Here is a 68,516-nt window from a genome sequence, read left to right on the forward strand (position 1 = left end):
TGCGGGCATCGATCCCGCTACCTCTCGCATGCTAAGCGAGAGCTCTACCATTGAGCTAATTCCCCTATACAACAATTGCCTCTTGTAGTACTTCTAAGTTGTTTTCTCCAACTCTCCTCCATGCCATTCTTTCGAGGGCCGACATAAACACTCTGAATCTTGACCTGGGCTCTTACGTATACTGGAAAACTGGTGAAAACAGGACGAGGTGGCCGAGTGGTTAAGGCGATGGACTGCTAATCCATTGTGCTCTGCACGCGTGGGTTCGAATCCCATCCTCGTCGTAGTAAGGTTTAGTTCAATGAACGCTGCTGCAATATGGCAAAAAGCCAGCGATTTCGGACTTCAGCACACCAGGTAAACTGAACAAAAGAGAGTTGAGGCCACCGAAAAACCAGGCGGAATGCTCTCCTTGTTTTGACAAGTCAGTTGTGGGCTACCTGTCCTTCCATAATGCCATGTTCTCAATTACCATATTGTTGGCTTGTAAGTGAGGAAATCGTTGTTAGACTTTGTGGTCTCGTTAACATTCCAAACCAGGTTGGCTGGAAAAGTTGAACAGTATGAGTCTGATCATCCAGCAAATATCTTAAATCTTACAGTTTTTTACCTTCTATTTCCTGAACTGAAATACTAAAGTTTTGTGGAGAATGCGGGCATCGATCCCGCTACCTTCTCGCATGCTAAGCGAGCGCTCTACCATTTTGAGCTAATTCCCCTATACAACAATGCTCTTGTTTCGACAAGTCTGTTGTGGGCTACCTGTCCTTCCATAATGCCAACGTTCGTAATTACCATATTGTTGGCTTGTAAGTGAGGAAAATCGTTGTTAGACTTTGTGGTCTCGTTAACATTCCAAACCAGGTTGGCTGGAAAAGTTGAACAGTATGAGTCTGATCATCCAGCAAATATCTTACAGTTTTTACCTTCTATTTCCTGAACTGAAATACTAAAGTTTTGTGGAGAATGCGGGCATCGATCCCGCTACCTCTCGCATGCTAAGCGAGCACTCTACCATTTGAGCTAATTCCCCTATACAACAATGCTCTTGTAGTACTTCTAAGTTGTTTTCTCCAACTCTCCTCCATGCCATTCCTTTCGAGGGCCTACATAAACACTCTGAATCTTGACCTGGCTCTTACGTATACTGGAAAACTGGTGAAAACAGGACGAGGTGGCCGAGTGGTTAAGGCGATGGACTGCTAATCCATTGTGCTCTGCACGCGTGGGTTCGAATCCCATCCTCGTCGTAGTAAAGTTTAGTTCAATGAACCTGCTGCAATATGGCAAAAAGCCAGCGATTGCGACTTCAGCACACCAGGTAAACTGAACAAAAGAGAGTTGAGGCACCGAAAAACCAGGCGGAATGCTCTCCTTGTTTTGACAAGTCAGTTGTGGGCTACCTGTCCTTCCATAATGCCATGTTCTCAATTACCATATTGTTGGCTTGTAAGTGAGAACATCGTTGTTAGACTTTGTGGTCTCGTTAACATTCCAAACCAGGTTGGCTGGAAAAGTTGAACAGTATGAGTCTGATCATCCAGCAAATATCTTAAATCTTACAGTTTTTACCTTCTATTTCCTGAACTGAAATACTAAAGTTTTGTGGAGAATGCGGGCATCGATCCCGCTACCTCTCGCATGCTAAGCGAGCGCTCTACCATTTGAGCTAATTCCCCTATACAACAATGCTCTTGTAGTACTTCTAAGTTGTTTTCTCCAACTCTCCTCCATGCTTTTCGAGGGCCGACATAAACACTCTGAATCTTGACCTGGCTCTTACGTATACTGGAAAACTGGTGAAAAGCAGGACGAGGTGGCCGAGTGGTTAAGGCGATGGACTGCTAATCCATTGTGCTCTGCACGCGTGGGTTCGAATCCCATCCTCGTCGTAGTAAAGTTTAGTTCAATGAACCTGCTGCAATATGGCAAAAAGCCAGCGATTTCGGCTTCAGCACACCAGGTAAACTGAACAAAAGAGAGTTGAGGCCACCGAAAAACCAGGCGGAATGCTCTCCTTGTTTTGACAAGTCAGTTGTGGGCTACCTGTCCTTCCATAATGCCATTTTCTCAATTACCATATGTTGGCTTGTAAGTGAGGAAATCGTTGTTAGACTTTGTGGTCTCGTTAACATTCCAAACCAGGTTGGCTGGAAAAGTTGAACAGTATGAGTCTGATCATCCAGCAAATATCTTAAATCTTACAGTTTTTACCTTCTATTTCCTGAACTGAAATACTAACGTTTTGTGGAGAATGCGGGTATCGATCCGCTACCTCTCGCATGCTAAGCGAGCGCTCTACCATTTGAGCTAATTCCCCTATACAACAATGCTCTTGTTTCGACAAGTCTGTTGTGGGCTACCTGTCCTTCCATAATGCAACGTTCGTAATTACCATATTGTTGGCTTGTAAGTGAGGAAATCGTTGTTAGACTTTGTGGTCTCGTTAACATTCCAAACCAGGTTGGCTGGAAAAGTTGAACAGTATGAGTCTGATCATCCAGCAAATATCTTAAATCTTACAGTTTTTACCTTCTATTTCCTGAACTGAAATACTAAAGTTTTGTGGAGAATGCGGGCATCGATCCCGCTACCTCTCGCATGCTAAGCGAGCAGCTCTACCATTTGAGCTAATTCCCCTATACAACAATGCTCTTGTAGTACTTCTAAGTTGTTTTCTCCAACTCTCCTCCATGCCATTCTTTCGAGGGCCGACATAAACACTCTGAATCTTGACCTGGGTCTTACGTATACTGGAAAACTGGTGAAAAGCAGGACGAGGTGGCCGAGTGGTTAAGGCGATGGACTGCTAATCCATTGTGCTCTGCACGCGTGGGTTCGAATCCCATCCTCGTCGTAGTAAGGTTTAGTTCAATGAAGCTGCTGCAATATGGCAAAAAGCCAGCGATTTCGGCTTCAGCACACCAGGTAAACTGAACAAAAGACAGTTGAGGCCACCGAAAAACCAGGCGGAATGCTCTCCTTGTTTTGACAAGTCAGTTGTGGGCTACCTGTCCTTCCATAATGCCATTTTCTCAATTACCATATTGTTGGCTTGTAAGTGAGGAAATCGTTGTTAGACTTTGTGGTCTCGTTAACATTCCAAACCAGGTTGGCTGGAAAAGTTGAACAGTATGAGTCTGATCATCCAGCAAATATCTTAAATCTTACAGTTTTTACCTTCTATTTCCTGAACTGAAATACTAAAGTTTTGTGGAGAATGCGGGCATCGATCCCGCTACCTCTCGCATGCTAAGCGAGCGCTCTACCATTTGAGCTAATTCCCCTATACAACAATGCTCTTGTTTCGACAAGTCTGTTGTGGGCTACCTGTCCTTCCATAATGCCACGTTCGTAATTACCATATTGTTGGCTTGTAAGTGAGGAAATCGTTGTTAGACTTTGTGGTCTCGTTAACATTCCAAACCAGGTTGGCTGGAAAAGTTGAACAGTATGAGTCTGATCATCCAGCAAATATCTTAAATCTTACAGTTTTTACCTTCTATTTCCTGAACTGAAATACTAAAGTTTTGTGGAGAATGCGGGCATCGATCCCGCTACCTCTCGCATGCTAAGCGAGCACTCTACCATTTGAGCTAATTCCCCTATACAGCAATGCTCTTGTAGTACTTCTAAGTTGTTTTCTCCAACTCTCCTCCATGCCATTCTTTTCGAGGGCCGACATAAACACTCTGAATCTTGACCTGGGTCTTACGTATACTGGAAAACTGGTGAAAGCAGGACGAGGTGGCCGAGTGGTTAAGGCGATGGACTGCTAATCCATTGTGCTCTGCACGCGTGGGTTCGAATCCCATCCTCGTCGTAGTAAGGTTTAGTTCAATGAAGCTGCTGCAATATGGCAAAAAGCCAGCGATTTCGGCTTCAGCACACCAGGTAAACTGAACAAAAGACAGTTGAGGCCACCGAAAAACCAGGCGGAATGCTCTCCTTGTTTTGACAAGTCAGTTGTGGGCTACCTGTCCTTCCATAATGCCATTTTCTCAATTACCATATTGTTGGCTTGTAAGTGAGGAAATCGTTGTTAGACTTTGTGGTCTCGTTAACATTCCAAACCAGGTTGGCTGGAAAAGTTGAACAGTATGAGTCTGATCATCCAGCAAATATATTAAATCTTACAGTTTTTACCTTCTATTTCCTGAACTGAAATACTAACGTTTTGTGGAGAATGCGGGTATCGATCCCGCTACCTCTCGCATGCTAAGCGAGCGCTCTACCATTTGAGCTAATTCCCCTATACAACAATGCTCTTGTAGTACTTCTAAGTTGTTTTCTCCAACTCTCCTCCATGCCATTCCTTTCGAGGGCCTACATAAACACTCTGAATCTTGACCTGGCTCTTACGTATACTGGAAAACTGGTGAAAACAGGACGAGGTGGCCGAGTGGTTAAGGCGATGGACTGCTAATCCATTGTGCTCTGCACGCGTGGGTTCGAATCCCATCCTCGTCGTAGTAAAGTTTAGTTCAATGAACCTGCTGCAATATGGCAAAAAGCCAGCGATTTCGACTTCAGCACACCAGGTAAACTGAACAAAAGAGAGTTGAGGCCACCGAAAAACCAGGCGGAATGCTCTCCTTGTTTTGACAAGTCAGTTGTGGGCTACCTGTCCTTCCATAATGCCACGTTCCTAATTACCATAGTGTTGGCTTGTAAGTGAGGAAATCGTTGTTAGACTTTGTGGTCTCGTTAACATTCCAAACCAGGTTGGCTGGAAAAGTTGAACAGTATGAGTCTGATCATCCAGCAAATATCTTAAATCTTACAGTTTTTACCTTCTATTTCCTGAACTGAAATACTAAAGTTTTGTGGAGAATGCGGGCATCGATCCCGCTACCTCTCGCATGCTAAGCGAGCGCTCTACCATTTGAGCTAATTCCCCTATACAACAATGCTCTTGTAGTACTTCTAAGTTGTTTTCTCCAACTCTCCTCCATGCTTTTCGAGGGCCGACATAAACACTCTGAATCTTGACCTGGGCTCTTACGTATACTGGAAAACTGGTGAAAGCAGGACGAGGTGGCCGAGTGGTTAAGGCGATGGACTGCTAATCCATTGTGCTCTGCACGCGTGGGTTCGAATCCCATCCTCGTCGTAGTAAGGTTTAGTTCAATGAAGCTGCTGCAATATGGCAAAAAGCCAGCGATTTCGGCTTCAGCACACCAGGTAAACTGAACAAAAGACAGTTGAGGCCACCGAAAAACCAGGCGGAATGCTCTCCTTGTTTTGACAAGTCAGTTGTGGGCTACCTGTCCTTCCATAATGCCATTTTCTCAATTACCATATTGTTGGCTTGTAAGTGAGGAAATCGTTGTTAGACTTTGTGGTCTCGTTAACATTCCAAACCAGGTTGGCTGGAAAAGTTGAACAGTATGAGTCTGATCATCCAGCAAATATCTTAAATCTTACAGTTTTTACCTTCTATTTCCTGAACTGAAATACTAACGTTTTGTGGAGAATGCGGGTATCGATCCCGCTACCTCTCGCATGCTAAGCGAGCGCTCTACCATTTGAGCTAATTCCCCTATACAACAATGCTCTTGTAGTACTTCTAAGTTGTTTTCTCCAACTCTCCTCCATGCCATTCCTTTCGAGGGCCTACATAAACACTCTGAATCTTGACCTGGCTCTTACGTATACTGGAAAACTGGTGAAAACAGGACGAGGTGGCCGAGTGGTTAAGGCGATGGACTGCTAATCCATTGTGCTCTGCACGCGTGGGTTCGAATCCCATCCTCGTCGTAGTAAAGTTTAGTTCAATGAACCTGCTGCAATATGGCAAAAAGCCAGCGATTTCGACTTCAGCACACCAGGTAAACTGAACAAAAGAGAGTTGAGGCACCGAAAAACCAGGCGGAATGCTCTCCTTGTTTTGACAAGTCAGTTGTGGGCTACCTGTCCTTCCATAATGCCATTTTCTCAATTACCATATTGTTGGCTTGTAAGTGAGGAAATCGTTGTTAGACTTTGTGGTCTCGTTAACATTCCAAACCAGGTTGGCTGGAAAAGTTGAACAGTATGAGTCTGATCATCCAGCAAATATCTTAAATCTTACAGTTTTTACCTTCTATTTCCTGAACTGAAATACTAAAGTTTTGTGGAGAATGCGGGCATCGATCCCGCTACCTCTCGCATGCTAAGCGAGCACTCTACCATTTGAGCTAATTCCCCTATACAACAATGCTCTTGTAGTACTTCTAAGTTGTTTTCTCCAACTCTCCTCCATGCCATTCCTTTCGAGGGCCTACATAAACACTCTGAATCTTGACCTGGCTCTTACGTATACTGGAAAACTGGTGAAAAGCAGGACGAGGTGGCCGAGTGGTTAAGGCGATGGACTGCTAATCCATTGTGCTCTGCACGCGTGGGTTCGAATCCCATCCTCGTCGTAGTAAGGTTTAGTTCAATGAACCTGCTGCAATATGGCAAAAAGCCAGCGATTTCGACTTCAGCACACCAGGTAAACTGAACAAAAGAGAGTTGAGGCCACCGAAAAACCAGGCGGAATGCTCTCCTTGTTTTGACAAGTCAGTTGTGGGCTACCTGTCCTTCCATAATGCCATGTTCTCAATTACCATATTGTTGGCTTGTAAGTGAGAACATCGTTGTTAGACTTTGTGGTCTCGTTAACATTCCAAACCAGGTTGGCTGGAAAAGTTGAACAGTATGAGTCTGATCATCCAGCAAATATCTTAAATCTTACAGTTTTTACCTTCTATTTCCTGAACTGAAATACTAAAGTTTTGTGGAGAATGCGGGCATCGATCCCGCTACCTCTCGCATGCTAAGCGAGCGCTCTACCATTTGAGCTAATTCCCCTATACAACAATGCTCTTGTAGTACTTCTAAGTTGTTTTCTCCAACTCTCCTCCATGCTTTTCGAGGGCCGACATAAACACTCTGAATCTTGACCTGGGTCTTACGTATACTGGAAAACTGGTGAAAGCAGGACGAGGTGGCCGAGTGGTTAAGGCGATGGACTGCTAATCCATTGTGCTCTGCACGCGTGGGTTCGAATCCCATCCTCGTCGTAGTAAGGTTTAGTTCAATGAAGCTGCTGCAATATGGCAAAAAGCCAGCGATTTCGGCTTCAGCACACCAGGTAAACTGAACAAAAGACAGTTGAGGCCACCGAAAAACCAGGCGGAATGCTCTCCTTGTTTTGACAAGTCAGTTGTGGGCTACCTGTCCTTCCATAATGCCATTTTCTCAATTACCATATTGTTGGCTTGTAAGTGAGGAAATCGTTGTTAGACTTTGTGGTCTCGTTAACATTCCAAACCAGGTTGGCTGGAAAAGTTGAACAGTATGAGTCTGATCATCCAGCAAATATCTTAAATCTTACAGTTTTTACCTTCTATTTCCTGAACTGAAATACTAAAGTTTTGTGGAGAATGCGGGCATCGATCCCGCTACCTCTCGCATGCTAAGCGAGCGCTCTACCATTTGAGCTAATTCCCCTATACAACAATGCTCTTGTTTCGACAAGTCTGTTGTGGGCTACCTGTCCTTCCATAATGCCACGTTCGTAATTACCATATTGTTGGCTTGTAAGTGAGGAAATCGTTGTTAGACTTTGTGGTCTCGTTAACATTCCAAACCAGCTTGGCTGGAAAAGTTGAACAGTATGAGTCTGATCATCCAGCAAATATCTTAAATCTTACAGTTTTTACCTTCTATTTCCTGAACTGAAATACTAAAGTTTTGTGGAGAATGCGGGCATCGATCCCGCTACCTCTCGCATGCTAAGCGAGCGCTCTACCATTTGAGCTAATTCCCCTATACAACAATGCTCTTGTAGTACTTCTAAGTTGTTTTCTCCAACTCTCCTCCATGCCATTCTTTTCGAGGGCCGACATAAACACTCTGAATCTTGACCTGGCTCTTACGTATACTGGAAAACTGGTGAAAAGCAGGACGAGGTGGCCGAGTGGTTAAGGCGATGGACTGCTAATCCATTGTGCTCTGCACGCGTGGGTTCGAATCCCATCCTCGTCGTAGTAAGGTTTAGTTCAATGAAGCTGCTGCAATATGGCAAACAGCCAGCGATTTCGGCTTCAGCACACCAGGTAAACTGAACAAAAGAGAGTTGAGGTACCGAAAAACCAGGCGGAATGCTCTCCTTGTTTTGACAAGTCAGTTGTGGTCTACCTGTCCTTCCATAATGCCATGTTCCCAATTACCATAATGTTGGCTTGTAAGTGAGGAAATCTTTGTTAGACTTTGTGGTCTCGTTAACATTCCAAACCAGGTTGGCTGGAAAAGTTGAACAGTATGAGTCTGATCATCCAGCAAATATCTTAAATCTTACAGTTTTTACCTTCTATTTCCTGAACTGAAATACTAAAGTTTTGTGGAGAATGCGGGCATCGATCCCGCTACCTCTCGCATGCTAAGCGAGCACTCTACCATTTGAGCTAATTCCCCTATACAACAATGCTCTTGTTTCGACATGTCTGTTGTGGGCTACCTGTCCTTCCATAAAACCATGTTCCCAATTACCATATTGTTGGCTTGTAAGTGAGGAAATCGTTGTTAGACTTTGTGGTCTCGCTATCAGGTTGGCTGGACAAGTTTAACATCCAGCAAATATCTTAAATCTTACAGTTTTTACCTTCTATTTCCTGAACTGAAATACTAAAGTTTTGTGGAGAATGCGGGCATCGATCCCGCTACCTCTCGCATGCTAAGCGAGCGCTCTACCATTTGAGCTAATTCCCCGATACAACAATGCTCTTGTTTCGACAAGTCTGTTGTGGGCTACCTGTCCTTCCATAATGCCATGTTCCCAATTACCATATTGTTGGCTTGTAAGTGAGGAAATCGTTGTTAGACTTTGTGGTCTCGCTATCAGGTTGGCTGGACAAGTTTAACATCCAGCAAATATCTTAAATCTTACAGTTTTTACCTTCTATTTCCTGAACTGAAATACTAAAGTTTTGTGGAGAATGCGGTCATCGATCCCGCTACCTCTCGCATGCTAAGCGAGCGCTCTACCATTTGAGCTAATTCCCCTATACAACAATGCTCTTGTAGTACTTCTAAGTTGTTTTCTCCAACTCTCCTCCATGCCATTCTTTTCGAGGGCCGACATAAACACTCTGAATCTTGACCTGGCTCTTACGTTTACTGGAAAACTGGTGAAAACAGGACGAGGTGGCCGAGTGGTTAAGGCGATGGACTGCTAATCCATTGTGCTCTGCACGCGTGGGTTCGAATCCCATCCTTGTCGTAGTAAGGTTTAGTTCAATGAAGCTGCTGCAATATGGCAAACAGCCAGCGATTTCGGCTTCAGCACACCAGGTAAACTGAACAAAAGACAGTTTAGGCACCGAAAAACCAGGCGGAATGCTCTCCTTGTTTTGACAAGTCAGTTGTGGTCTACCTGTCCTTCCATAATGCCATGTTCCCAATTACCATAATGTTGGCTTGTAAGTGAGGAAATCGTTGTTAGACTTTGTGGTCTCGTTAACATTCCAAACCAGGTTGGCTGGAAAAGTTGAACAGTATGAGTCTGATCATCCAGCAAATATCTTAAATCTTACAGTTTTTACCTTCTATTTCCTGAACTGAAATACTAAAGTTTTGTGGAGAATGCGGGCATCGATCCCGCTACCTCTCGCATGCTAAGCGAGCGATCTACCATTTGAGCTAATTCCCCGATACAACAATGCTCTTGTTTCGACAAGTCTGTTGTGGGCTACCTGTCCTTCCATAATGCCATGTTCCCAATTACCATATTGTTGGCTTGTAAGTGAGGAAATCGTTGTTAGACTTTGTGGTCTCGCTATCAGGTTGGCTGGACAAGTTTAACATCCAGCAAATATCTTAAATCTTACAGTTTTTACCTTCTATTTCCTGAACTGAAATACTAAAGTTTTGTGGAGAATGCGGTCATCGATCCCGCTACCTCTCGCATGCTAAGCGAGCGCTCTACCATTTGAGCTAATTCCCCTATACAACAATGCTCTTGTAGTACTTCTAAGTTGTTTTCTCCAACTCTCCTCCATGCCATTCTTTTCGAGGGCCGACATAAACACTCTGAATCTTGACCTGGCTCTTACGTTTACTGGAAAACTGGTGAAAACAGGACGAGGTGGCCGAGTGGTTAAGGCGATGGACTGCTAATCCATTGTGCTCTGCACGCGTGGGTTCGAATCCCATCCTCGTCGTAGTAAGGTTTAGTTCAATGAAGCTGCTGCAATATGGCAAAAAGCCAGCGATTTCGGCTTCAGCACACCAGGTAAACTGAACAAAAGAGAGTTGAGGCCACCGAAAAACCAGGCGGAATGCTCTCCTTGTTTTGACAAGTCAGTTGTGGTCTACCTGTTAATGCCACGTTCCTAATTACCATATTGTTGGCTTGTAAGTGAGGAAATCGTTGTTAGACTTTGTGGTCTCGTTAACATTCCAAACCAGGTTGGCTGGAAAAGTTGAACAGTATGAGTCTGATCATCCAGCAAATATCTTAAATCTTACAGTTTTTACCTTCTATTTCCTGAACTGAAATACTAAAGTTTTGTGGAGAATGCGGGCATCGATCCCGCTACCTCTCGCATGCTAAGCGAGCACTCTACCATTTGAGCTAATTCCCCTATACAACAATGCTCTTGTAGTACTTCTAAGGTGTTTTCTCCAACTCTCCTCCATAGCATTATTTTCGAGGGCCGACATAAACACTCTGAATCTTGACCTGGCTCTTACGTTTACTGGAAAAATGGTGAAAACAGGACGAGGTGGCTGAGTGGTTAAGGCGATGGACTGCTAATCCATCGTGCTCTGCAGGCGTGGGTTCGAATCCCATCCTCGTCGTAGTAAGGTTTAGTTCAATGAAGCTGCTGCAATATGGCAAAAAATCCAGCGATTTCGGCTTCAGCACACCAGGTAAACTGAACAAAAGACAGTTGAGGCCACCGAAAAACCAGGCGGAATGCTCTCCTTGTTTTGACAAGTCAGTTGTGGGCTACCTGTCCTTCCATAATGCCACGTTCCTAATTACCATAGTGTTGGCTTGTAAGTGAGGAAATCGTTGTTAGACTTTGTGGTCTCGTTAACATTCCAAACCAGGTTGGCTGGAAAAGTTGAACAGTATGAGTCTGATCATCCAGCAAATATCTTAAATCTTACAGTTTTTACCTTCTATTTCCTGAACTGAAATACTAAAGTTTTGTGGAGAATGCAGGCATCGATCCCGCTACCTCTCGCATGCTAAGCGAGCGCTCTACCATTTGAGCTAATTCCCCTATACAACAATGCTCTTGTAGTACTTCTAAGGTGTTTTCTCCAACTCTCCTCCATAGCATTATTTCCGAGGGCCGACATAAGCACTCTGAATCTTGACCTGGCTCTTACGTTTACTGGAAAACTGGTGAAAACAGGACGAGGTGGCTGAGTGGTTAAGGCGATGGACTGCTAATCCATTGTGCTCTGCAGGCGTGGGTTCGAATCCCATCCTTGTCGTAGTAAGGTTTAGTTCAATGAAGCTGCTGCAATATGGAAAAAAGCCAGCGATTTCGGCTTCAGCACACCAGGTAAACTGAACAAAAGACAGTTGAGGCCACCGAAAAACCAGGCGGAATGCTCTCCTTGTTTTGACAAGTCAGTTGTGGGCTACCTGTCCTTCCATAATGCCATGTTCTCAATTACCATAATGTTGGCTTGTAATTGAGGAAATCGTTGTTAGACTTTGTGGTCTCGTTAACATTCCAAACCAGGTTGGCTGGAAAAGTTGAACAGTATGAGTCTGATCATCCAGCAAATATCTTAAATCTTACAGTTTTTACCTTCTATTTCCTGAACTGAAATACTAAAGTTTTGTGGAGAATGCGGGCATCGATCCCGCTACCTCTCGCATGCTAAGCGAGCGCTCTACCATTTGAGCTAATTCCCCTATACAACAATCCTCTTGTAGTACTTCTAAGTTGTTTTCTCCAACTCTCCTCCATGCCATTCCTTTCGAGGGCCTACATAAACACTCTGAATCTTGACCTGGCTCTTACGTATACTGGAAAACTGGTGGAAACAGAATGAGGTGGCCGAGTGGTTAAGGCGATGGACTGCTAATCCATTGTGCTCTGCAAGCGTAGGTTCGAATCCCATCCTCGTCGTAGTAAAGTTTAGTTCAATGAACCTGCTGCAATATGGCAAAAAGCCAGCGATTTCGGCTTCAGCACACCAGGTAAACTGAACAAAAGAGAGTTGAGGTACCGAAAAACCAGGCGGAATGCTCTCCTTGTTTTGACAAGTCAGTTGTGGTCTACCTGTCCTTCCATAATGCCATGTTCCCAATTACCATAATGTTGGCTTGTAAGTGAGGAAATCTTTGTTAGACTTTGTGGTCTCGTTAACATTCCAAACCAGGTTGGCTGGAAAAGTTGAACAGTATGAGTCTGATCATCCAGCAAATATCTTAAATCTTACAGTTTTTACCTTCTATTTCCTGAACTGAAATACTAAAGTTTTGTGGAGAATGCGGGCATCGATCCCGCTACCTCTCGCATGCTAAGCGAGCACTCTACCATTTGAGCTAATTCCCCTATACAACAATGCTCTTGTTTCGACATGTCTGTTGTGGGCTACCTGTCCTTCCATAAAACCATGTTCCCAATTACCATATTGTTGGCTTGTAAGTGAGGAAATCGTTGTTAGACTTTGTGGTCTCGCTATCAGGTTGGCTGGACAAGTTTAACATCCAGCAAATATCTTAAATCTTACAGTTTTTACCTTCTATTTCCTGAACTGAAATACTAAAGTTTTGTGGAGAATGCGGGCATCGATCCCGCTACCTCTCGCATGCTAAGCGAGCGCTCTACCATTTGAGCTAATTCCCCGATACAACAATGCTCTTGTTTCGACAAGTCTGTTGTGGGCTACCTGTCCTTCCATAATGCCATGTTCCCAATTACCATATTGTTGGCTTGTAAGTGAGGAAATCGTTGTTAGACTTTGTGGTCTCGCTATCAGGTTGGCTGGACAAGTTGAACATCCAGCAAATATCTTAAATCTTACAGTTTTTACCTTCTATTTCCTGAACTGAAATACTAAAGTTTTGTGGAGAATGCGGTCATCGATCCCGCTACCTCTCGCATGCTAAGCGAGCGCTCTACCATTTGAGCTAATTCCCCTATACAACAATGCTCTTGTAGTACTTCTAAGTTGTTTTCTCCAACTCTCCTCCATGCCATTCTTTTCGAGGGCCGACATAAACACTCTGAATCTTGACCTGGCTCTTACGTTTACTGGAAAACTGGTGAAAACAGGACGAGGTGGCCGAGTGGTTAAGGCGATGGACTGCTAATCCATTGTGCTCTGCACGCGTGGGTTCGAATCCCATCCTCGTCGTAGTAAGGTTTAGTTCAATGAAGCTGCTGCAATATGGCAAAAAGCCAGCGATTTCGGCTTCAGCACACCAGGTAAACTGAACAAAAGACAGTTGAGGCCACCGAAAAACCAGGCGGAATGCTCTCCTTGTTTTGACAAGTCAGTTGTGGTCTACCTGTTAATGCCACGTTCCTAATTACCATATTGTTGGCTTGTAAGTGAGGAAATCGTTGTTAGACTTTGTGGTCTCGTTAACATTCCAAACCAGGTTGGCTGGAAAAGTTGAACAGTATGAGTCTGATCATCCAGCAAATATCTTAAATCTTACAGTTTTTACCTTCTATTTCCTGAACTGAAATACTAAAGTTTTGTGGAGAATGCGGGCATCGATCCCGCTACCTCTCGCATGCTAAGCGAGCACTCTACCATTTGAGCTAATTCCCCTATACAACAATGCTCTTGTAGTACTTCTAAGGTGTTTTCTCCAACTCTCCTCCATAGCATTATTTTCGAGGGCCGACATAAACACTCTGAATCTTGACCTGGCTCTTACGTTTACTGGAAAAATGGTGAAAACAGGACGAGGTGGCTGAGTGGTTAAGGCGATGGACTGCTAATCCATCGTGCTCTGCAGGCGTGGGTTCGAATCCCATCCTCGTCGTAGTAAGGTTTAGTTCAATGAAGCTGCTGCAATATGGCAAAAAATCCAGCGATTTCGGCTTCAGCACACCAGGTAAACTGAACAAAAGACAGTTGAGGCCACCGAAAAACCAGGCGGAATGCTCTCCTTGTTTTGACAAGTCAGTTGTGGGCTACCTGTTAATGCCACGTTCCTAATTACCATATTGTTGGCTTGTAAGTGAGGAAATCGTTGTTAGACTTTGTGGTCTCGTTAACATTCCAAACCAGGTTGGCTGGAAAAGTTGAACAGTATGAGTCTGATCATCCAGCAAATATCTTAAATCTTACAGTTTTTACCTTCTATTTCCTGAACTGAAATACTAAAGTTTTGTGGAGAATGCGGGCATCGATCCCGCTACCTCTCGCATGCTAAGCGAGCGCTCTACCATTTGAGCTAATTCCCCTATACAACAATGCTCTTGTAGTACTTCTAAGGTGTTTTCTCCAACTCTCCTCCATAGCATTATTTCCGAGGGCCGACATAAGCACTCTGAATCTTGACCTGGCTCTTACGTTTACTGGAAAACTGGTGAAAACAGGACGAGGTGGCTGAGTGGTTAAGGCGATGGACTGCTAATCCATTGTGCTCTGCAGGCGTGGGTTCGAATCCCATCCTTGTCGTAGTAAGGTTTAGTTCAATGAAGCTGCTGCAATATGGAAAAAAGCCAGCGATTTCGGCTTCAGCACACCAGGTAAACTGAACAAAAGACAGTTGAGGCCACCGAAAAACCAGGCGGAATGCTCTCCTTGTTTTGACAAGTCAGTTGTGGGCTACCTGTCCTTCCATAATGCCATGTTCTCAATTACCATAATGTTGGCTTGTAAGTGAGGAAATCGTTGTTAGACTTTGTGGTCTCGTTAACATTCCAAACCAGGTTGGCTGGAAAAGTTGAACAGTATGAGTCTGATCATCCAGCAAATATCTTAAATCTTACAGTTTTTACCTTCTATTTCCTGAACTGAAATACTAAAGTTTTGTGGAGAATGCGGGCATCGATCCCGCTACCTCTCGCATGCTAAGCGAGCGCTCTACCATTTGAGCTAATTCCCCTATACAACAATCCTCTTGTAGTACTTCTAAGTTGTTTTCTCCAACTCTCCTCCATGCCATTCCTTTCGAGGGCCTACATAAACACTCTGAATCTTGACCTGGCTCTTACGTATACTGGAAAACTGGTGAAAACAGGACGAGGTGGCCAAGTGGTTAAGGCGATGGTCTGCTAATCCATTGTGCTCTGCACGCGTGGGTTCGAATCTCATCCTCGTCGTAGTAAAGTTTAGTTCAATGAACCTGCTGCAATATGGCAAACAGCCAGCGATTTCGGCTTCAGCACACCAGGTAAACTGAACAAAAGACAGTTGAGGCACCGAAAAACCAGGCGGAATGCTCTCCTTGTTTTGACAAGTCAGTTGTGGTCTACCTGTCCTTCCATAATGCCATGTTCCCAATTACCATAATGTTGGCTTGTAAGTGAGGAAATCGTTGTTAGACTTTGTGGTCTCGTTAACATTCCAAACCAGGTTGGCTGGAAAAGTTGAACAGTATGAGTCTGATCATCCAGCAAATATCTTAAATCTTACAGTTTTTACCTTCTATTTCCTGAACTGAAATACTAAAGTTTTGTGGAGAATGCGGGCATCGATCCCGCTACCTCTCGCATGCTAAGCGAGCGCTCTACCATTTGAGCTAATTCCCCTATACAACAATGCTCTTGTTTCGACAAGTCTGTTGTGGGCTACCTGTCCTTCCATAATGCCATGTTCCCAATTACCATATTGTTGGCTTGTAAGTGAGGAAATCGTTGTTAGACTTTGTGGTCTCGCTATCAGGTTGGCTGGACAAGTTTAACATCCAGCAAATATCTTAAATCTTACAGTTTTTACCTTCTATTTCCTGAACTGAAATACTAAAGTTTTGTGGAGAATGCGGGCATCGATCCCGCTACCTCTCGCATGCTAAGCGAGCGCTCTACCATTTGAGCTAATTCCCCGATACAACAATGCTCTTGTTTCGACAAGTCTGTTGTGGGCTACCTGTCCTTCCATAATGCCATGTTCCCAATTACCATATTGTTGGCTTGTAAGTGAGGAAATCGTTGTTAGACTTTGTGGTCTCGCTATCAGGTTGGCTGGACAAGTTTAACATCCAGCAAATATCTTAAATCTTACAGTTTTTACCTTCTATTTCCTGAACTGAAATACTAAAGTTTTGTGGAGAATGCGGTCATCAATCCCGCTACCTCTTGCATGCTAAGCGAGCGCTCTACCATTTGAGCTAATTCCCCTATACAACAATGCTCTTGTAGTACTTCTAAGTTGTTTTCTCCAACTCTCCTCCATGCCATTCTTTTCGAGGGCCGACATAAACACTCTGAATCTTGACCTGGCTCTTACGTTTATTGGAAAACTGGTGAAAACAGGACGAGGTGGCCGAGTGGTTAAGGCGATGGACTGCTAATCCATTGTGCTCTGCACGCATGGGTTTGAATCCCATCCTCGTCGTAGTAAGGTTTAGTTCAATGAAGCTGCTGCAGTATGGCAAAAAGCCAGCGATTTCGGCTGCAGCACACCAAAAGACAGTTGAGGCCACCGAAAAACCAGGCAGAATGCTCTCCTTGTTTCGACAAGTCTGTTGTGGGGTCAGTGGCGGCGCCAGAGTATTTTTGTTGGGTAATCTATGGTAGGGCTAACACATACAGTGGTGGGGCTCAAGTCAGTATTTGTAATGTAATTACATACACGCTATATCGCACCCCTTGACAGTGAAACGCACGCATGGGGCTTTTATTAGCTTTTATTAGTCTCCTTTTATCAGCTAAATTACATCGAGAGCAACAGGTGTGAGTTAAACAATACAATAGCCTATTCTGCTAATTCCACGTTGTTACAACATGCTACGCAGCGGCAGAAACAAGAAAAGTTGGCATATAGAATTGACACGGAGAGGGAGAGAGAGAGAGAGAGAAACACAGGTAAACAGAGAGAGACAGACACAGCACACAACAAGTAGCCTGTATCTCTATTGTCATACAAAACACTTTTTCAAATGACCCATTATTACAAAATATATTCAAAACTCACTATTCACTCTTCAGGTGGGTCGTGTGACTCTGGCACCTGTTCGACTTGTACCTCAATGCGAGGACGTTTAAGAACAAATCTATCCATCCGAAATATACAATTAATCCTTGAAGTTCTGCTGTCTGTTTGCTGCAATTTACTCGGCGTGAGTTTGGGGACTTTTCACTGTGAACGTGACGCAGCAGTAATGCATGACGCAGCAGACCCAACGTTTCGTTGCTCTGATTGGCTGTAGGTCTGTTCAAATTGCATTCGGAGGCATTTTGATCTGACCGCGGCCGCGCTGATATTATAACGCGAGGGAATGTCCACACCTTTAGTGTATAAAACTCCCCCACTACTTAGACTATTCCTTGCACCCCTGTAGCATAAGCCCGGATGGTCTCAACCATATTGCGTCAGTAACGTGCACTTGTTACAGCAGGATCAGTTTGTGTGTTGTGGACACGACCGGTAGATTTTCGCAATCCGTGTTCTCAACATGCTTACTTTAACATCATTGTTCATGGTCGGGCTAAGGTAGGGCTAAGCCATTTCTTGGTATGGCTGTAGCCTACCCAAGCCATACCCTGGCGCCGCCACTGTGTGGGGTACCTTCCATAATGCCACGTTCCCAATTACCATACTGTTGGCTTGTAAGTGAGGAAATCATTGTTAGACTTTGTGGTCTCGCTATCAGGTTGGCTGGAAAAGTTGAACATCCAGCAAATATCTTAAATCTTACAGTTTTTACCTTCTATTTCCTGAACTGAAATACTAAAGTTTTGTGGAGAATGCGGGCATCGATCCCGCTACCTCTCGCATGCTAAGCGAGCGCTCTACCATTTGAGCTAATTCCCCTATACAACAATGCTCTTGTAGTACTTCTAAGTTGTTTTCTCCAACAAAACTATGTCTCAGGGCTTTTTAACATTTAAAAACCTGTTAATGTGTCATACTCAGAAGAAAGCTAAATGAAAGCTAACTGACGATACGAACCATTTTTACAGAAACAAAACACAAGTCTCACAAGAAGCGTCTAAATGAGCCCTGAGCAAAAATATGCCAACACACTAAGCACAGAACTCTAGGTATAAATACCCTTATTACATATCAGATCTGCAAAAACAAATCAGGTTGCCAAATCAATTAGCAAGCTGAGATTCCACAGATTCTACAGGTATTAGTATACCCCTGCGAGATGGAGTTCATGACTTTATGAGCTGTTCATGAGCACTCATGAAACATTCATGAACAACTCATTATATGTTCACTTGTCATGTTCATGAACCAAAATTCTTAAAATGCTCATGAACCATTTTAAAGAGCAGTTCATGAAATTTGTATGAACATTGTTCATTCATATAAAGTTCCTGTTTTGCTCATGACATACTTTTATGAGCAATTTATGAACTTTTCATGATCCAGCCAATCACAAAATTATAATTAAAACCCCAAAAAGTTTGCATGAGCATTTCATGAACTTTTCATGACTATGAGCATTTCATGACTTTTGGATGATTGTGGCAAGTTCAGAATACTTTTGAATATTCATGAGCATTTTATGAACTTTTGATGATCAGTGTGATGATTTTAAAGACCTCTTGAATATTCATCTATTATTTGAACATTTCTTTATTTTTTAAAACTTTTAATCTTAAAACAAAACAATAGTGAATTTAAAACTGAACATTATCTGTATTTATTTTGGTGACATTCATATCATTTTATGGTTTATCTGTACTGTTTGAGAAGCAGTACGAGTAAGTAGCGCCAAGGTGGAACCTTTGGCAGGTGAGCGGTGACATCTGGGTTATCTTAGGGGGGACACTTCCGCCCCCTCCTCAGAAGCAATCCAGACGATCGACCGGATCCTGTGTATAATTATTGCTGCTGCACTTTTCTGTTTTCTACAGGTCAGTACATGATGAAAATGATCGATGTTAACTTGTGTGAATTAGATATGATGTTGGAGATGTTTAGGAGAGTGTGTCAGAACGTTTTGAGCATGTTTGACATAGTAACGGTATTTTAAAAATACTAAACTGTCGGCAACAATAGATGCCATTTTCGCGGGCTTCAGCCGCGCCTGGGTAAATGTGACCTGAGCGAAGGCTCGCAAGCAGGTTAGCTGCTGCGCATGGGTAATATGTTTTGTTTACCTGAGTAGAGTCTTGCAGGCACATTGCCTTGTTTTTTGTTTATTAACATTGACAGTGTATTTTTGTGATCTCCATAATATGTTATATTTGGTAAAGATAGATATATTTATAGAAAGTATTATTTGATAGCGTTATGTGTTTACAGATGGAGCACTCCAGATCAGACTCAGATGGGTGTGTCCCAGTCAAAAGCCCAGCGGATGCCAGCGGCTGGGGGTGTTGCCAAATTGCTAGAGGGCGTTGCCCAATTTCCCCATTTGTTCAATTACAGGATTTAACCATGAGATGGCGCTTCATTCACAAAATACACAAAGACAACTGGATGTTGATGAACTTAGTCTGTTTGCAAAGTTTGCAGCTCTGCAGTTGTGTTTGCTGAATACTGTAGCATTTAATCACTTATTTGTTACTGTATGGTTTTCACAAGCTACTATAATGAAAAAACATCAATATTTTAGATCAAATAAAGTATATAGTTTGCTTTATGCAGTATATTTCTTGTAATATTGTTGGGGTGTTTTTACACAGTACAGTAGATTGAAGTAAATCAACTTATACATTAAGATAAGATAAGATGGACCTTTATTAATCCCGTGGGGAAATTCAGTAGTTCAAACAGCAACAGGGTGAGAGTGAAAAACAGGACAGCACAGATTCACACAGATTAATAAAATCAAAAATAAGATGAGCGATAAAAATAATAATAATGAGAAACTATGAAATAAGAAATGAATAAAACTAAAATATAATTATCATATCATATATTATAATGTATTGTATTATTAAGTAATATCATACATTAACCCCATTATAGCAGATGCCACATTGAATGGATGAACACATTTATGCATCGATAATTACAACAGAGTATTTCTAAATACAAGTTGTAAAAATACTTATATGTATTTAATATTAACCCTTTGGAGTCGACCGTCACGTCGGCGTGATCAGATCACATGACCTGTGCTGCATAAAAACAACAGTCCGGACAACATTGCTGTGTGTTTCTGTCGAAAGTATTGGCTTGAAACTATATCCCAGTCTTTGTTTCATGCAAAAAGACCCAGTAAACACGGAGATACGATGATATAAAGTTAATACATTTCAAAAGTATGAAAAATGGAAGCACATATTTGAATATCTTCGCCGTATTTTATCATTTTACGAAACGGAAAATACTGGAAACTGTAGATCCTGCTCAACAGGATGTATATGTGTATTTCTGTTGAAAGTACTGGCTTGAAACTATATGCCAGTCTTTGTTTCATGCAAAAAGACCCAATAAACACGGACATACGATGATATAAAGTTAATACAGATATATTTCAGAAGTATGAATAATGGAAGCACATATTTTAATATCTTCACCGTATTTGATCATTTTACGAAACGGAAAATACTGGAAACTGTAGATTCTGCTCAACAGGATGTATTTACCAGGGAGGGAGGGGGTGAGGTAATCAGGTAAACGGAGTGATACGAAACGAGACGAAGAGAGACGGCGGGAGACTGGATTGAAGTAAAGTGACAGACAAACATTGAGAATTTAGATATAGTTAGATCGATTTAGAGTTTTGAAGATTCAACTATGATGAAGAGAACTCTGAACGTGAGTCAAGCTTTAAGCTTGTGTTTTGACATGGAGGAGGAGGAATCTGTGATGTTGCCCTCTGTGTCGTATTGACAGAAACCGCTTTGAAGCGCGGCACAGATAAAGACAGAAAAAACTGATTTTTGTACATAATGTGTATATATATATTTGTATTATATTTATAATAACACTTTTGCCTTATCAGAATGAAATCCCATGCTACCTCAATCAAACTTTCACATTATCATAGTGACATCCCATGTATATATTTCCAGCTTTTAAATGGTTTCGTTGTGTATGTTTGTGTTACCTATGAAAAATAATATCATTTTCAAAATCTGTTTTTACGTTTTTTTGTTGTGCTTTTGGGTCCAAAATGTTCATATAGTAGAAGATCACTGCTCTAAACAAAGTCAAAAATCCTACATCCAAACGAAATAAATATAATGAATTATGATGAATACGTTAAGTCTTGTTCATTGTTTTTCACTTTTATTAAATGTTTGATATTTCCGGTGGAAATGGTGGACTATCGGACATTCAAAATGCAGCATATTTTCACTCTTACACACATATATTCTCCTTTTACATACATACATTTTCACGCTTACACACATATATTCTCCTTTTACATACATACATTTTCACGCTTACACACATATATTCTCCTTTTACATACATACATTTTCACTCTACACACATATATTCTCCTTTTACATACATACATTTTCACTCTTACACACATATATTCTCCTTTTACATACATACATTTTCACTCTCACACACGTATATATACTCACACATTCATACATTTTGCTCTCATATTATCATATTTCAATGCACACATTCATATATTGTCACTCACACATTCATGCATTTTGTTCTCATATTCATATAATTTAATGCTCATATTTATACATTTTGCTCTCATGCGAAATCTACTAAAACAAAGTATGTCATGGTAGTGGTCAGCTGTTAAACACAAAAGTGTATCTTAAGGGCTGTAAATATAATAAGCCTGTTGTCAATTTTAGACACAGGCTTATTATATTTACAGCCCTTAATAACATTCATTTTCTGGACTCAATGTGTGTCTTGGCCGTTTTCTTTGTTCCAAGCAAACGAGTGCTTTTTGTTTTGAAATCACTTCCGCGAGTTTCGCGGGCCTCCCCCCTCGCTCCGCTGACCATTAGACCATTTAGTAAGGTAACAAGCAAAAGGGCAAAAACGCCTCTCAGACTTTCTTCCGTTTACTTTTTTAATAAAGAAAAACAAATGGTCCGTAGATACACGGACTCATATAGCCTATGTATGTATACTGTAAGGAGAATGTATGTGCGTGAGAGGACCAGTATGAATTACGGGATATAAATATGCAAACACAAACCTACAGACTGGGGGATGGGAGATAACAGGAGTGGGGGGGGGGGGGAGAGCTGTGGAATGTGACCCTTGGGAGAATTCCTCCACACATTCCGATGGCCAATTCGTTTTAAACAAAGAGTTCGCAACACAGGACAGCATAGGCAACATGGGGGGTGGGGGCTGGTGAACGGTCTGGTCAATGTTTGTAAACACAATCCCCAGGATGTGTCCTAATCAGGAGCCGGGTAAATGAGAGACTGAGGAGCCCCCGAAAAACAGATCCCGAAATAGCTCGTCCTGGTTTCCGCAGCAGATAGGCCTACAGTATGGTGTCTGTTATGTCAGTTATTTTAAATAAAACGTTGAAAACTGAACTTGAAAATGGTTTCCTCTTTTTATTTTATTTATCATTTTCGGGACGGGGAGACGTGTGTGATTAAAAATGTATTTGCAGAAATGTAAAGTGATCTAACTATGTTCTATTCATATTCTTGACGGGAAGAGCAGTGTAAATGGGTGGCCATATGCATTTGAAAAGCAATATAAATCACACAGTTATTATACAATAGGCTATAAAAGCACCATCGATAACCATTACCTTTCTCCAATTCAAACTTTGGACGGGAAAAAAGGAAGGTGTACATGGTTGGGCTATACTGTAGGCCCAGGGGCGGCGGGTGCTGTAGGCTAGGGAAGGCTAAGCCTTCCCAAATATTTGTGTAACTGCATCCTGGTAAAATAAAAATATAATGTCTTTGACATTAGCGCTGCTATGCAGCCACCTGTGCCCTGTACCACGAAGCCAGTTCAACATACCCTGGATATGCTTGAGTTATCTTAACTAACCCTAACAAACGCGATCTCGCTAAACGGTCCTACGGCGCTGGTTATCAACTCGGTAAATCAAGCCAGGGTTTCTCTCTCCAGCTGAGAACGCGTTCACGTGAAAGGGGCGGGGTTAGCTACATTTGACCAATCACAAACAGGGACAAGTGTACTGACAGCGCAACATCATACTTCATTAATGAAAAGAAAACTAATATTAGACAAATATGAACTTTAAACATCCATGATGACTTAAACATATAATCCAGGATACAAGCCACATAGTTGCACCTGCAAGGAGAATACAGAACAACTCGTTAAAAAATAAACTACCAAGTGTTTGAAAGCGTACAACTACGGTGGCCCTGAAGTGCAAGACACCACAGCATTTCACAAAACGCCACAGCATTTCACAAAACACAACAGCATTTCACAAAACACCACAGCATTTCACATTGGACGGAAAGGGTATTCCTTAGGGAGAACACTTCTTGTTTGTGATTGGACAGAGCCAGCCATAGAAGCACTGCTGTGATTGGTTGTTTTTGCTGCCAGTCAAGAAATGACGATTCGTGATTGGCCCAACACATCAGCCGTTAGCTGTTAGCACACACTCAGAGCTCACAGCTCCTCATATCTGTTCAGAAACTGGACAAAAGTTCAACATATACAAAACACAGACTGTCGTCATGGTGAATACAGTCGCTGCTTTATTTATGTCTGTATGACGTTGTTGTGAGTGTGGACGGAGCAGCTACAGGTTAGTTTAGCCTGATCGATCCGATTCCGATAGGATTTACATGGAGATACGGCCCGCCCCGTCTCCAGCGTCTTGTTTGAATGACAGGAGTAAACACAGAATTAATGCTTTATTAATTCATGGTTGTTAAGGGGCTTATCTCCATGTAAATACTATGGTAGACTACCCAATATTCGCATCGCTCTAATCGCTCGAGTTTCACTGCGGCTGTCAGCTGTGTTTGCTCCTGTCATTCAAACAAGAGGCGCTGAGAGGGGGCGGGGCGTATCTCCTAGTAAATCCTATGGGAGATACCAACTACAACAAAATGAACATATTTGACCGTGATTTAATTGTAATACACGTTTCAAAGTGATGCCGAAGTAACTACATACTGATAACGGTTAGTAAAAACCATTAATTAACGCTTTGACAAGTCTGCAGATAAGACGTGAAGAGAATTAAATTAACATATTATAGCAGGAAATTTAATACAGTGTAATTTTTGGTATATTAATTTTAATGTCCCTTGATATATAAGAAGTGTGTTTTTATATATTCATGTGTGTACTTAATCACTTTGTATTTAATAGTAGCAGTTTATATGGACAAGAAGCTGGAAAGAGAGAAGTGAAAACTTCCCTGTCAGGAGAAGGAGACCGAGAGGAAATACCCTTATATAGACATATGCTATAGGCAGCAGAGTAGGATGTGTGTGTGTGTTGCAGTAGCCATCTGGCTGTATCATAACTGCTCAATTATACTGATGCTTGTGTTTTTATTGATTTCTTTCTGTTTCATTCTTTCATGTTGTGAGTATTAAATTGCCACAACTTTGTGAGTAGTTGGCTTAAATGTGTTTAAATTACTTATGTGAAATAAAGGAGCAGGTTGGCATGACAGGAGACTGGGGATGTGGGGAGAGGACACATTCTTATCTAAACACAGAATGCCAAGTAGCTAGAATGATACATGTCTAAAATATATGTGTGTGTTTAATTACTTTGTATCAATAATAATAGGGAGTTGGAAATATGAGTAAAACCATCATTTAAAGTAAAAGGTGAGCAGGGGAATGCCCTTATTTGAAGATAGCTCAGATCTCTGAAATGAGTGTTCGTTCTCTGTATATGTTATGAAGGGTCCGTGCAGGACACTCAATGTGTCTGTGTTACCTTAAATGGTAAAATAAGGGAAATGAGTGTGTGTGAAACCTGCTGAAATACCAGATGTGTTTGCTTCAAACTGAGACTGTTTTCGGGTTCTCTGCTGGCACGCGCTGATTCGCTGTGACACAGCATCTTTTGCATCTCCCAATGAGATGACCTGAAAAGATGACCAGCTGACCCAACTCCTCCTGTTTGTTTTCTGGCATGAAAGCCTGTTGAGTCCTGGTGTCCGTTCTCTTTCCTCCAGCTGCCAAGACGAGTAAGTAAGAGTCCCCAGCGGGAGGACAGGGCCGGAGTAATCCGGATTACTTCGTGATGATATTGTATTTGTATATTTTACCATTAAATCAGCATATTTGTTATAACTTTACCAATGGTTGCTGTGAATTCTTCCTCTGTTAATCTGACCCATTCACAAAAGGACGCGCGGAGGCAGAGGGGGGCCTAGAGCCCCCACCAAATAATGACTCTGTCACAACAGACGGCAGGCGAAAAGCTTTTAAAATGCGTGTTTTCTGAATGGAATCGGATCCATCAGACTAAACTAACCTGTAGCTGCTCCGTCCACACTCACAACAACGTCATACAGACATAAATAAAGCAGTGACTGTATTCGCCATGACACAGACAGTCTGTGGTTTGTACATGTTTAACTTTTGTCCAGTTTCTGAACAGATATGAGAAGCTGTGAGCTCTGAGTGTGTGCTAACGGCTGATGTGTTGGGACATATTTCGCTGTCGGGTGTTGACCAATCACGAAGCGTCATTTATTGACTGGCAGCAAAAACAACCAATCACAGCAGTGCTTCTCTGGCTGGCTCTGTCCAATCACAAACAAGAAGTATTCTCCCTAAAGGAATACCCTTTCCGTCCAATGTGAAATGCTGTTGTGTTTTGTGAAATGCTGTGGCGTTTTGTGAAATGCTGTGGTGTTTTCTGAAATGCTGTAGTGTCTTGCACTTCAGGGCCAACGTATACAACAGTTTTATGATACTGCCCCATCTAAAACACGAGGGGGTCTGACTTTATTACATTTGAGTTGAGTGTTTCGTCAACTTAATGTGTTGCTTAAAATAATACGTCTGCATACAGTATATGTGACAATGTGACTAAGTGTTGCACGGCCAGATACGGCTCGAGAAGCTGACTCAGATAAGGAAATATTGTGATATCGATGTGAGATCGATGATCTGATTGATTATGTGATGTCAGTGTGATATGAATGATAAGTGCGACACGTCGGCGTCTTCTCTGCATACGGCAGTTTAAACTGAATTTCCTTTTTCCTGTAATATGACTTGATAGATTTAAACTCTGCACACTGAGCTCTGATCGGTCAGCAGGCGGTGCTTTCACTGAGTTGATCTCTTTTCTATAGACGCCGGAGGCGGGCAGCGTAAGATGAAAAAAAAAGTTATTGAGCCTTCCCAAACCTGAGCCTCACGCGCCGCCTATGTGTAGGCCTACTGTATACATACAAAGGCCATTCAAGCTAGAGTTCTTCTGGAAATGTTCACATCAGGCACCTTCAAGTTAAACAATACTAAACAATTAACACAGTAGGCCTAAATTATGTGGATTAAACCACATTTATTTCGTTAAAAATAAACTAAATATGATTTTGTTTGAAAGATGAAATGTCATCAGGCACCTTCAAGTTAAACAATCAGGTGCACACTTTAATGTGCCGCCACCTCCGGACTCGGCTTGACTCGGTTTAAAGAATGCACAAATGTGTTTAATCGTTTATGTCAGATATGTACTAAGTAGCCTAAATACATTTGTTCCTGCTCAAGATTAGATTCAACTTTATTGTTATTGCACATATTGCAGGTACTGAGACAACGAAATGCAGTTTAGCTTCTAACCAGGTGCAACAAGCAGCGAAAAGTAATGTGCACAATACTACAGAAAACAATTAACACAGTAAATTATGTGGATTAAACCACATTTATTTCGTTAAAAAGAAACGAAATATGATTTTGTATGAATGATTAAATGTAGGGTGAATTGCCCTAATGTGGGACATTTTTGCATTTCAGACTTCGGGAATATATTGCGATATGAAGCCGATACAATAAATCAAAATCCAGTACCATTCCGAAATCCCCAGTAATATTAGACACTAATAATACAGTAAACTATTAACACTGTACATATTATTGTTTGCCCGTGGGATTAGGATGATCGGTAGTGAGACCCGTGCTGCATTTTCCTCCGGTCGGATGTGATATAAAAACAAAGCGATTATTTTTGTTGTTGTAAACTCACGTGGATTAAATTTAGTGCATTCATTTCAACTCGCGAACATATGATACATTAAATGATCGTGAGGATGATGATTGAAAATCGTTTGTTTGAGCCTGGATGCATTTCCTGATCTAAAAACATAGCGATGGTTTTGTACTTACGCTAACGTGAATTAAACATTATTTTGTTAAATAAAAACATGGGGATGTTTAGTAAATGATTACATGTCTCTTATTTAGCACAGAATATGATCCTATCCGTGACATATGGATCTTAACAAATATCCGCTATATCAGATACCTGTAGATCAGCTGTTTATTTCACATGAGTTCCAGTGTGGCAGCTTTTTAATCACGGCTCCCCCTGGTGGATCCATTATCCATTGCAGCTGGTTTCATTATAATTAAATGTATTTATCAAGGGGGCGTTTCAAGTCCTGCGGGGGGGTTTTCCTTTTCAGCAGGGGCCCACCCCGTGCCGATCACTGACCCGTACGGGTAGGCGTCTGAAATGGAGCGCTCCATCTGTATATTGACTATGTTGAATTTCTCCTTGCGATACAGTAATTGACTGTGACAGACGGATAACTTAAATGGAGAAATGTGATGTTTGTAAAGTACAGCTTATTGAATGTAACTGTGTACTTTGAATTTTGAATAAGAAGCAATCCAGACGATCAACCGGATCCTGTGTATAATTATTGCTGCTGCACTTTTCTGTTTTCTACAGAAATCATTTATTGTTGCTGTGGTACCCAAGCTTTTGGGACCCGTAACAAAAAAATGTGTGCAGCTGAGTGTCAAGAACTGTGCTTCAAATAGTGATAGGATTAATGGTAGTGCTCCACCTGTATACATGTTTGTTTGTTTGTTAATTTGAGTAAAGTTCCATTGTGATTGACATAATTGTTGTTTTCTATGGTTGCCAATTGACCCACAGTCAATGGTTCATGAACAGTTCATAGCCAGCCATTGAATTATATTCAGTGACTGGGTATTAACTGTTCATGAAGTTGTTATGAACAGTTCTTGATATGTTCATGAACCATGGTTAATTCATGAACAATTCTTGAAATGTTCTTGGTTGAATACTGAATATCCTTACACACTCACTGAAAACTCCATTTCATGAATTGTTCATGAACCTGCCTAAAACCATATTCCATGAATTGTTCATGAACCATTCCAGCACTAGTGCCATTTAATGTTCATGCAAATTTCATGAACAGTTCAACTTTGTTATGAGCTGTTTATGAGCTGTTCATGAATATGGTTCACTGATATTCCATGAACTTTTCATGACAAGTTCATGAACAGTTCACTATCATCTCACTGGGGTCATCACTGAGTGATCAGAACTCGCGGCGAAATGACAAACAACAACAACATTAGCTTTACAGGACCAAATCGGAAAATAAGTCTTACCGTTGCTGTTGTTCTGATCAAAAGTTGTGTTCAATGGCATTAAAACGATAAAAAAGCTGCTGAAGGTTAATCCATAGGTTAATCCAATGTGTCTGTGTCACTTTGAAATGATTACTGATAATCCATCATTCACTTTTTCTGTCAATAACAGATTTCCTATTAGCTGCTACGATAGCTACCAGAGTGTATGACAGCTTCCGGTTCCGGGGAATTCTGGCTACGCATCACTCTATTCACCAATGGGTAAGGTTTAGATGGATTTTAGGAACATCCCCTCCATTCTATTGGCTCAAACGGTTAAAAAGAGGTGTCAATCATCAAAATTGACGATGGGTTCCAGAGATATGGAAAATCCACCCAAATGATCCAACCCTTCTCGGAGTCTGCGGTCCTCAGACACGGGCCTGCTCTCCATCCCCCGCTCTCGCCTCCGAACTGTTGGTGACAGGGCATTCAGTGTTGCGGCCCCCACCCTCTGGAATGCACTTCCTGCCGAGATCCGTAATGCTACCTCCCTGGACATCTTCAAATTATCACTAAAAACACACCTGTTCACCCTGGCCTTCGGGCCCTAGCCCTTTTCTGGTCCCCTGGCTTCCTTTATTTATTTCTTTGGTTTGCCCATTGATTGTCTGTTTGTTTTGTTTGTACCCCATGTACAGCGACCTTGGGTCCCTTGAAAGGCGCTATATAAATATCATTTATTATTATTATTATTATTAGTAACCAAAAATATCCTTTAAAACTGGAGATAAAAAAAAAATGCATAAATAAATGTTAAGGTAAAATAAGATATGAATGAACAACACAAATAAAATAAGTTACATTAATTTGTTATTGGCTATGGTAGGTTATTGGTTATGTTCACATACTTATTTGATTACATCCACTTGTCTAAGATGACAACAGAGACTTTCGACCCAAACCCAGCTGTTGACTTGTGGATGCAAGCAGCTAATCGCAGACTCAACCAGAGAGAAAGTAGTAGGCCTACATCATCAGCTACCATGTCTGACAGAGAGGAAGACAGTGAGGAGAACAGTCAGGAGGGTAGTGATGACAGCTTGTAGGATTACTGGTTGTGCTAATGTTGTCTTGTGTTCACCTCTGCATGTGTGTTCTGTGTTCACCTCTGCATGTGTGTTCAGTGCCGTGTGTCTGGCAAATAAAGTCAAGACCCCCTCAAAAGTTACGGTTTATTTCATTTTAAGGATGAGCACCAAACAACATCTCCAGGTGCTCCTTTGAGAACCAGGGCAAAAAAAGTTATGTGCACCCCTGGTTATGATCAATTGTGATTTAAATCTTTATCTAAAAAGTAAAGTTTTTGATGGATTACTGTGGTGGAGTTCAAATAACAATAGTGTGGTGACCACCTATTTATACACTGGGTTCATAATTCATACATGGAACTACAGTTGGGGGTATTGTTCCCACACGGACATGTTATGTGTTTACTATGGGTCCTTCTCACTTCGGTTAAATGGATTCCTTGCGTTCCTCACTTGCGTCCTTTCCCTGCGTCTCTCCCACCAGGGAAGCATGGAGAGACGCAAGGAAACCACGAGAATCAGGGAAATGAGTTTTAAGAGCAATGGGACGTCCTTTCCTCCGGAGCGTCACGTGAAGTGACGTCCGTTTGTGATGACACCGCACAGCTGATCGTCTGACAGCAGCTCTGTCCTCGTTGTTTTCACACACACCCCCGCCTACACATTTACTGACACAAACATTTGTATCATCTGTTGTAGACCCAAATAAATAAAATAAAATAAGAACTAATTCTCAAAAAAGATAAACGCCATTCTTAAAATGTATAAACGAACAATAGTTTGATTAATATTGATTAGAGTGCACAATAGAAATAAAATAATTGAGAGAAGAAAAAGAGATATGTTATCTATCAAAACGCAGTTAGATTAACATTCATTGGATTGCACACTTTGTGTGTTTGTGTGGATATGTAGCACATTAACATTTAATAGCACTTAATGACTGACTGAATGGAAATGACAATAAATGAAAATGTAAAACGAAAAAAGCGATCATGAAAATGTTTCCAAAAAATGAATAAAATGATTTTTGTCCACTTTGTTGTTCAGATATATCACATATTTGTAACTAAATGATACATGAATTGAAACAAAACACGGTATAAACTGAGGAGTGACTCCCGTGAGGTTCATGTGTTTTCTTCACTCCGCTGGGAAACTGCTCTCATGTCAAGAAGCATCAGATCAGTGCATGCGCTGCATTGTCCAATCAGTGAGCGATACACAGTAAGGGGGCGGGGCGAGTGTCTGAGGATTTCATCGGAGGATGGTCTGGTGGTTCCTCGGTTATAGCTCCTCCATTATCGCTCCTCTCTCCTCCGGCAAAAATAAGGCCATTGGGACGCTACTCAAGATGGCGCAGACAAATCAACTTCCGGTGAGACCGAGACCGAGGAGCGAGGAAATGAAAAATAAGAGAAGTGAGAAGGGCCCTATATATGTTGTGTGCCCTCCTGACTTCTCTCTCTTCTTCCCGGACTGCAACCGGACAATATGACCTTAGCTGCTCTCAAATAAAGTACCCTTTTGCACCTTCCTTGCACCGCCTCTGACTCCCTATCTCTCGGCACTACACTGGTGACCCTGACACGTCTCGAGAAGTTTCCGGGACGGACCCGAACACAGCAAAAAGAACGCAAGTTTTTTTCTCGAAATGCCGGGGATTTTTTGGAATCGTCCGTGGCTGTCACCGGCACGCGGACTGAGGCTTGGTGCGCACCCCGCAGAAGAGCTGGGGACGTTGCTCGCCATTCCCGCATCAGCCTTCCATCCAACAGGGGGACAATGCACGACCAGCAAACCGATTGCTACCTCGTGGGCTTGTTTCTTCGGTGCGTGCGGCTGCACGTCCCGGCTGCGCTAGCTGACGACGACTAGCGGCTAACCACGTGGGGCTAACGACGGCTAGCAGCTACCCATGGCTGCCAGCTAGCGGCTAACGGCTAGCTGTTAACGGTTGTCGATGTATTCTGTTAACATCTGACTGTAAACAATTGTTTCCAGTGCCGGAGAGGAGGTTCGACCAGCCGGTTGACCTCGTGTGGACACTCTCACCTTTCGACGGCGGTTCCAGACGCCACTCACGTTTTCATTGACGCCTGGGTGGCGCACTCCTGGCCCCCGTCTCGCCTCGACAGTTCCGGACATCGCCAATGCTCCATCGGCCCATGGGTCGCGAGCTCCGGGACCCTGTCTGGCCTCTCATCTGTCCACGGCTCCTTCCTCCCGGGGAGACTGCTCCTGCCTCCCGGGCATACCTCAACGCCTGCTGAGGACTTCGTGCCCACCGCTGCGCGTCTGCCTGCGGCCGGGTTGCGCTCTTTCCTCCCGGGGTGACTGCTCCTTCCTCCCTGGGATACCGCTCCGTCCTTCCGGGGACTTCATTCGCCACGACACCTACTGCGGCCCCCTTACAACGGCCCGTTCCGGCCCTCCCCCGGTGGGGGTGCCCTCGCCCTCGTTAGGCCCCCTTTCGTCGGCCCGTTCCATGGCCCGGCCCTCACCTGCGACCCCACCCTCCTCGGCCCCTGTGGTGCTTCCTCCACGGACGCGAGGATGTTTGAATTCTGGGGGGGCTTGTGTAGTGACCACGCATTAATACACTGGGTTCATAATTCATACTACAGTTCCCACACGGACATGTTATGTGTTTACTATATATGTTGTGTGCCCTCCTGACTTCTCTCTCTTCTTCCCGGACTGCAACCGAACAACATGACCTTAGCTACTCTCAAATAAAGTTCCCTTTTGCACATTACTTGCACCGCCTCAGAATAACGTTATTAGCACATTTTACAACTTGAGTACTGTTAGAAATTAAAATCAATGTTTTGATAGCATAATGTACCCTAAACATACCGTCAGTTTAAATGCTGTTTTATACTGAAAAAACAGAAGTTCTTGTGCACAACCAGTTAAGCTTTTATTCTGAAAATCCTTCATGACGACATCCGGGACTACCGCCCATTAGTATCATTAAAGTGGCTATTGACGCCGTTAACATGTATTACATATAAAATTATGAAAGAGATAAGGAGGAGAAAAGGCATGTGGAAGTAAGCAATGAATGTAAAATGTCGAAATCCTCTGTTTAACGCGATATCGGACACAGACGAACGAGAGGGGGAAGTCCCTTACGTCACTACAGCTCACAGAGAGGAGGAGCGAACAGCGAGCAAGCGGGAAGGACGAATGCTTGTAAGGTCTCTTCTGCACGGCCGGCACCTGGAGAGGAAGCTGCAGACTGTCTCTCCTACCGAACCATATCCTGTTTGTGACTTTACCGCGCCTTTTTTATTAATTAAAGTACCAATTTTGAACCTCCAGAGACTCCATTTGGTCTCCCTTTTAAGCTTCTCTTTCCTGGACGCTGAGAATAAAAACACAGTTAACAATTGGTGACCTGAAGACGGAATTCTCGTTGCACCGGGAGAGATTATACGCGGCTGTTGTCCGGAGCCGCTGGCAAACCCGTTCGACACACAGAGAGCTCAAACTACGGCAAAGAAGAAGCCTGTTACGTCAAAATTCTTCAATAGTTTATGCAGAACAATCTTAGGACTGTGTGTTGGACGGCTGCTTCCGGTTCCTGAAAATAGCTGGGAAATTAATGTTAAAACAACCAAATTTATAACAATAACAATCATATAACACGTGGCGTTGCATTTTCACAAGCAGGGTGAGTTCAAATTACTTATTTTTCTTATATTTAACCCTGCATACTATTAGTTTGTCTGTTATTACATGTCGGCAAAATGCTAATCATTTCAATTGTTTCTTGTTACGTCTTAATTTAAACGTGAATGGTTTTAGGCCATTAATCAGTGGGGACTGGTTGAGACAAGAACAAAGTGGAGTGAGTGTTTGTGTTAAGGACAGTGTGAGGCTGTTTTTCTTTTTAAAAGTTCTTTGTGTGATGATGGCAATCATTTCAAGTGTTTCTTGTTACGTCTTAATTTAAAAGTGAATGGTTTTAGGCCATTAAACAGTGGGGACTGTTTGAGACAAGAACACAGTTGAGTGAGTGTTTTAATTACAGCAAGGGGCTTTCTTATTAAAAAAAGTCCTATTTGAGGAAAAGGCCTGAAAAGTTTGAAGCTTTCAGTTGTTGTTTTTTCTGTTTTCAAACAGACATTGCGTCTGGATTACGACGAGAAATGCGACATTCGTGCGTTAGATAGACGATATTCTTCTGATAGTGTTTGATTAGCGTCTTACTTTGTCCCATGATAGCGTGTTTAAACAGAGGAGATAACCATACTGGCTCTTAAAGTCAAAACATTACGTACACAGGTTGAGGGCTGTGACGTAAGGGTATGAGGCCCATTTATAATTGTAAATTACATAGAAATGTTATTTTAAACTGCAGTGTTGTTTTGTGTTGAGAATTAAAAGATCACCCTCATTATTTCAACTCGGCTCTGAGAGCCACGAGGTGTTTTCAAATCCCTTTGTTCTTCAGGTCAAAGGTTGGAAAATCAGTTGCCATCTTGTCTTGTCCTCGTGTTTACAATGAGCAATGGCAGTCGCCATTTCGTGAAATGCTCATTTGAAAGTACTCAGTCCTACTCACATGAGTACTTCTTTGCAGAGTTGGAACTATAAAATAGACAGGTTATTTTACCGTGGGAAGTTTGGTATTTGTAGGGATCTGATTTGAGAAGTTTATTTTCTGCTTGCAAGTGTAAATTGAAGTTTTTTTTTAAAATATTCCAGTTTGCAAATGTGTTTTGGCGTTTATGTGCTGTGTTCTTTTACCATAGTGTAGTGTTCTTACCTAGTGTAATTCTCTTTCCATTTTTAAGAAGAAAAATAAGCTTTTCTTGTTAAATAGAGGTTAGTTTTGCAACAGTAATCCCTAGTGGATTAAGCTGGAAATTACAATAGCGCACTCTGCTGGAAGTACAGAATTATTACATAGAGGTAACACTCAATAGAAGTTTAATTTGAAGAGTTATAAATAAACACATGCTTGATCGCCAGGATAGAATTGCAAGTGGTTTCTAATAAGATAGGAAACTTTAAACAATACTTTTTCAAATAAGCAAACAAATGTATTGAAGCTAACACAAGTTAGGACATTTACATAATTTCATACACTTTGGTATGCACTGTACACAGTAGATTTAGATTTTCACCAGATTTCTAATTTTCATATTTTAAAGTCAAAACCATACACTGTACAATTTTTTTATTTTATCATTTCAGATTTTAAAATGTGCATAATTTGTATCTTTTAATTAACTTTATTATTTAAAAATAAAATAAAATAAAAAATCTATAAATTGAAAAAAAACTTTAAAAAGCCCAGATTTAAAGTTAGGTTCGGATGACATAGGATATTACTTATCAGGAACGAAGGTGCTAGTCAGAAGATTGGTGCTTAATCTTTAATAACTTAATAATATTCATTCGAATAGGAAGAGAGCATGTCACCAGAACAAACTAAGCTGGGACTAGACGCAGAGCCAGGCTCAACTGCAGATATCAAGGAAAGGGTAAAAATCTGATCAGATGCTTTGACCTTTCCAATTAAAAGAACTAAATGGAGGGAAGATGAAGAAAGATTTATAAGAGTTACAAGTCTGATACTCCATCTGGAATATGCCAGCCTATTGGCACACAGCATAATAGTGGTCCGAGTAGCAGACCTGCCAGTGAGGGAAGACATAGCAGAAAAAACAAAAGACACCGTAGCTTGTAGGAACAAGACAAGGAGAAGGGAGGGGAAACTTCCAGAGAAGGCAGGGCAGACACCTCCAACAATTCAAGCTCAGGAAGAACCAGAGAATGCAGGGCAGACACCTCAAACTGGTAAATCTCAGATAGTGCCAGAAAATTAGAAGCAGAACCAACAACCAGGAGGTTTCCATGATGACAACGGAGGCAGGGGGTCCCAGAGATGTGAAAGACGAACAGGGGTGCCAAACATGACCCAAATGTAACTGACACCCTGGTATCAATCACAGCAATGAGGAAGCTCAGAGGGCCAGACCACCAGGTGATGCATCTTCAGCACAAGGGTATTTTGAAACCCAGCTACATTGAGCCATATATGTCACCACGGGAGGGAGAAGTTGAATGTTATTTAAAGAGATAGTGAGTAGCATATTGCATTTGCACATAAATCATCCACAGATTAGTAGAAGATTAAAACATAGTAGAACATTTAGCAGACTATTTTTGTAATTATGAGAAGGATAGAGATTACGAGTGATGTTGTTCCCCCACACAGAAAACTATTGTGTCCACACAGCTAGTGAGGTCAAGACGATGGGGTTTCCACCCAAAAATATGAAGACGGAAACCTAGTACTCGCCCAAGACGGAGGATCCATACCGAATCCTCCTGTTTACACTGACTGCAGTTCAAGGGGTGGTGATACACCTGACGTGGAGCTGTTGAGACCTAAAAACAGAAACTCGATTCTGCTGTGGTGAAGTCTGGCTACAAAGGGAGGTGTCCGATAGGGTCGCTTGTCTCAAACCAGTGAAGAAGTCAACAAGAACCCAGCAGAACTAGAGAGTGACTGTTAGCGGGAGAACAGTGACAGAGCGACAGAGACTGGCACAACATTTTCCAGCCAGTACATAGATAGACCCCGTCAGAAGACCGGGGCTGTGTTTAAAGGGGAACTTCATTTATTGTTAGTGGAAGTGTAGTTTTTTAGTCGAACAATTATGTGATTTATGGAGTCAGATTACATTTTTCTCATAAACACAATTTTATAAATCGGTCTGAAGTATCTGTTTTAAGGCAATGAGCTGCAGATTAAATAACATAACACTGATTGAGAGCTTGGATGAAGAAGTTGTAGGGTTTTTACAACAGTTTCAAGAATCAGTTTTTATTTATTTATTCTTGAGTAATTTTACTGATTTATAATGTAGTGCGTAAGGCACTATCTCATTTTGAGTGAGGGCCACCAGCCCTTCATGCATGTCACCCTCTGTGAGAATGGTTCGTATGTTTCCCTCTAGTTTAGAGAAATATTATTTTATCATATCTTTGTTCAGCAGTATCAAACAATCCTCTAATCCTAGAATTATTGAGACGCATTAGCGACACCAGGGGTATTGTTTTTCGCAGCAACAATGATGCATAATACCAGGACAAACGCCATTATTGCAACAAGTAAACAATTTGTTGTGCTAATGGCAGATTTTAGTGTATATGTTTTTATACCATCAGAAAGCCATACATCATACGATATTTTGTACGCCTTATGGGTACACGGAGAAGTTATATTTATTTAATGCAACGTTATGGGTTTTACATGTCCTGTTCAGAATAGGGTAATCATTGCAATATTAATTGAGCATGTTCTGCTCAAAGGAGGGAGTGTCATGATTATACAGATATGTTGATTTCAGTGACGTTGTAGTTAATAAATAATAACATGTAGTTAATAATAGGTCTCTTAACGACAAAAGGTATGCCGACGCTTGGGCCTCCTCCAAGGAGGGAGTGGTCCAGTTTTAGATATTAGACGAATAAAAGTAATGAATATGTCAGAACTCTGAGTAATATTATCCAAGTTTTGTCTACACAGGCTAAGAAAGCTACAGAGATACCAGACGAGACACCAGAAGAGACTCCTGTTCGGCCAGGTGATTGGGTGAGGGTGAAAGTTCACAAAAGACAGTGAGCTGATCCCCGGTGGACGGGACAGTGAGAAGTTGTAACGAACTTCACACGCACTCCGGTTTAAAGGTAAAGAAAAAGGAGCAAATTGACACCACCTCACACATTGTCACCCTTCACTGGCAACTTCCAGAACATTATTGGGAGTTAGGACTGATTTGGCAGAGCTGGAACAAAACAATAAATAGAAATAAGATAAAGATAGAAACAGCTCAAAAGACGAATTGTCTATAGATTTTTAGAGATTGTACACTAAAGTGAAAACCTATTTTTGTTTTACATCTGAAAAAGAGTCCAATTTTTGTATACGTTATTATAGTACTCATTATTTAAATTCTGTAACTGACACCAACGGAGAAAATAGAGATGATGTCAAAATCAAAGCCAAAGCTATTGTGGGGTCCCCTAGGGATAAGAGTCAAAATAGCATTGTTGATTGTGCTCATTACACTTGGCCCCTTTCTGGTTGGATGGGGAGTACAATATCAAGTAAGACATGGATCCATTAGTCCACTCATAGAGAATGCCCACATCACTAACAAAACTCCAGCTGTGTTTCAGAGACTTTCACTTATCCCCAGAGCCAAAAGATCAGCTGAGCAACAAGAGGAGGAGTTAGAAATACTCGGTCCCAAAGGTGAGGCGGTTACAATCAAGATGATTCACCCCCCATATATGCAGTTCTTGTATCAAATGATGAGATGGGTTTAAGTGATTGGGATATGTAGGTGATGGGAATTTACAGATTAGGGGAATCTAAAAATACACTGGATCCATGTTTTAGTCTGTGCCAGAAACACCCCTGTTAAGTTTATGGACAACCGACCGGTGACCTGAGCACAATTATTGAAAATGATTACAGTAGAAACAGGCTACTAACCCACAAGTACAGCTTTGTACGTACAAACTCTATGAACAAAATTCCCCAGCAGATTGTGGCGACATTGCAGATATGTCCAGTCACAAAAGTTACTTATGTTCTAAATAACAGTGAGATTTAGAGTAATGGAGAAAATATGGGGACGTTCTTTTATAGTGTGTGAAATATGTGGTGCTTGAAACATGTAGGTATTTTTAATTTATAGAAGAAAATGGTTTCCTGAAAGAGTTATTTGGAGTAGCCATGTAGCCACCCACAGTGGGTGGAAACAATGTTTAGGGATATGGCACAACCATTAGTAGACATTAATTGGGTTTAGATGACATTTAACATCTAAGACAGATAGTAAGATTAGGAAAATAGAGTGGAAAGGATTGGATATGTTTTACCTCAGTGTGTTAGAATTAACTATAGGTAATGCGGCCCGAGATCTCTCTCTCTCTCTCTTTCTCTCTCTCTCTGCCTGTCAGAATGCTACGACCCCATCTTCAGACAAATGACCTCACCACAGGAGACTCCTCCTCCTTCATCAAACAGACAGACAACCCGAGCTGAACCAACAACGACCTGAGGCATCCATAACCATCTCCACCTGAGGCATCCAGAACCATCTCCACCTGAGGCATCCAGAACCAAACCAGCATGCTGACAAAGAGGCAAACTCTCATCGGTCCCTCAAACAGGACATGAAATTCCAAACTGAGCCGCGAGATTTGGCACAATAGCAGAGTGTGGGACATGAGAGCAGAATACACCACTCCATGCAACAGCGTAGAGACTGAAAAGGAGGAGATGAAATGCAAAGCAGTTGGGCCACTGAAAAGAATTACAGCGGGAAGATCCAAGTGCGGATGGACGGAGGAGAAGACAGAACCAGAGGAGTTGGCATGGGCCAGCAGAACGTGAGGGGGTCGTGGCTTGACGACCAGAGGGGGAGAGAAGGAACACGGGAGTGAGTGAGTTTACACATAAACACACTTATTAGAAAATAATCCTAAAAACACACTGAGGGTAGAACATATTATTCAATCTTTTCATCATATAAACAAATTATTCTTATAGAGATTCTTATTCATGTGAGAATTTGGGGAAGATTTAATTTGTTACAATATAGATAGCAGGCAAATCTTTATTTGAATGGAAAATGTTAAAGGTAGAGCTAGTACCAAGCCAAAGAAAGTATTCCAATCTAGAGTATTGGTTTCACCATTGTAGCATGGTTATTACCATAGGAGAACTGTTAAGGTGGAAACAACATTTGTTTGTCGTCCAAGATGTAGAGTTTTAAAAAGACACTAGGCAAAAAGCGATTGAAGATTTTAATTTTGAAAAAACTAGTATAATACATGCGGGGCTTTGGATCACTCATTTTAATGGTGCATATTTTCAACAACAAATATCGTTCAGGGAGAAGGGGTTGCTCAACCCACCCTGCAGATGTTTTAAATCTTACTTGCAGCTTCAGAGGGAGCGCACGGCACCAGAGTATGAGTTTTAATAGACAAGTGCCACTACCTCCTAATGCTCATCCATTTAATCAGTGATGACCTGACATCTAGAGATGTTATTTAAAAAGAGAAACATATCTGCCATGAGTGAAAATTCCTGAATTGAACTACAAACCATTAATGAAATGACTTCTGTTTTTAAAGTCCTTGTTAAAGCACCCAAGGTTCCACACACTGTTAAAGGGGGTTAGCATAGTTATTTAAGTAGACCAGAAATGAAAATAAATTAGTATAATGAGTTATTGATATTCCACCGGTTTTCACACCATTTCAGGGACTTTATCACTGTATTAGAACAGACCACCCCAAAGCCAGTAGGGCTAAGAGACCAGTCCCAGGGGGAGTTTAGGCTCCAGGGTACAAGGATAGCATTGGGGCGCCCAGGGGAGGCCTAGATGTTGCACTAATTCCATGTCCTAAAATACCGATTGATTACAACGGCCTCTTCTAGAGAACATATTACTTTCATACCTTAAATGATATGAAAGGAGGGAGGGTACATTTCTCATGGGGGACAGCTACAAATGCTAGTAGAACAGGACGATCCACCCCTGTATACAGATGAATGAAAATGATGAGTTAGTTTGAATGATGTTAAATGATATGGATGTTCAGAGACCAGGTTGTTCAATGAATGTCCAGCCAATGTGATTCTTTAAATGATGAAATCATGTGAAGAAGTGAGAAAAATAAAATGCTAAAATAGAGTAATCCATTTCAATTTATAATATACTATTCCAAGATGGTATATTTGTATTATTACCTTACACTGGACCAAGATAGTTTATTTAATTGTTATTATTTTTCACTGTTCTAATATGATGGATCCCATGTTTTATAAATCATTACTATTCTGAAATGGGTCGTTTCTTTTCACTTTGTAAAAACAAGTGCCTTAACACTGAGTGTGGTATGGGAACGGTTTCTGTGAAAGGAGGGAGGAAGAAATGTTCTGATACCAAGCCATTGCTGCTATTTTGAAGAACCATATTGAATGTTAACACTAGAAGTTATGCACAAGGTAAAACTTTTATGTTTGAATACAGTCAAGGTATTTTTGTATTTTTGTAAAGTTGAGGCTATTCGAACCATTCCATTGTGATTGTATGTTTTTGATATATGAGTTATGTACTATGCAGAGTTCAGATGAAGAACTCATTTATTTCAGTATTATACACACCTTTTTAGGTGTGTAAGGAGGGACTGTTAGAAATTAAAATCAATGTTTTGATAGCATAATGTACCCTAAACATACCGTCAGTTTAAATGCTGTTTTATACTGAAAAACCAGAAGTTCTTGTGCACAACCAGTTAAGCTTTTATTCTGAAAATCCTTCATGACGACATCCGGGACTACCGCCCATTAGTATCATTAAAGTGGCTATTGACGCCGTTAACATGTATTACATATAAAGTTATGAAAGAGATAAGGAGGAGAAAAGGCATGTGGAAGTAAGCAATGAATGTAAAATGTCGAAATCCTCTGTTTAACGCGATATCGGACACAGACGAACGAGAGGGGGAAGTCCCTTACGTCACTACAGCTCACAGAGAGGAGGAGCGAACAGCGAGCAAGCGGGAAGGACGAATGCTTGTAAGGTCTCTTCTGCACGGCCGGCACCTGGAGAGGAAGCTGCAGACTTTCTCTCCTACCGAACCATATCCTGTTTGTGACTTTACCGCGCCTTTTTTATTAATTAAAGTACCAATTTTGAACCTTCTCAGAGACTCCATTTGGTCTCCCTTTTAAGCTTCTCTTTCCTGGACGCTGAGAATAAGAACACAGTTAACAGTACCGAATGTTTTTAATAAGGGCTATACAAACGTTCATACTGGGTAGTTTATTTAGTTTAAATTATCCAACGAGTTACAGACCACTCTTTCCCAATGTAAGTCAATGAGAAAAAGTGTTTCCGGGCCCAGCAACCTAAAGGAAGTGTAGTACCGCCGTTTGGCCACAACGAAGTCCGAGTCCGGCGCACTTCCTGGGAGCTTGGCCTCAGAGGGTTAAACACATACATTCTTAGGATAATCAGTGACATATGGGGGGCAACGGTTAGGATTTTACAGTCTTATTAAATATTTTACAAGCATTGATAGATGCTGGCCAATTCGAACAAAGCCCAACAGAAACAATCTATTGTGGTAACACCAGGGTTTCCCACACATAGACTATACTTGGGCAGGCCGCCCAGGTATATTAACGGCCGCTCAAGTATATTTCGTGACCCATTTAGGTTTTTGTTTTTTTTATAATTTTTTTTTGTATTCGTCCGTGACCACGACGCTATCTGCGATAGATTAACTTGTGGACAATGATCCCTCGCTCTGATCTCGCCTGCTTCTGGCCTGTTAAGTGGCCTGCCTCACACATGGTGACTGGCTGTCCACATGATGTGGCCTGCCGACATGGCCACTGTCATACAGATCATAAATCAAAGCCCTTGATTGGTCTCTGTGTGTCATTCAAGCTCGGGATAACCTCAGCTCAGGTGAGGTAAAGGACTCTCTGAGTGTTTAGATAGTTAACTTAGTCTAAGTTCTCAGTGGGTCTCAAACGGTGTGGTCACGATTTATGTAAACACATATTTCCATTTGAGAGGGTAGTGATTGGTCTAATTCAGGGGTCTGCAACCTTTTTGACCAAAAGAGCCATTTTGCTCCTTTTTCCAAAAAAAAAATGTGTCTGGAGCCGCAAAACATATTTCATAGTTTTTTATTGTTGTATCAGACAAAAACTAGTTTTTTTGCATTTATTAGGCTATTTATTACATGATATAAAACTGTTAACCTCTAATAAGAAACAAATAACTCTTATAAGGAGAATTAAAAATAATACACAGGCCTACTTTAAAATAAATTAAACACAGCACTTGGGGAGTCCTCTGCACATTTGAAGGAAAAAAAAATATTATTAAAATGGGCCCACTTTGAAATAAATAAAACATATAGCTGCACCCTAAAAATAGTTAAAGGTAGGGTAGGTAAGAATGGAGAAACCGGAGAAACCAGCTCGAGTGCGCTAGAATTTGAAAGTACACAACCGGAAAAAATCTGCCCCTTCCTTTAGACTTCCTTACAGAGCCTCTCCTCCAACACACACGAACGCGCACATGACCAATGAGGGCACGAGATAAGTTTGTGCACAGATGGAAGGCTGACAGGCAGGTAGGCCATCCAGTTACTTTAGCCGGGCCGGCTCAGATGATTGGTCGTGCTTTTTACAGCGCTACGGCTTCCAGAGATTAATTTTTGTATGTATTTATTGTTAAAGCATTTCATATATTCATTGCTATCGGGACGTTAAGAGCATTCCATGGAATATAACAAAAAGTGTTTTCTGAAATAAATTACATACCCCATTGAATTATGACTGAAGATCGTCAGCTGTCTTCCTCTCCCGTGTTGTTCCTCGATACGTAAAGGCTGCACCACCATTGACAACTTCTCTCTACATATCAAACATACCGGTAAACCAGCATCGTTTGCTGTGAAAGCAGATAACTCTGTCCACACAGAATTAAATCCTGTGTTCCTCCGGTACTTTTCTCTGATTTATCCATAGTTCGCTCATCGAGCCGGGGGTCAGGTTATTCGCCTGCAAGAAAAGTCGCTCGCGCGGGACCGTAGCATGATGTGACGCATATTTTAGTTGACCTAATTAAAACCGTTTTGTTTTTTATTTATGTGTCACAGTATCACCTCAAAATACAAGATACCAAACATTTTCAACCATGCAACAAAATATAAATAGTCCTACAAATACTTTTATTTTATTTCCTTCTTATTTTTGTCTAAGCTCAAGGGAGCCAGAGCAGAGGGCTTAAAGGGCCGCATGCGGCCAATGGGCCGCGGGTTGCCGACCCCTGGTCTAATGAATAGTGAGGTGAGCTGAAGATCGGAAGGCTGTGAGTTCAAATCCCGCCAGGAACACCACTAGTGTGCCCTTGAGTAAGGCACTTAGCCCTTATTTACTCCAGGGAGAATATCCCTGTAATCGGTCATTATAAGTCGCTTTGGATAAAAGCGTCAGCTAAATTAAATGTAATGTGATTAGTAAAATATGCATGAATAAATAAATAAAAAATTAACTAGGTGAAAAAAGGTAAGATACACTTTCAAAACTTGTTGAGAGAAAACTAGTCTTTGCTGCTGCCTCAAAGAGGAGGGGGGGAGAGGAGGGAGACAGGAGAGGCTGATTCAGGAGCACAGACACACTCACAACTATAAATGAACCAAAAATAAATTAATAAACAAGTTTCAGTGTTTTTGTCATATTGGAAAAGGTATGTTATTGGTTATGGCCATGATTTTATGATTATTGAAATGTATACAGTTCTGTTTAATATAGGTGTTTCCATAGATTTAGTCTCTTTATTTTCCCCTCAAAATGCACCAGATTGATGCAATTAACTCCAAAATAAAATCTTACCGGGGGGGCATACCCCTGGACCCCCCTAGAGGATTTGAGGTCGACCCCCACTAAAAATCACATGGATAGGTTCCTAAATACATTTATAAATACATTTTCTTTTAAAAATAGTAACCAATTTCCATATGTTCATGTGTGGGTAGTAGATTTCAACTATAGGGCTATCACTATGGGCCCTGCCTGTACCTGTTCGCTCTGCCATCGCGTGAAGGGTCTGCTAACAAGCGACCAACAGAAAGGTCAATGTTAATATTGTTGCACGTCACCTCAACCCCCCCCCCCCAAGTATATTTCAGATCTGTGGGAAACACTGGCAGTTAATGAGTTAATGGACCAGCACCAGAGGCGTTCCCATACACACAGGCGTTGGAGCTGTTCTTCATGAAATCCCAGAAGGATGAAGTACTCTGACAAACAGTGCCATCTTTGTGCAAAATGATTATACAGGAATGAAAAGTCAATAAATAAACATGTTTTTTTCGCGCCACCACCCGCCCAAGTATATTTCAGATCTGTGGGAAACACTGACCACTGTATTACATAATTCACTCATGGAACTACAGGTTGGGGGTATTGTTTCCGCACGGACATATGTGTTGCTAACTATATATATGGTGTGCCCTCCTGGCTTCTTCCTCTTCTCTTCCCGGACTGCAACCGTTCAACATATGCTAATCTGCGCAATAAAGTAAACTTTTGCACCTTCGATGCACCGCCTCCGACTCCTATCTCTCGGCACTACACTATCCTGATATTTAATTCCTGATAAGTTTTAATAAACAGAGTCTAGTTTATGTAAAGATGCCTATCACCCACTGAGGCATTATAGCTGTGTGAGATTTACAGAATACACTGAGGGAGAGCCGTTAGCCGCCGCCGAGAAAGCAACTTTAAGCTGTTTAATTGGATCAGACAACAAAATAAATGTTTACCATTGTTGAAGCTTAAGAAGATCTGAGAGGTTGAGTGGGGAAAAGCAGAGGAAATTGAAATGATACTAAGAGACAAACAGGTGAGGTAGAGCGGGGGGGGAGTTGCAAAGAAGGTTAAATACAGAAAATGGTTAAAGAGAGATGTCAAGCTAGAATGAGAGAGGGTAAAGAGAGAAATGGAATGGATGGAATAAATACGATTGTTTCTTCCGCGCTGAGCCCCTGAGGCGAATTAGAGCCGGTCCTTGAGCAGAGAAATCTGCCTGCCTCTCTTTGATCTTCCTCTAATCAGATTGGAGCTCGGGTTTAGGGAGAAGGCATAACATTGTATTGCCTCTTTTCTCTTTGAAAATTGTGTGTGTGTGCGTCTAATTATGCAGATATGTTTGTGCATGCATGTGGTGGGGGGTCATACTGCTCCGTGTGTGTGTTTGTGTGTGTTTCTAGGTGATGAAATGCAAAGACCCAAGAACTATAACCAACCCCTGAAGGCATGCATAATAAGAATTAAAGTAATGTGTGTGCATTTTAATGTTAGTTGCCTTAATTTATCAGCAGACAAGTAAAAACTAGATTGAATTTTCTATGACCACCAGAGATTACCTCTACCATATTTTCTTCCCGCATCGGAGGAGTAAGCTGGTTCTGTTCCGAGGAGATCTCTACAAGGTAAAAGTTATTAAAAGTTATTTAATGTCATCAAATGTTCGTCATAGTTACAGGTTATCACAAGACGCATTGTTTGCAAAAAGCCAAGTTTACATTTGCCGTTACAACGAGCAACGTAAATACAGCTGTCAATTTGTAAACATTGTCATTCACTGGTGTTAGCTAGGATAAAGCCATGAAAATCATAAGGTGAGTTCATATTGATTGACTTGTGTTTATAGCGTGTTTTTATTGTGTGAGTATTTGTAGAGCGTAAGTCCGGCTTTACAATATTTAAAACTATGAACCTTGCCCAAAGTTATGCACATTAAACCGAGCTCAGTGGGGAGGGGGAGTCATAGCCGATGGATGAGCTTGCGGCATATTTGCGGTACATCTTGTTTTAAATGAGTGTTTCATGTCTGCTGTCAGGCGGTGTAGAACTTTACTGCGTCGGTCCGGCTCTGCATGTCTACTCTTGTGCCGACTTTTAGGGGCGCTGAGGCAGGTTGTACGGTAGTAGGCCATTTAAGGTGTTGATTGTTAAAGATATATTACAATATTGTCTGTGGGACCGCAGTGTTTTCTAAATCCATAAAAAAAATGTCATCTGTGGAAGCCGTAATACTGTAAAAAGTACAACTAATCCGTTTAGCCGGCCCGGATAAACGGATTGGATTGCCGCCCTGTCTGTCAGCCTTCCATCTCGTGCACACACAAATGTATCTCGTGCGCTCATTGGGCGTGCCGTCATTGGGCGTGCCCTCATTGGGCGTGCCGTCATTGGGCGTGCCGTCATTGGTCGTGCCGTCATTGGTCGTGCATTGCAGCAGTACTTCAATGACTCGCCAGCAACAGGCGGCCACTTTCACCAGTCTGCTGACGTCATGTGCGCGTTCATGTGTGTTGGAGGAGGTGCTCTGTAAGGAAGTCTGAAGGAAGGGGCGGATTATTTTCGGCTGTGTACTTTCAAATGTTAGTGCACTCGAGCCGGTTTCTGAAACTTACCTACCCTACCTTTTAATGATCGTGTTTTAGCAGCGGTGCACATAACATGAATATGGGGGAGATGCCTGACAGATCTTAAAGTCAGGGTTACGATCCACCCGCTGTGAAATGAACTTATCTTCCTTATTTGCCGTACACTTGTGTTTACGGAAGTTGAGATGTTTCTCGGTTGTGATTGGTTGTTCCTCGTCACATAACGAGCGCTGCGGTCCCAAAGTTGAAGGCCTTGGCCAGAAAAAAAAGACCTTGGCAGCCAGTGCACGTCTCCATTGAAACCAATGGAAATGAGCTCGCAACGCTGTGTATGGCTCTGTACAAAGTTGTACTCATTGCATTAGTATACTGTAGCTTTTTAAACTGGAGGCGCCCATCTCGGCCGAAGTCGGTTCATATTAACCTAAATGGTAAATGTCGCCTTTAACCTGTGAAGCCCCATCCCCCCCCCCCCACGAAACATAAGGGTAATAACAAAGGCTCTGAATTAGCCCCGAGCAAAAAACTGCTAACACACTTAGCACAGAACACGTTAAAATACCCTTATTACTTCTCGTATCTACACAAACAATATATCGATTAGCAAGCTGAGATTGCACAGATTCAACAGGTATTAGTATTAATTCTGACCGATCTAAACTCGCGACATGGGAAGCTGACAAATACATCACCACGTAGCATTAGGTAGCCAACACGGCAAGATATCGATTAGCAAGCTGAGATTGCACAGATTCAACAGGTATTAGTATTAATTCTGACCGATCTAAACTCGCGACATGAGAAGCTGACAAATACATCACACCACGTAGCATTAGGTAGCCAACACGGCAATATGTCTTACCTTTGTTGTTTTCTGATCAAAAGTGGTCTTCAATGGCATTAAAACGATAAAAATGCTGCTGAAGGTTAATCCATAGGTTAATCCAATGTGTCTGTGTCACTTTGAAATGATTTCTGATAATCCATCAGCAATAAACCTAGTTTTCAGTTTTCAGATTTCAGAGCGTAAGATAGGTTTCGCTTTGGGCAAACTGCGTGCGCATAGCTCTCATTTCTCAATGGTAACGTGTTTGTGTATGTGGAAATCCCCCTTCGATTCTATTGGCTCTAACGGTTCAAAAGAGATGTCAATCATCAAAATCGACCAATGGGTTCCAGAGAAATGGCAAATACACCCATTTCCACCCAAATGACCCCAGAGGTGTTTTTTCGTGCTAAATCTCTCTAAAAAGTTCAAATTTCACTTGTTTTGCAGCAATCTTGATACAGGGTACTTACTATATGTTATAGTTTGGATTCCTAAAGCTTTTAGTCTACTATCCCATCATTCAAGGGTGGTTTTCACTAGAAGTAATGGTTTATTTTTGGACGGACACTATCATTTACATTTTTTTTTTTACTATGTTCAATCTGAATTTACTTTAAAATAAGATAAGAAAAAAGATTATTAATGTAACCCTTTTATAAGGGAAGTTATCGTCATTTGTTCAGGGAATGTCATTTTCGAGGTGAACTGATGTTTAGCTGACAGTGAGTATGTCACATTCTTAAAGCAGTTTGTGTGTCTTGCTACTTGCTTGAAGAAGCTGTGCTTGGCCTCAAATCGCATGGTCCATAAACCAACTAAAGGCCCAAAGCAACGGATCATTTCTGGATAATGATCTATGTAGTGGTGTTTAGGCAAGATTCTTGCATCAGGAACAAGTTCACAGTATCTATGCCTATGATCTGAAATCTTACCCTCTAGATATGTAATAGTTGTATCTGTGTGGACAGGGGCAACAGCTAGCTCTGCAATATATTTGAGGTCTAAGACAACCTGCCATGCCAGTTCATCTTCAGGTATCAAGTGACCTATCATAAATGGAAGTAGTCTGATCAAACTCCAGTTTTCATGAGCATTGCCACCAATTGTCTTCTTGGATGTGAAAGTGCGCTGTATTACATGGGGGCTCCCCACTTGTAGGGAAATGTTAGAATTGTTGCATTCAGGCTTTCTAAAGTAAAATATTTTTTTTTAGATCAAAAGACCTAAGCAGTATGCAAGCTCAACTGGGATGACACCTTCAAATAAATCGTGTGCAATATCTGGAGGATACCCTTTGGTGACATTAAAATAAGCAAGGTGCTCTGAAAAAACACCATTTATTTTTACTCAACAGCAGCTATTTCCATTTTCCTTTGCCGATTCAATATGCTCTTCATGGATTTATTTGGTTCTAAGACTGAATGTGCCTGACTGAACGTGTTCACTCTGAATCTCCGACTTCTTCCCTGTACAAAACCTGCAAAAATAGTCTCCTGAGAAACTCTCCACAAAGCCACCTATTCCATGCGCTCCCAAATTGTCTGCTATTACACACTGGACTGTGCCTTTCACAAACTCACCAAGACTTGAAATGAAAACACCCTGCTTTTCCAAGGTAACCAAATCCTGGAAAAGGGGGTTTAAAACTTGTCCATAGCCATATGTCTTTATATCATCACTTTCTCCGTTATCCAATGGGAATGGACGCTCACATTGCCTTTAAGGGCAGCCGACACTAACGAATGCCGTGCTTCCATGAGCGTCAAATCCCGCCGCAGATGGAAATACATTGCAATCAGTTGAAAGCTATTTGCGTCCCTTTATGAAGCTGAAGGAGCCTAGGAGCGTCACAACTGCACGCCACGGACACTGACCAAACGTCGCTCCTGGACGATTATGGAGTGAGAGTGTGTTGACCTATTCCATGTGCTCCCAAATTGTCTGCTATTACACACTGGACTGTGCCTTTCACAAACTCACCAAGACTTGAAATGAAAACACCCTGCTTTTCCAAGGTAACCAAATCCTGGAAAAGGGGGTTTAAAACTTGTCCATAGCCATATATCTTTATATCATCACTCTTGCACAAAAGAGCTAAGTAAATGGAATGTTCTGAATGTGACCCAGGGGGTAGGTTACTTAGAATCCAGTATACACCACACAGCTTGTGTGTCTTTCGAGATGTTCCTAAGGGATTGCAAATTTCAAAGTCATCCTCAAACTGTCACGGTAGAGCGAAGGAAGCAGGACCCAAATGCAGATTAAATTGATTATACCTTTATTTCAAGGATAACGAATAGAACTCGGACAGACAGAACTCACCGGTGAACACAGTCAACAACAAAAGACGAACCGACAAAGACAGACAGAAAAACCAGAACTTAAATACACACAAGACTAATCACACAAACAAGACACAGGTGAGGAGGAAGGAGAAAACACAGGGGCCACAGGTGAACACAATCGGGTAATCAGACACACCAGGGAAACTAACGACAGGGAACCACAGACAGATCCAAACAAGACAAAACACAACGCAGACAGAAAACCAAAAACAGATCTAGACAAGACAAAACACCACAAAGACAGATCGTGACACAAACAGCGTTACAGTGATTCTTAACCTCTCCCCTGATAAAAAAAAGATTTTCTTTGAAGTGCTGACCATCTCTTGTGGACTTGTACTGCTGCTGGTTATCTGCAGGGCCTGTGTTCTTTGGGTTTCAATAACCTTGTCTATTACATCATTGTGATCTAGCAACTGCTGCAAAGATTTTAGCAATGGAATATACTGAAAGGACCTTTTGGTCTTTGAGTCAAGAATAAATTAAATTGGCTCTACAACATTAAAATGTTTTGTATAGTACTTCTTACGTTTATAGGCTGTTCCCAGGGGCCCGTTTTTCCCAGAGGATTACCTGTGCATACAGCAGTAGAAAGTTATTTTATAATAGACTCATCAACTTGCAATTTATGATTCTTGAATAGATCAGATACAATATTGCTAGTCACCGGTTTTGATGCAGAGCTTATTAAGTAGTGAAGTTCACCAAGCACTTCATCAACTGCTGTGGTTGGAATATGAACTAGATTTTCTAACTTCAATAAAACAGATGCAACTTTATGTTCAATTCATTTAGGCAATTCCTCTATAGGAACAATATCACTGTCTGCATCTGTGCCCGTACAAACTTCTAAGTCATCATCTGATTCTGCATAACTACACATGTTGTCTGTAGAACTGCCTGCCTCTGCCAAGGAACCACCTAATGTAACAACACCAGTTTTTAAATCCTTTATGGGGGTTATGTTTCCTATACTTATGTGAATTGAATGTACCAAGAATATTTGTTTGGAATGTGCAACCCAGAAATATACATGTTACTGTTTCATTCCTCCTCAAATGTGTATTTATATGAAGTAAATATTCCTTCTCTGTTGCAATTTAATTACATGCACACAACTGACAGTGACATGTGGATAATTCTATCCGCTGCTGTGATGTCTGTTTCGCATAGACTAAATGTGACTTAAAAGATTGTTCCAAGTCTTAAATGTGCATGGACAAGTGGCATAGGCACATGGATATCGAAAATTACGACCATATGTCTTAGCTTGAAATGCTTCAACAACAGGAACCTAGAGGACACTGACGTACCACAATCTTTGCAGTTCCACATGTACTGTTGTAATCTGAAAATCAAAGAAAATATTTGTATTATTGTATGGCTAACACCATAACATAGCCTTATGCGCCCATATGTTTTAGTCATTTACTGATGTAAGTCAAGCAGTTCTTAAGATTACAATGTGCACAAACTTCAAACTTGATAACAAAAAAAAAGGAGGGGAAGCAGCAGGCGGTTAGAGAAATGAGAACTCCTCTCCTCTGAGCGGTCATTTTAAAGAGACGTCCATTAATGATGACAGGAGGCACAGCAGCCCTCTGTCTGATGGACAGATGTGTTCATGATGACTTATATATTTACTTTGATTCTATCACAGTGCGGTATAATGAGACAACAACAGGCTACAGATGCGGACACACACACATATATTTATATAAATATATACAATTTCAGAATCAAACAAGTATGAGAGCACTCTCATAATAACGTAACACAATCAGAGACTGGATATATTCCCCCCCCCTCTCCCTTCTCTCTCTGGTCGCTGAAATGGGGAATTTAAATTACGGGCCAAAAGTTGTATTTACAAGTATTAAAAGTAAGCAGAGGACACCAAACCAACTGAGACCTGTCTGTCCGCCGCATCTAAGCACACACACACACACCTACACACTGTACAACACGCACACCTACACACTGTACAACACACACACACTGTACCACACACACCTACAGCTCCTAAAGCATAATCAGGCTACAGCCGTTGTGTATTTTATTATGTGAAGCACTAAATGGTCTTAGAAAAATATCGACTCTTTGTTTGTAGATATCTACTAAACCAGTGGTTGAGAACCAAAGATCGCAGTAGGGGCGCCAGGCCCCAGATGATTTGAGGCCAAATATCATATTTAGACTTTTATTTTTTTACATATAAATGGAAAGCAATACATGATTGGCACTAAAAGCCTTGTCTCTACAGTACAATAAAATATAAAAAATAATTGATTAATTAATTTGAATAACAATTCAAGTTAGTAGCTATTTAAGGCATAAAAAGACAGAAATGTATAATTCTTTCTTTAATAGAAATGTTTCTTCTGCCCATACAGTGGGCAGAAGAAACATTTGGGGGGGCTCTTGGGAAAAAAGGTTGGGAACCACTGTACTAAACTAAAGCAAATAAAGAGAGTAGGCCTGTTACGGCCCGTCTACACTACAGGCGTCAAAAAATGCTTTCAACGCTTCGCCCATTCATTTGAATGGGGTGACGTAGGATATTTTCAAACTTCGCCGAACTGCATTGTGGGTAGCATGGCAAGGCGTTGCAAGCATCGCGAGCGTCTATCGGCGTCAAAAGTTGAACAATGTTCAACTTTTGAGGCTCGATGCTTGCTCGAAGCTGGCGTCAGCCAATCAAATCCCGTTTTTGCAATTCCCGCCAGTACAAGCGCTAGCCAATCAAACTGCGTGCAAGCTGGGAGAGCCAGACCGCAGTTCATTTCCTCATATTCCAAACGAGAAATTACGGTAGCAAATCACCCGGGTCTTTCCGACCAGAACTATTTACCGGGATACAAACCGGAGGAACCAGGCATGGAGGGAGGTGGCAGAGACAGTGGGTGAAACTGGTAGGTTTTCGCCTGTTTGGGGATTTTATATCCAGTTTACTTCATTTTAACATTGCTATTGCTTTGTATGTCGGGGGCGGGAGATTCATGTGATTGGTTGTTGGTCGCAAAAAATCGCCAAGCTTCAGACATGCCCAGCTTCAAGCTTTTTCGATGCCTGTAGTGTAGACGGGCCGTTATACTGAGTTAGGGTTATATATTTCACACACTGCTCTGCTTTCTGCACGGACCTCACAGCTGCTCTCTCTGTAAACATCGCGTTGCGATGAAAGCAGTTAATAAAATAATATCCAGGGGATGCATGCAGAGCTGTCAATGGCTGAGATAAGTCCGGCTGTGCGTCACGCCTCCACCGTTCCCGGAAATGCATCCGCGGAGGAGCCGTGGAGGATGCATCAGTGTATCCTCGGTTATAGCTCCTCCAGAGAGCCTCCTTGATGCTCGATCCTCGGTCCTCGAAGTGCATTTAGAGAAATGAGATGTCCTTCAACATGGTGCGCTGAAATCCATTTCCGGGTCACTACCGGAGGACCGAGGAGTCGAGGAGGGGAAATTAGAGTATTGAGAAACCTCTACTGTCTTTAACCCTCACTTATTGACACTGAAATACTTTTATTAGGAAATGTTTAAATAACCACATACATTAGAATAGTGTAAATTAACAACAGGATTTGCATTGGACGCGCCCCCGTCGACGCCGGCCAATAGGAGAAGACCACAGATGGTGGTATGTATGTTCAGTTCAAAACATATATTTTTCATTAAACAAACTCAAAATAGATAGACTGGAGTAACTCAGACCTATAATCGTTTTTTTTTAGTGCAGGGTTTCATTTATTATGTTACAAAAAGTGTTGGCAGCTCATCCCTCAGATTGATAATAATAAGGGGAAATAGGAAGGATATATTTCAAGCTTACTATCTAAATACGTTTTTGACTTTTTTTATCAACCAAGATTGACTGAATTTATTTGAAAAACTACACTTATTAACACATGCATACTGTGTAACATATTTTAACATATATATTTAAGAAGTACAATACAAGACAAGCACAAGTTTTATGTGTTGGCCATATTCCATTATACTTTTAGAATTTGCTGATGGGCCGCAGTTAGCCCCCGGGCCGTAGTTTGGACATTGACAATGAGTGGATTAACGATAAGTATCATCAGCATCGATGATTCCTGTATTGTTTATAGCAATGATACAAAATGATAAACCAAAAAACTTGCATTAAACATATTCTAGCCCCACAACTCATGGATTTCACTCAATGTGTCACATGTTGCTTAAATGAGAGAATAAAACTGACGAAATCTCATTTATATGTTTCTCAGAAAACAATGTCTAAAATGTTGTGGCCCTTTGAAGTCCTGATTTAATGTACCCTTCAGTTCTGTGCATTGTTATTTTAACATTTCAAGTTCAAGTGTAATTCTAATGTGGATTCACCGCAAACAAACCTATGCAACAAACAAAGCAGCAAAATCACGCCTTAAGAGGGTTTTCTGTTTAGGAAAATTAAACAAACATGTTTGATCATGTACCTGAATAGGAAGCTCGGGTTGAACTGAAGTATATGTCTCACCCTTAAAGTGAACACTTGAACTAAGTTTCAACTTTGGTAGGATTTCCAGATCATACAGATTTTTCGAGATATAAACTATTGCTTTGGTTGGACACCTTTGTTGGACACGTTTGTATAACCCCATTTCACTTGTCATTTTCCATATTAGGTTGAATAACCCACAATCATAGTTCAGTCAGACAACTCACGTGTTCCTTTAACATGTTTATTAGAAGCAGCATATAGTTGAGTTTGGCGACTAGGCTCGGGCATCATCACTCCATAGATATACATAGCACGATGAGTGATGATTAAATAACTAACCCCCGAGCCTACAGGTGGAAGCTGGGGTGGTGGTGGGGCAGCAGCAAGCAGCAGCGACGTAGAGGTAGCTGCAGCAATAGCAACAGCAAGCAATGCATGGAGAGAGATCTGGCAGGTTAAATAGAGCGGCATATTAAGGAGACTCTGTTTGGTTGGTTGTAGAGTGGCAAGGGGGCGTTATGTATGAATGCAGCATAAGTGCTCGAGTTGACGGCCTGAACTAGCTCGCAGGCTTCGCCCCATTTCAGTCAGACAGCTCACGTGTTTCTTTAACATGTTTATTAGAAGCAGCATATAGTTGAGTTTGGCGACTAGGCTCGGGCATCATCACTCCATAGATATACATAGCACGATGAGTGATGATTAAATAACTAACCCCCAAAACTGCGTGGAGATTAGATACTATCCCCCAAAACTGCGTAGCCCGAGCCTGACGCTGGTGATGTAAGACTGATAAGTAGAGGGCCTGGCGAGCTGCCATGTGGCCATTCCCCCTAAGCACAGCGGCTTTAAGGGGAATATACTACTAAGTGACACTGCTATGTGAAGGCCCGGGAACAGCCCGAAAAGCCATCCCCCTTAAGCACCACGGCTTTGAGGGGAATATACTACCTAGTGACTGCTATGTGAAGGCCCGGGAACAGCCCGAAAAGCCATTCCCCATAAGCACCAAGGCTTTGAGGGGAATATACTACTTAGAGAGACTGCTATGTGTAGGCCTGGAAGTGACCAGTGCCGACCCCCTCCGAGCACCGCGGCTTTGAGGGGAATATACTACCTAGAGAGACTGCTGTGTCTAGGTCTTTAAGGCAGCGACAATGAGCTTTCCCCCCCAAGCATGCAGCTATGAGGGGAATATACTATAATGAAATAAATATAATCTAACCCAGCAACCACCTGGTATGCAATAACAGAATTCTAAAGATATACATCTTTGAACGTTACTCATCATCGAGTAGTGCAAGAGCTCATGGTTGTTTGTGCTGAAAGGATCTCATTCATGTGAGGCATGATATAGCGCTGGTGGGGAGAAGATGACCGATGGCCCAGGATACTCAGGGTTGAGGTAGGCGGATATAGAGCTGCGGTTGTGGCTGTGCAGATTCTTAAACAGTGGGAATAGCGATCTGGGGGCAGGTCGCAGCTTAGGCAGAGATCACGCAGCTTGGAGGAGAACCCTCGTCGTTGGGTTTGCAGCCATCGAATAAACATGGGTGCCGACCCATGTGTCAGAGGGCAATGATGCGAGAAGTTCAGCATGGAAGATAAAGGACAAAGAAAACGGTGTTAGTTTTAGCAATGATTATTCAGGGTTCCTTGACTCCCCAAACAGAAATATCAGACATTGAATGTTTCAAAACTGTGTATATTTGATCTCCAACGTTAATTCAGTAAGGGAGAGATTATGCTGAGGATTAAAAGGTGAGAGGTCTGTGTATATTCGCCACCTGAGAAACCAATAGAAAGCTGTAACAACTGCCTCTGACGTTTATCAATGTATAGTGAAACCCCTTTGCCTGAACTTATACATTAACCTTTGCACGGGTGCAAAGTTAAGAGGCAGTCTTTATCATTGCGTGGAGGACGTGCCTTCTTAAGGCCCTTGAGGAGCAAATGAATGAACTCTAGCGTGGCTTAATACTTAGCACTTGAAGATTGCAGGATTCGAATGAAAATACAATTAATGCATGAACAACTATTATATCTATTGCATAAGTACACAGAGGAGGTTGGGACAGAAGAAGATAACGTACCAAGCTGAATTGTATGCTTTGAATCATGCTCTTGGTTGGAGGCAGAATATGGGAAATCCTTGAGGGGCTTGACGTGTAGATCCAGAGTCATTTGGTTGAACGAAGGGCATGGCAAGCTGGTGGGGCACACCACTCATTGTGAAATCCCCCGAACCAGCAGAAGGCGCAGCATCTGTAAGTAACTAGAGGGGATCTGAGGACACCGCAAGGTCATTATAAAAGAATGAACATAACCTTCCACTCGTCGCAGAGGGGCTAAGGACCAAAGATCTGAGCAATAACCATCTCTAAGATTGCATTCATGCCGAATAGTCTGCGTCTTTACACCAGACGCAAGTGTATTACATCGTTTCATTTGCAGAAGGTTGGGTTTGCGTTCACCCAGCAACCTCAAACAGACTATGAACTGTAAACTAAAGTCATTGTACGGAGATGCTTTTTCAACAATTGGCGGGACATTAAGCGGATAAAATGCAGATCCCAGCCATTTCTACAGTAGCCTGCATTATTGGCAGGTTATTTTCATACTGCTGTTAATCTGGAGAGTGCATCAACATACTCTGCGGCCGGCGCATAGGATTATAAATCAGACAACGTGCATTAAAAACATTATAACACATAATGAGACGTTATGCAGTGAGGAGGTTTCACCGATGACAGGTGGCTCTGATAAGATTGTACCACTGCCTTTTCTCTGTACACAGGGGACCAGTGAGGTAAGCAGTCACCAGAATGAATGCATGACCATATAGGTTACTGGATGTTGCACACAGCATAGATAGCAAAACAAGCGATGACGCGCAAATAGTTGTTTCCCATGTTTTGGTGCGGACTACGTCACACCAGCAATGAACCTCTCTGGAGTTTACTAGCGAGCGACCCGAGACCACCTCTTTTAGGCGGAGCAGAGGTATCGGACTGCTTCCACACCAATCCAACGAACCACATCAAGGGGTTAACGCTACAGGGACCGATTCAATAGTACTAACCAAGCAGGTGTGAATGTGACCTAAGACTATGGTGCCTTAAGGTTTGGACAGAAAGGCCAGCGCTTGTTCCTTATAAATATAAAACATCTCTTTTAGAGAGACTACCAGTGGGAGACCATAATTGAAGGCAGTAATCAGTATTGAATGTATTACAAGTCTAATATGTAGTATAACGTAGAGCACTTTGAACATTTGGAAAGGCGCTAAATAAATAACATGAATTGTAATTATGGCTGTTCTGATGCGGGACAGCTTGTCTGGTGGCAGTGAAGCTTGCATCAGCACACTATCGAGAATGATACCGATAATTCTAGACGTGTGGAAGGGCTTCCAGTTCCTGTTCTGAAAGAGGTAGGCCTAGCTGTTGAAAAGTTTTATCTGGGAAAGTTAACAACTAGGAAATGGTTCAAAGATGGACACCAAGGGGTGCTTACAGGTGTTGCAGATAATCCAGCATAATGCTTCTGATGAGGTGTCAAAGAAACGTGGGCTAATATGTAAACCAAATGCACATTTGATTTGTAAAACCTTAAAATATATATGCCACAGAAGGCATATGAGATGTCTGCTTTCCCTGCCATGTCATCTACAGAGCAAAGAAACGGGAAAAATCTTTAGTAGTTAATAATACTAGAATAATTCCTCCTAGCACTAGGCTAGGGGCCTGTCGTGTTTTTAAACGTTTAAATAGCAGCACGTGTAATACTCCTGGCTCCTTCAGTGCAAACTTCAGTCTTGAGTGCAGGTTTCAACAGACATGGGTCCCTGGGAGCCAGCATAACCTGCTAAGAAACCTTGATTTAAGCCTGTGATAAGGTCATTTGACGAACATCTGTGATTTGCAGATTTGCAGCATGAAGCCTCCTGAGGCACACCCAGCGAGGGGCAGATATTGCAGGTAGAGCTTAATTCCTGTGAGGAAAAACTCTTCTTTGGTAGGTGATTAAATGTACATGGCCGCTTGGCAGAGAATGATTCATGGTATTCATAGAAAAGACACTGAAGGAGAGATTGAAGTCTAAAATGATGGTCAAAAATGTATCGAGCTTCCCTTCATATTCACGTGATGGAAATTATTAATTTATTTCCGTTTTTTATTTCATTGATTTATAGTAGGCCTAGTATAAATACTTGTACACATACAACTTCTGTATAATTGCCTCAAATATGACTTACTGCAGGCCAAATATTTCCATAATAAAACATTGCTTATGCAGAATAGTTATATACCTGCCAGGATGCGATTCCTAAGGAATTGCTGCTGCAGGGGGCAGGAAGCTAGAACTCGTGGCTGGATCTGGGACTCCAATTCCCAGAATCCTCGGGAGTGTGACGTCAGCGGCACAACGTGGTTGAACGCGGAAGTAGAAACATTTGTTCACATTGCAGGTAGAGGAAATCGAGTTTGTTCACGGGAATATATCGTGCAATTAAAGGCTTCAAGCGCTGATTTTACTTCGAGAAGGTAGGACAGGATGGCAGGTACTTTGGGAATGCCGGAGTCAGCTTGCTCCTGCCTTTTTTGGTGTTTAAATACCCACCGACCGAGAGACAGTGCGACTCTTATCTGACACACAAGAGAGGGGTTGTTACCGGAGCTGGCGTAGAACTCGGGACTTCCTCTGGCCCAAAGGATATTAAAAGCTACTCCAGATGAGGACGGAAGGGACACCTGAGTGTGTGTCGTGCGGGAGCTGTGGCTCGTTTCAGCGGCGTCTGAACCATGCTCTGAGCTAACCTGTGTTTCGGGAATGAGGCATTTCTTACGGCTTCTTGCGTGTGATGATTCGGTTCCAGAGTCGGAGATTGCAATAGACATTTGCAAGGACAGCACCGGCAGGCAAGCAGCAGCAACATGAAACACAGCAGCAGGAACATGAACGCAGCAATAGGCGAGCAGCAGCGACGTAGAGGGAGCTGCAGCAATAGCAGCAGCAAGCAATGCATGGAGAGAGATCTGCAGGTTAAATAGAGCGGCATATTAAGGAGACTCTGTTTGGTTGGTTGTAGAGTGGCAAGGGGCGTTATGTATGAATGCAGCAAAAGTGCTCGAGTTGACTGCCTGAACTAGCTTGCAGGCTTCGCCCCATTTGCCAACCTTGAGACCTCAGAAATCGGGAGCATTTCAAAACCACCGCGTGGGGGGGGTGCTAGTGGATCGCCGGAGCTATAGATTAACATTAACATGCTTATTGTAGTTGTAAGTGCACTGTCTTGATGGAGCGTGTGGGCTGGACCTGTATTAAGTGAGCAGAGGGTCGAGTTGTCGATTCTTGTTCAGTTTTCTGTGACTATCTTCCTCACCCTCTCAGACTTTTGCGCGCTACTAAAGAGACGTGCTACCATGGAAACTAGGGGTGTAACGGTTCACAGAAGTCACGGTTCGGTTCGTACCTCGGTTTGGGGGTCACGGTTCGGTACGGGTTCGGAAAAACAAGAAAAAGCAAAAAAAAGTCCCAAATGCATGATTCCAGGTTTGTTGTTATTTATTTTTTAACAGTAGTGCAAGTTTCAATTTGAAAATAAGGAACTCTGACATTTTGAATAATGAACTGTATTAAACAGTTAAAAACAAACCACAAACAGTACCACACACACTCAGATGGCCACATTATCTATAATGGCTGATGTCAAACAAAAAGGTTTCATCAAGCTGTAAAACTAAAAAGAATGTCTCGAAAATATGACATCATAAATAATAAGAAAGTGTTTCAAGGGCGCATAGTTGTTGAAAAACATATGCCAAAAGCTTCCGTTATTTATTTTGATTTCACGGCTTTCATGTCTCTTGGCTTCTTAAAAACAGCGGGGATCAGCTGTTGAACTGCTGCTGTCTTTTGCCGGGCTCCGGTGATTGGCAAATCTGGGTGATGCCTTCTGATGTGATTTAGCATGTTTGGCTTGTGTTACCATTAGCATACCGCACCGCTATCGAACAACGCCGACACACCGTCCTCGTCCGATCCACCACTCGCACACCTCATCGTTATTGTAGTCAACAGGGAACCCGAAATGTTCCCACACAGCTGATTTAAAAGAAGCAGGTGGGTTCTAGCTCCTGTGTGTTATCTGAAATCGCCATACTAACTTTTCTTCTTCTTGTATTTTGTTTGTTTTGTTGTTGTGTTTCTTCTTGTTCTTCATTTGTTGTCTAAGGGCGGCTGGCAAACAGCTTTTAGGCGCAATACCGCCCCCTGGATTATAAATAGTGTAATGGATACTGCCCTGAATGACAGACTTTTTTCCCACTCGTAAAAAAAAGGCGTATTCGTCGTGTGACTGCATGTGCCGAACCGTGACAATACGGGACGAATACGGATACCGTTACACCCCTAATGGAAACCAAACAATGGTGTAGCTGTATTAAAGTCTGAGTGGAAACAGTCCTGAGTAAATCTGATTTTGTCAGAAATCGGGGGAATATGACCCCGGGAGGAAAATCGGGAGAGTTGGCAAGTATGCTTACGACCAACATTTTTCGTTCATTACATAACTACACTGTAGATGCGTATATGATGTCAATAAACCTTTTGAATCTTGAATCTTTAAATTGAATTTTTCTAAAGGTTTTGTGGATTTCCAAGTAAAGCAGACAACATTTTTCTTTTACAGATTGACATACACTTGAGTTGAACCAACGTCATCACCTTTAGCTTGGCGTTGGTGTTGTGAAGTCATGTAATCGTGATGAATTTATTTTCAAGCCTAAATTAGTTATGTATGTTGGGTTCAGAATTCCAGAAAAGACAGACAACTTCTAAGTTTAACTATTTATTGTAAAGAGAGCAAAATATATATTCACTTGGCCAAGGACTCATCACGTCTTTGGGAACCACAGGCAGCAAAGCTGTAACCACCAAATCCGTAAAGAGCCTCGAACGACAATACATTTTATTACACAGGGCGTTGCCCGTACATTTATGATTGGTCAAGACTAGCTGAAGAGATACCGCGGTTTAGACTTGGTTCTCTTTGGTTGGAGCGCAGACTCAGAGTCTCTTGGCAACACGATCCTCCAATCAGCATTCGGCCGGCCTGTGGAAGTCCCTCCCTACTCTGGCACCATCATGCGTAATTTGTTTTGAGGAAGCCTCTACAGAAAAGTGGAATCTTGGTTATACTGATTCCCAGCTATGCGTGGGCGCGGAGCTAACCCAGGCGGCCAAGGCCATAGCCTCAATACCTCATTGTTTCTACAGTGCCTGCATCTGGCTTCTGCTACTTTCTATTGCAAGCTAAAACTTTCTTCTGACTATTCCCCTCGTTGGTATCTAACCCATCAGAACCTGGGATTAGTGATTGTGTCTATTTATTCTATAGTCATAGCAACCTCATGAGCACAATAAGCATATAATGTAATAATAAGAATCAGTCTTGTAATGTTATATAAAAATAGACTCCACATTTACATCTGGATTTGGCTCTAGTTTACAAGCACTAGCAGGTCAAGTATTGTAAAATATCAAAATGTGTTATTTTTATGTTTTCTTTCAACTCTGAAAGAAGACGTGTTCTGAAAGCCATGAACCTCAAAATAAACCAGTGCATGAAAAACATGTTTGCATGCTGTGCAGTAATCTAACCTAACCCTGATAAAGCCAGGCGCTCTATCAAGCCAGTTGAAAAATGCATGAAGTTTGACATACAGTAAATACATGTATTGTAAAATAATTGTTTACATATCTGCACGTCTAAAAAATGTCTGTGTAATTTACAGGTACTTGAACTTGAATTGAGTCTTTTCTAATCATGCCATTCCCTGTATTACTTTTCTTTACTCCACTTCTTTCTTAGTTCTTTTGCACAGTAATCATCAGTAATGTTTTTGGTTCTTTTTCATGCACATTTTTGGGGGAAAATACTGTTCCAACTACCCAATGGTGAAAATTGCTTTAAGTACATGTTCCTAATTACACTTCCGTATTTCTAGTAGGTAAGTAACATTTATAATGCTACCCCCTAAACCTAACCTTTTACTTCAATCAATGTTTTTCAATTGGACTTTGCACTTGCATAAAAAACGCTTTTCATAACGTATGTGTTTTTATGCACGCCTTGTACAGAAAAACCACATCTACATCAACATTTTTCTAATGTTGCCACCAGACCATTCCAAGTAATTTTCATACTGAATATTTGTCTGCTTTGTTAATATTGTCTGCTACATCCCCTTCCATCTGCCCATCCATCTGTTCTGATGCGATGCAATTATTACAAGCATATTTCCTGCCTCCAACCATGATACATTAACTCTTCGCCAAGCACTCTGATAATCCAATGTGGGACAGTACGGCCTCAGATGCTACACAGATCTCAGAAGACATGGCACCACCTGTCTCGTTTGGTGCTTCCTCTTCCCCCTTCTCTTTTCTAAATACACTGCGTGCCTTATCTAGCTTAGCATCATGGCATTTAATCGTTGAGATTCTAAAGGAATGTTGTTCTGACTGACTCACCCTGAAACACTGCCTTTTCTTCCTTTATAAGAATGGACAGATCAAAGTTTATTGTCCACTAAACTGTGTGCAAGGGAAATGTATCCTCCACAGACATCAGAGTTTACTTCGCCATGAGACATATAAAGAGGAAAGTGATGGAGAATAAATGATGGGGAAACACTAAAACACTTCATAAAACCACAGATTGCACAACATCAAACATTCACAGACCAAAATATGAACGAGGCTGTGCGGCCTCTGTGCTAATGTTGGAGTTAAGATATTGCCAAAAATACTTATTTTCAGTCTCTGGAACAAAGAGTGCAGCAAACAGGAGGGATGGTTTGTGGGCCTCCAAAGATTTCTTGGTCAAATCTTTGTCTCATGGTTAAGGGTTAGGGGGATAAGGTTGGGTTTTCTTCCTATCTATTATCTGAGAAGAAAGAGAGCTTTTACTTACAGTACTTGATCGTTGTTCAATATGAGTCGGATCTGCAATTCCTCTCTGCTGCACCACACCACCTCTAGTCATTTCCTGTTGTTGCCAAGTTTGAATTGACAGATATGATCGGCTGCTTCCCCATTCCACATTACATTGATAAAGGTTTGGGTTAACATAAGTTCAACCATTGATAAATATGATTTATAGTTCAACGTAAAAATGCTGTTTGCCTATCAATTAGGAGCATCGACCCATCCATCAGTCTGCAGCTTAGATGATGAGTGGGATTTTCCTAAAAAACCATGTATAGACTTTATAGCAGGGATCACCAACTACATTTGTCCAAGGGCCAAAATGTATCCAATAGACACTATCGCGGGCCAGCGATTTTTATATAGCCCAGAATTTTGAAGTTGTAGACCGGGGGGGGGGGGGGGTATTGAGTGTTCTGTAATCAGTTACTAAAGACTGAATACATGGCTCTGAAAGTAATCAGAATACAGTTACAGTTACGTGTCTTAAACGTTGGAATCGGGTCTACTTTAACGTATTCAGATTACTTTTTGAATACTTTTGGAATACTTTCTTTTTCCATAACAGATGGGTATGTTTTGGTGAACAGGAGACACGTATTTTACTGTTTTAATGGCTTATCAAGAACTCAAACACAACATCTTGGTGTCATTCTGGACAGCTCCCTCTCATCTGCACCCCACATAAAAAACATCACCCGGACTGCATTCTTTGTACTGTCTTAAAACCTTTCCTTAGAATATGTTATGAATTGTAAGGTGTCCTTGGGTGCTTTGAAAGGCGCCCCTAAATAGAATGAATTATCATTATTATTTATTATCTGAAACGATGTTATAACTTTTACAACTGTTTCCAGTCACTTGCCCCATGCATTCAGCAGCAGCAGGCCATTCAATTTGATTTGATCCTGTTATGAAATGTCATCATTTCGACAATAAAGAAATGCTACATAAACGTTATCTTGCACATTTTATCTAACCATCTCCGTTTCTAACTTTCAATATATTTTAAAAGAGATCTCTCTCTCTCATCTGCGGGCGGGGGCGGGGCCTCACAGACACGCTGCAGCGCCGTGCAGTGTGCACACAGCTCTGCCGGTAATGAGTATTACATTTTGTGAGGACATTTTTCCACCAATAATTCCAATAAGTATTCCAAAATGTATTCACTTCAGGTTTACGAAAGTAAAGTAAGTAGTACTGCGAACGCAGTAACCACGCCGCAGTCACCCCCGTCGTGCGGGCCGGATGAGAATGTCTGGCGGGCCGGATGTGGCCCGCGGGCTGCCAGTTGGTGGTCACTGCTTTATAGGAAGGACATGCTACTCATTCATCCCTTATGATCCATAAGGAGTGTATGATTCCTGCCTGGATTTTCATATTTAGTTTCAGGGTGACAACCTCAATAAAAAGGTAGCAACCTGTACATGTTTGAGAAGATTAAGTATCTATGCTAACAAAGACCCATACATCTAGTCTAACCTCCATTTATTTTTCCTCGATAGCTCCGCTTTCTACTCTTAGTGATGAAAGACTTTGGAAATTAGCTATTTTTTTCGATCTACCAACATTTGAACGGTTGTGTCTTTCAACAAGGACACCAAGTCTAAACATCTAATCTTGGGATTGCTAAATGTATGTTGATTAGTGCTGTTGTATATGATTGTCCATCGAAAAAACAAGAGACAAGGACAGTACACCCTTGTGGTTTAAGTCAGCACTGGACAGCCAACGGGACCCTATAAACTGCGGATGATCAAATTCCACATTAAAACCATGTTTATTACAGTAAATCAGTATGCAAACCTATTCTCTATTCAACTGTAGAAAGACATGTTTGCATCTCCCTCGTTCAATACACCTCTATCTCCCACTATACACTCGGCTATCTTCTCCTGTTCTCATAATCTTTTCACAAAACTTAGATTTTCACAGCCGTTGCTCTCTATTGTTCCGCAATGAATGCAAATTCTATCATTGAAAAGCCTCTCCTGGGACATGGAAATGGCCCCTGAAAATGACTTTGCACACCTCACTGATTGTCAGACAGAAATGCGAGGAGGAAAGAGGGAGACGGATGGAGACGATAAAGAAAGTAGAGGAGAAGAGAAGGCAGTAATTCAGACACAGAAGACAAAGGCTGGAGCAGAGGGCGCTTGTGTACTAATGCCAAATGCTCTGTAGCCTTTGCTGACCCTTCCTTCAGCCCTCTGAGAGCAGGACCTGTCAGTCTCTTCATTAGAATGGCTTTCAGGAAGCTCTGAGGAACGACCCACTGGGTCATCTTGTAAGGAAAGGGCAGGAGGGAAAAACATGTTTTGAGCCTTTGATTTCTGCAGCAAAAAAAGGTAGTGAGAAAAACAAAGTGTACCATGACATATCTGGGATTTGGGAAGTGTTCAAACCTTTGAGTCTGGCCTTGTCTCACCATTGTCTGTAGTGAATCAAGCTTTCATTTGAGTCTGTGAAAACTATAAACAAAATATAAAAAAAATGACATTGTGAGGCACTGGAGAAAACCATAAGGAGTGGCATCTAGTTTCACTGTTAAAAGCTGTGAACTATTAGATATGCTGTCAATGATTTTAAGGAACCTGAGTCTTGGCTTGATAAACAGTTTTGAAAAGGGCTTATAACTGACGACTGATTAAGCCGTTCTTTCTTTTTTTACTAAGGAACTTTCGATCTAGAGAGGAGATCTATAATAATGTCACATTAGAGAACCACTTCGCAATTCCAAACCAGGCAATGGGGGGAAATGTGTTGGAACCCATACAGACTTTGTACCCTTTTGGCACCGGTGACATACGTCTTCAAACCTGACCTTCATATTGAGCTCAACTACCCATCTGTAAAGTTTTGTGACTTCCTCCATCACGGTTGTGAAGATATTGCAGGGACAGAATCTGTCCACAGAGGAACATCCTGTGTTGGCATTGATTGTGAAATCAGACCTGTGATCTACTATGATCAAATACAAAAAAGGTATATATTTGTTCAAACGCTTTGCTGTTAGGTAGGTGCAGTCCAGTTGTAGGATAATGGAAGATGTGGTGCTAATATTGGTTATATGTGTTGATTACTGAATACTGACTTGCCCGCTTGTGAGACAGCGACCCTTTAGCGGCTGGATTTCCAGAGAAGGAATCGACCACGAGAGGAGGTAGAGTTGCAAACCATGGTGACTTGTACACCACAACAGAACAGATAGCCAGCATGTAGGTGTTCCCGCTCTCTGTACATGTTCACCGCCCTCCTCTGACTGAAGACTGGCTCATTTATAGAGGTTCTACAGAGGATTTGATTGGGAGAAACCATTCACAGGTACACTTAATAAATACACGTGTCATTGTCATTATTATAAAGAAGTTCCATAACATCATTTACATAGCATTATTAGTTATGTATAGCCATCTGTTAATTGAACCCAAGAACAACATTATAACTGACCAGAATAAATATAAATACATTCCCAACTAAGACAGAAACCCCTGCACCTATCTCGCCACTTGGTTCGTCCCGGAACCTTCTTTGTCAGTGTTTGTTTCCCCGAGGACCTTTTGGCCAAACACACTGGAGCGGACACAGGACGAAACGTTGGGTTACGTATTGTAACCCTTGTTATATCTCCCACAGGCTCCGCCCTCTACTGGACTCTATGGGTACTACCTTACCCTGCGAGCATTCTCCCACTGAGACTTCTATAGACGTAGCCGGCCTTGGGCGGGCCTACCTGAATGCGCGCGCATCACACCGTATAAAAGGAGGCCTCGCCTCCTGACTATCATCCTACACCTCTCTTCAGCGAGCGGAATAGGACAGACAGTGCCCTGAGTAGAGGGCTCCGCCTGTGCTAATATAACAAGGGTTACAATACGTAACCCAACGTTATATATCTCACAGGCTCCGCCCTCTACTGGACTCTATGGGTACAGTGGGTGGAGCCCCGATGTATACGCGCACTGTCGTCCAACAACATTCCACCCTACTGCCCCTGACCGGCTTTTCTGGTCAGCAGCTGCTGCCCCACTGTGAAGCTGACAATTGAGCGGCCCAGACCAAGCAAGGAGGCAGAGGCAGCACTTCCCAAATATAACCCGGTGTGGGCATTTATTACAGCATGAACACAATACACACAGCCTCAATCCTGCTGCTGCTGTTCACGTGGGCACAGCCTGCAGCCACCAGGATCTCACACACACTACCAGCCTCCAAACAGACAGGGCAACAGACCCTAAATACACACACTAATCAGCAATTCAACACAGGTGGGGGGGAGGAGACAACACAGGGCACCAGGTGCACACAATCAACAGCCACAGACATGGGGGAAGGGGAACACTTTTAACATGAAACCAGGAAACAGAGACAGACAAACTTACATAAATTACATATATTCCCATGCTTCCTGTGCAATGTTTTTAGTGCTATATTACCCGTAACGGAGGCCGTGATCTATGGGCCCAGAGATCACCTCCGTTACACCCACATTCTCCTTTAACCCGGTTGTGACCGAGGAGAAATCTGGGCTGTGGCTGACAGAGCACACCCTGCTGCGCTTACCTCGCAGAAAGTGTGCTCAAAAAACAGTGCCGGGGGACCCCCGCCCATAGACGGATGGGGAGAGCCCCATCGGCCCCGAATGGGCTTACTACACGCCTGCCTCCCTGAATCCCTAAGGATAACAGGGAGAGCACCAGAGCCCATGCCCCACACTCAACCACTGACCCCGTGCAGAGTGTGTGGACTAAAGTGTGGAGGGCTACCCCCCTCCTGAGGAGAGCAGCCCTCCAGCCCTGTAAGGGCCCAGCGCGCCCCTCGCCCATCCCGGGACCCTCAGAGGGCCCGAGAACAGCGAAGGCGCATTACGTCCGGGGAGGGGGTCAGATGCCAACTGACCCACAACCCCCCCCTACCAGTCCTGTGTTGCCCCCGCAAGCACAGACGAGGAGAAAGAGCACGACATGTCCAAGAGATAAAACCTTATGAAGGGGCCTGGCGTCGACCAAGACGCCGCCGTGCATATATCCTCCACACTCACACCGTTGAATAAGGCTGTTGACACAGCTACAGCCCGTGTGGAGTGCGCACGAGCCCCTGTGGGAAAGGCTCTCCCTGCCTGTCCGTAGGTATGTGCAATGCACTCGCAGAGCCAGCCTGCCAGGCGTTTCTTGGACAGAGCTTTCCCGATCACCCCGCC

The 68,516-nt window shown here is 42.1% G+C and overlaps 49 non-coding genes across 49 annotated transcripts; 21 read left to right on the forward strand and 28 right to left on the reverse strand.

Annotated features, from left to right (window-relative positions):
• The first annotated feature begins 202 nt into the window (after positions 1 to 202).
• On the forward strand, positions 203 to 284 carry trnas-gcu. The gene has a single exon. It is a non-coding gene; the product is annotated as a tRNA-Ser (tRNA).
• A 676-nt stretch (positions 285 to 960) lies between these two features.
• On the reverse strand, positions 961 to 1,033 carry trnaa-agc. The gene has a single exon. It is a non-coding gene; the product is annotated as a tRNA-Ala (tRNA).
• Positions 1,034 to 1,168: 135 nt separating this feature from the next.
• Positions 1,169 to 1,250, forward strand: trnas-gcu. Its single transcript has one exon. It is a non-coding gene; the product is annotated as a tRNA-Ser (tRNA).
• Positions 1,251 to 1,606: 356 nt separating this feature from the next.
• Positions 1,607 to 1,679, reverse strand: trnaa-agc. The gene has a single exon. It is a non-coding gene; the product is annotated as a tRNA-Ala (tRNA).
• A 131-nt stretch (positions 1,680 to 1,810) lies between these two features.
• Positions 1,811 to 1,892, forward strand: trnas-gcu. Its single transcript has one exon. It is a non-coding gene; the product is annotated as a tRNA-Ser (tRNA).
• An 883-nt stretch (positions 1,893 to 2,775) lies between these two features.
• Positions 2,776 to 2,857, forward strand: trnas-gcu. The gene has a single exon. It is a non-coding gene; the product is annotated as a tRNA-Ser (tRNA).
• A 357-nt stretch (positions 2,858 to 3,214) lies between these two features.
• Positions 3,215 to 3,287, reverse strand: trnaa-agc. The gene has a single exon. It is a non-coding gene; the product is annotated as a tRNA-Ala (tRNA).
• A 246-nt stretch (positions 3,288 to 3,533) lies between these two features.
• trnaa-agc lies at positions 3,534 to 3,606 on the reverse strand. The gene has a single exon. It is a non-coding gene; the product is annotated as a tRNA-Ala (tRNA).
• Positions 3,607 to 3,741: 135 nt separating this feature from the next.
• On the forward strand, positions 3,742 to 3,823 carry trnas-gcu. The gene has a single exon. It is a non-coding gene; the product is annotated as a tRNA-Ser (tRNA).
• A 357-nt stretch (positions 3,824 to 4,180) lies between these two features.
• trnaa-agc lies at positions 4,181 to 4,253 on the reverse strand. The gene has a single exon. It is a non-coding gene; the product is annotated as a tRNA-Ala (tRNA).
• A 135-nt stretch (positions 4,254 to 4,388) lies between these two features.
• trnas-gcu lies at positions 4,389 to 4,470 on the forward strand. Its single transcript has one exon. It is a non-coding gene; the product is annotated as a tRNA-Ser (tRNA).
• Positions 4,471 to 4,827: 357 nt separating this feature from the next.
• trnaa-agc lies at positions 4,828 to 4,900 on the reverse strand. Its single transcript has one exon. It is a non-coding gene; the product is annotated as a tRNA-Ala (tRNA).
• A 131-nt stretch (positions 4,901 to 5,031) lies between these two features.
• On the forward strand, positions 5,032 to 5,113 carry trnas-gcu. The gene has a single exon. It is a non-coding gene; the product is annotated as a tRNA-Ser (tRNA).
• A 357-nt stretch (positions 5,114 to 5,470) lies between these two features.
• On the reverse strand, positions 5,471 to 5,543 carry trnaa-agc. Its single transcript has one exon. It is a non-coding gene; the product is annotated as a tRNA-Ala (tRNA).
• A 135-nt stretch (positions 5,544 to 5,678) lies between these two features.
• On the forward strand, positions 5,679 to 5,760 carry trnas-gcu. The gene has a single exon. It is a non-coding gene; the product is annotated as a tRNA-Ser (tRNA).
• A 356-nt stretch (positions 5,761 to 6,116) lies between these two features.
• trnaa-agc lies at positions 6,117 to 6,189 on the reverse strand. The gene has a single exon. It is a non-coding gene; the product is annotated as a tRNA-Ala (tRNA).
• Positions 6,190 to 6,325: 136 nt separating this feature from the next.
• Positions 6,326 to 6,407, forward strand: trnas-gcu. Its single transcript has one exon. It is a non-coding gene; the product is annotated as a tRNA-Ser (tRNA).
• Positions 6,408 to 6,764: 357 nt separating this feature from the next.
• trnaa-agc lies at positions 6,765 to 6,837 on the reverse strand. The gene has a single exon. It is a non-coding gene; the product is annotated as a tRNA-Ala (tRNA).
• A 130-nt stretch (positions 6,838 to 6,967) lies between these two features.
• trnas-gcu lies at positions 6,968 to 7,049 on the forward strand. The gene has a single exon. It is a non-coding gene; the product is annotated as a tRNA-Ser (tRNA).
• Positions 7,050 to 7,406: 357 nt separating this feature from the next.
• trnaa-agc lies at positions 7,407 to 7,479 on the reverse strand. Its single transcript has one exon. It is a non-coding gene; the product is annotated as a tRNA-Ala (tRNA).
• Positions 7,480 to 7,725: 246 nt separating this feature from the next.
• trnaa-agc lies at positions 7,726 to 7,798 on the reverse strand. Its single transcript has one exon. It is a non-coding gene; the product is annotated as a tRNA-Ala (tRNA).
• A 136-nt stretch (positions 7,799 to 7,934) lies between these two features.
• Positions 7,935 to 8,016, forward strand: trnas-gcu. The gene has a single exon. It is a non-coding gene; the product is annotated as a tRNA-Ser (tRNA).
• A 356-nt stretch (positions 8,017 to 8,372) lies between these two features.
• Positions 8,373 to 8,445, reverse strand: trnaa-agc. Its single transcript has one exon. It is a non-coding gene; the product is annotated as a tRNA-Ala (tRNA).
• Positions 8,446 to 8,666: 221 nt separating this feature from the next.
• trnaa-agc lies at positions 8,667 to 8,739 on the reverse strand. Its single transcript has one exon. It is a non-coding gene; the product is annotated as a tRNA-Ala (tRNA).
• Positions 8,740 to 8,960: 221 nt separating this feature from the next.
• trnaa-agc lies at positions 8,961 to 9,033 on the reverse strand. Its single transcript has one exon. It is a non-coding gene; the product is annotated as a tRNA-Ala (tRNA).
• Positions 9,034 to 9,168: 135 nt separating this feature from the next.
• Positions 9,169 to 9,250, forward strand: trnas-gcu. Its single transcript has one exon. It is a non-coding gene; the product is annotated as a tRNA-Ser (tRNA).
• Positions 9,251 to 9,606: 356 nt separating this feature from the next.
• trnaa-agc lies at positions 9,607 to 9,679 on the reverse strand. Its single transcript has one exon. It is a non-coding gene; the product is annotated as a tRNA-Ala (tRNA).
• Positions 9,680 to 9,900: 221 nt separating this feature from the next.
• trnaa-agc lies at positions 9,901 to 9,973 on the reverse strand. Its single transcript has one exon. It is a non-coding gene; the product is annotated as a tRNA-Ala (tRNA).
• A 135-nt stretch (positions 9,974 to 10,108) lies between these two features.
• Positions 10,109 to 10,190, forward strand: trnas-gcu. Its single transcript has one exon. It is a non-coding gene; the product is annotated as a tRNA-Ser (tRNA).
• Positions 10,191 to 10,540: 350 nt separating this feature from the next.
• trnaa-agc lies at positions 10,541 to 10,613 on the reverse strand. The gene has a single exon. It is a non-coding gene; the product is annotated as a tRNA-Ala (tRNA).
• A 135-nt stretch (positions 10,614 to 10,748) lies between these two features.
• On the forward strand, positions 10,749 to 10,830 carry trnas-gcu. The gene has a single exon. It is a non-coding gene; the product is annotated as a tRNA-Ser (tRNA).
• A 358-nt stretch (positions 10,831 to 11,188) lies between these two features.
• On the reverse strand, positions 11,189 to 11,261 carry trnaa-agc. Its single transcript has one exon. It is a non-coding gene; the product is annotated as a tRNA-Ala (tRNA).
• A 135-nt stretch (positions 11,262 to 11,396) lies between these two features.
• On the forward strand, positions 11,397 to 11,478 carry trnas-gcu. The gene has a single exon. It is a non-coding gene; the product is annotated as a tRNA-Ser (tRNA).
• A 357-nt stretch (positions 11,479 to 11,835) lies between these two features.
• On the reverse strand, positions 11,836 to 11,908 carry trnaa-agc. Its single transcript has one exon. It is a non-coding gene; the product is annotated as a tRNA-Ala (tRNA).
• A 135-nt stretch (positions 11,909 to 12,043) lies between these two features.
• On the forward strand, positions 12,044 to 12,125 carry trnas-gcu. Its single transcript has one exon. It is a non-coding gene; the product is annotated as a tRNA-Ser (tRNA).
• A 356-nt stretch (positions 12,126 to 12,481) lies between these two features.
• On the reverse strand, positions 12,482 to 12,554 carry trnaa-agc. The gene has a single exon. It is a non-coding gene; the product is annotated as a tRNA-Ala (tRNA).
• Positions 12,555 to 12,775: 221 nt separating this feature from the next.
• trnaa-agc lies at positions 12,776 to 12,848 on the reverse strand. Its single transcript has one exon. It is a non-coding gene; the product is annotated as a tRNA-Ala (tRNA).
• Positions 12,849 to 13,069: 221 nt separating this feature from the next.
• On the reverse strand, positions 13,070 to 13,142 carry trnaa-agc. The gene has a single exon. It is a non-coding gene; the product is annotated as a tRNA-Ala (tRNA).
• A 135-nt stretch (positions 13,143 to 13,277) lies between these two features.
• Positions 13,278 to 13,359, forward strand: trnas-gcu. The gene has a single exon. It is a non-coding gene; the product is annotated as a tRNA-Ser (tRNA).
• Positions 13,360 to 13,709: 350 nt separating this feature from the next.
• trnaa-agc lies at positions 13,710 to 13,782 on the reverse strand. Its single transcript has one exon. It is a non-coding gene; the product is annotated as a tRNA-Ala (tRNA).
• A 135-nt stretch (positions 13,783 to 13,917) lies between these two features.
• On the forward strand, positions 13,918 to 13,999 carry trnas-gcu. Its single transcript has one exon. It is a non-coding gene; the product is annotated as a tRNA-Ser (tRNA).
• A 351-nt stretch (positions 14,000 to 14,350) lies between these two features.
• trnaa-agc lies at positions 14,351 to 14,423 on the reverse strand. Its single transcript has one exon. It is a non-coding gene; the product is annotated as a tRNA-Ala (tRNA).
• A 135-nt stretch (positions 14,424 to 14,558) lies between these two features.
• trnas-gcu lies at positions 14,559 to 14,640 on the forward strand. The gene has a single exon. It is a non-coding gene; the product is annotated as a tRNA-Ser (tRNA).
• Positions 14,641 to 14,997: 357 nt separating this feature from the next.
• trnaa-agc lies at positions 14,998 to 15,070 on the reverse strand. Its single transcript has one exon. It is a non-coding gene; the product is annotated as a tRNA-Ala (tRNA).
• Positions 15,071 to 15,205: 135 nt separating this feature from the next.
• trnas-gcu lies at positions 15,206 to 15,287 on the forward strand. The gene has a single exon. It is a non-coding gene; the product is annotated as a tRNA-Ser (tRNA).
• Positions 15,288 to 15,643: 356 nt separating this feature from the next.
• On the reverse strand, positions 15,644 to 15,716 carry trnaa-agc. Its single transcript has one exon. It is a non-coding gene; the product is annotated as a tRNA-Ala (tRNA).
• Positions 15,717 to 15,937: 221 nt separating this feature from the next.
• Positions 15,938 to 16,010, reverse strand: trnaa-agc. Its single transcript has one exon. It is a non-coding gene; the product is annotated as a tRNA-Ala (tRNA).
• A 429-nt stretch (positions 16,011 to 16,439) lies between these two features.
• Positions 16,440 to 16,521, forward strand: trnas-gcu. Its single transcript has one exon. It is a non-coding gene; the product is annotated as a tRNA-Ser (tRNA).
• A 1,346-nt stretch (positions 16,522 to 17,867) lies between these two features.
• On the reverse strand, positions 17,868 to 17,940 carry trnaa-agc. Its single transcript has one exon. It is a non-coding gene; the product is annotated as a tRNA-Ala (tRNA).
• Between the last annotated feature and the right edge of the window lie 50,576 nt (positions 17,941 to 68,516).

This window comes from Gymnodraco acuticeps, unplaced genomic scaffold (genome assembly GCF_902827175.1).
Source record: "Gymnodraco acuticeps unplaced genomic scaffold, fGymAcu1.1, whole genome shotgun sequence".
NCBI classification, from domain to species: Eukaryota; Metazoa; Chordata; class Actinopteri; order Perciformes; family Bathydraconidae; genus Gymnodraco; species Gymnodraco acuticeps.